At 38.7% G+C, this 71,846-nt stretch overlaps 2 protein-coding genes across 7 annotated transcripts; both read left to right on the forward strand.

Annotated features, from left to right (window-relative positions):
• Nucleotides 1-5,784: 5,784 nt before the first annotated feature.
• Nucleotides 5,785-39,640, forward strand: FMR1 (fragile X messenger ribonucleoprotein 1). 6 transcript variants are annotated; one of them, XM_075107030.1, is made up of 15 exons: nucleotides 5,785-5,920; nucleotides 14,441-14,493; nucleotides 15,536-15,629; nucleotides 16,616-16,687; nucleotides 16,969-17,117; nucleotides 18,150-18,243; nucleotides 18,332-18,448; nucleotides 23,099-23,269; nucleotides 23,385-23,463; nucleotides 26,142-26,251; nucleotides 29,610-29,696; nucleotides 32,749-32,944; nucleotides 34,256-34,435; nucleotides 35,807-35,889; nucleotides 37,681-39,640. In XM_075107030.1, the coding sequence occupies exons 1-15, from the start codon at nucleotides 5,870-5,872 to the stop codon at nucleotides 37,840-37,842; spliced, it is 1,698 nt and encodes a 565-aa protein (XP_074963131.1). In that variant the 5' UTR covers nucleotides 5,785-5,869; the 3' UTR covers nucleotides 37,843-39,640. The 6 variants fall into 6 exon arrangements, with proteins under 6 accessions (XP_074963131.1, XP_074963132.1, XP_074963129.1 ...); XM_075107031.1 differs by having other exon boundaries at nucleotides 37,686-39,640; XM_075107028.1 differs by having other exon boundaries at nucleotides 37,732-39,640.
• A 4,433-nt stretch (nucleotides 39,641-44,073) lies between these two features.
• On the forward strand, nucleotides 44,074-54,298 carry LOC142063219 (fmr1 neighbor protein-like). The gene is made up of 5 exons (XM_075106668.1): nucleotides 44,074-44,143; nucleotides 46,245-46,358; nucleotides 47,866-48,003; nucleotides 50,733-50,829; nucleotides 54,092-54,298. The coding sequence occupies exons 1-5, from the start codon at nucleotides 44,074-44,076 to the stop codon at nucleotides 54,192-54,194; spliced, it is 522 nt and encodes a 173-aa protein (XP_074962769.1). The 3' UTR covers nucleotides 54,195-54,298.
• The last annotated feature ends 17,548 nt before the right edge of the window (nucleotides 54,299-71,846 follow it).

The raw sequence follows: 71,846 nt of genomic DNA on the forward strand, positions 1-71,846 counted from the left end.
GGTGTTTACTTCTTTCACTCTTCTTTGTGAAACTGGGAAGCTTCTGTACTGCAGGTGCAAAGTAGACTTAAACCTCTCAGGCTTCCTTCCATACTCAGGTTAGGAAGATACAGTATACTACAGAAACTGAAAACCACTAGTGGAAACATATTTCTACACTAAAGTAGAATGTGTGACAAAATGAACCTCAGATAGATGCCTGTCTATTATGAAATGTATAGAAAACTATATATTTGGAGGAGGAGAAGGTGGAATAACAACTTATGAAAGAACCAAAGAAACAGTTGAGTTTAATTGAAGGTCAGCTTAACTAATTATGATAGAAAATTCACCAAGATCAGTTGGCTCTTCTCACCAATATATTTTTACAATATCAAAGAAGATTACCCACCAGCCTAATACAAGTAATGAAGGATTTTTCGGTTTAATCTACTTACAATATTAGGTTTTGTTTCTCTGTAATGGTTGTACTTTCATTGTCTCTCCATGTGAACACTACCTTTTAGAGTATTTTGTTGGGACTCCCAGATAAAAGTTCACATTAACTAATCAAAGAACTGAATGAACAGGCATAGCATAATCTGATTTCTTGTACACACAAAGTAACATTTGCAAATATTCCTTGGTTTAGTTCCGCTTCTCTTCACAAGTTCTGGGAATATCTGCCGTTCTACACCCTGATTTGGATATATATCATTTCTGGGTGTCACTTTAATTAAGGACAAGCTAATAAAACTGCAGTACTTTGGTTGTATTTTGGCTTGTGTCAGAAACGGTGTGGCCAGCAGGAGCGGAGCAGGGATGGTGCCCCTGTGCTTGGCACTGGTGAGGCCCCACCTCGAATCCTGCGTTCAGTTTTGGGCCCCTCAGGACAAGAAGGACATTGAGGTGCTGGAGCATGTCCAGAGAAGGGCAATGAAGCTGGTGAAGGGTCTAGAGAACAAGTCTGATGAGGAGCGGCTGAGGGAACTGGGGTTGTTTAGTCTGGAGAAGAGGAGGCTGAGGGGTGACTGTATTGCTCTCTACAACTACATGAAAGGAGGTTGTAGTGAGGTGGGAGTTGATCTCTTCTTCCAAGTAAGGAGTGATAGGATGAGATGAAATGTCCTCAAGTTGTGTCAGGGGAGGTTTAGATTGGATTAGTTATCAAGCACTGGAACAGGCTGCCCAGGGAAGTGGTTGAGTCACCATCCCTGCAGGTATTTAATGGACGTGTAGATGTGGCACTTAGGGACATGGTTTAGTGGTGGACTTGGCAGTGCTAGGTTTATGGCTGGACTCGATGACCTTAAGGGTCTTTTTGCAACCTGAATGATTCTATGATATTCAACCTTCAGCTATTCTTGATTAATCATAAAGCAATCTTGCCTAAGAAGTTTTTCATCTTTATACCTCTATTGATTGTAACTGCTTCTTCCAATTGCTGACCTAGTTATTATAGCATCACCATTTCAGTTAGATTACTGGAAGGCACTTTACTGAGAATACATTGTACGCCAACAAGAAAAAAGCATCTGACCATCTTTAAACTAGTGTGATAGTCTCCTGCTCTCTGAAACTTTTGGCTACAGCTATAAACTGACAAGACAACCGTCTGAACTATTTGGTCTAATTGAAATAACTCAAAATCCTATGTACCTCAGATGAATTCAAAATCTTTTTTTCTCAGTACCAAATACAGTGTCAGAAGTGAGATACATATACTGTGACTACTAGGCTTTGATGAAAACACAGAAGTCGTCTAAGGATCATTTCTATGCCATACTGAAAGCCATAATGTAGGGGAAAAGAAGTCATCCAGCAGAGGCTCCTGTCTGAAGTGATGCACAAGGAAAACCAGCAGATAAAAATTTGAAAGATCAAATTAAGGTCTCCATGAAACTGGGCAAGGCTAAGCTGAACCCAAAATGGGTGTGTAAATCAAGAGAATTTTACAAAATTCCACTAACAGGCTTTGATAGTTAAACAGATTATCATCTTTTTTTAAAAGAATGTTTCCATGAGTAACTCTTACTTGTGGTCCCTGACCAAGCCTTAAGGTAAATAGCACAAGGTGGGGAAAAATACTCAGTTGTTCCTGTCACCCCAGTGTCTATATGAAGGGTCTTTCACAAATCAATTAATGAGTAATTCACAGCACTGGGAAAGGCTCTGATTGTTGGTATTGTTCTGAAAGGCTGGTGTTGATGGCTACATCTTAAATTCTTAATTCCCTCAATGTACTGAATCAAAGGCAGCATTTCCTGGTGAAGACCAATAGACAAAGAACTGGAACACCTAAGATACAAATCCTAGGAAAATAGTATTAGCTAAAGTGGTACCACCCTCAAGGATCCAGGACTCTGATACGCCCTGAGGAGTGCTGTTTACCTTAGCTCCCTGTCCTTCAGCTTTCCTAAGGAGGACAAGATGGGAGGAGGCCTTTTTCTTGTTTTCTCTACAAACATTTTAAAAAAGCATATGAGTATATCCATTAGTGAATAAAAGTCAAAGCTGATGTTTTTTAAATTATTTTGATGATGAAGAGAGGTATTCCAAATGCAGAGTGACTCAAGGACCTTCCAGTTAGCAGATCGGCCTGCAAACACCAAATCGTGTAGACCTGAGTAAGAAATAGATGCACTGAGCATCAGTAGGACCAAACCCAAGACTTGGAACAGGCGAGCTGAGATTGTTGAGGACTAAGAAAGAATTCAAGGGTGTAGAAAGGTGGGGCATATTGATTGAATTATAACCCCATAGCCACTGCATAATGTAACTGAACACTAGGATTATAAATAAGAAGTGAAGTCTAACATTTGAATGAAGTAACATTTTACCTTTAATATTAAAAGACTTTAATGGAATTACTGAAATGTATTTTTATAGTGTCACTGCATTTGAAACACAGATACATTTAAAAGGATCTAGTCTAGGACACTAAGTCTACATAAGAACGAGTTACTTAATTTGTGAACACGTTTCAGAAGGTATGGAAAGTTCAGTCTGAAGATAGAGTAAAACAGCAAAAACAGTAAGTAATTTGGAAAATAAGAAGAAAGGTTAAGAGTCAATCAGCAAAAAACTAGAAAGTGCACTCTGGAAATATGTAAAATATCTCATTAAGTAGACATTCACTAGTCAGGACAAAATAAAAAATGTTGAATTTAAGAAATGGCAAGGAAAATTTAAGTTAAGCATTAGGGAAGGTTATACATTACAGCAGCTTTTAGCTTAGGGAGAGTGGTGAAATCATCACTGGAAGTCAGAGCTAAATTAGACACCTTCATATTCTGTCTGCTCAGAGATAATCTGCCTGCGTGACAGCAACCTCTGTTATTACCAAGGGAATAATTATGACAAATAATGAATGCAAAAAAACCCCTTCAGCTAACTTTGTTTTAAAGCTGGGCATCATTTCTCCCAGCAGATTGTTGAAATTTTGAGTTGAACCATTTGTATGGTTTCTGGTTTCTAAAAAAGTATTTATAACATGAACAAGTCACAAGGGAGGGCTTTTTTACCTTTTTTATGGAGACTCTGTAAGATCTAATCTCTGATATGTTTTTATTCATACACAAATCTTGTGTCATTGCTCTCTATACTTTTCCTCCTTCAGCCCTCTTGAACCCTCTGCCACCCCCAAGCAAGTCAGTCCTGCAATGCCTGTTTGATGACCACAGCAGGCTGTCAAACGGAATCATTAGAGTGAATGGACCCTTCATCATACTCAAGCATTTGCTGAAATGAGTATCCAAATCTGATGAAAAGAGAATCAAACGCCTTCCCTTCAAGGTACATTGCAATCATTCTATTCAGTTTACATCAATACTGTGTATGCGTACAGTAAACACCACAATAAGCAGGCAAACATACATACAGAGATTGCTACAGGCAACTCTCCACCTCTCATACATTAAAAGAATAAACAGAAAGGAAACCTTTTGGTGGTCAATAAATACTGTACACCCTTTCACAGCCTAAATGTAAAATGCAGCATACCAAAAAACACTGATTTGCAAGGTTTGAAACACAATAATGTAAAAAAACAAGAGGAAAGATTAAATCATACTGATTTCAAGAGTTTTGAAAATTCATCAGTAGGTGCAGAATTTCACTGCATGACTTATATAAGGAGAGCATCACACACTTATTCAGAGAAATCACAGCCATGGCAATACATTGTAATTGTGATTTTTGATGGTAACAGTAGAACTTTTTTTTTTTTGTCTTTGTACTTAGTAGGAACAAAACCACATAGGAATATCACCTGTTTGTGCAGGTCTAATGAAAGGCTGAACAAGCAGCTTTTGTGCCAGTATGCTTTCAGTTATAAGTGCTCCATCATGGCTACAGCAGCTCTTTAAAATATTCACCATCAAGTTCTACTGTGGACTGTAGGCACAGTGTTACCGAAGCACAGAACGGCAGGGGCTGGAAGGGACCTCTGGAGATCGCCCCGTCCCACCCCCTGCCTGAGCAGGCACCCCCAGAGCAGGGGCACAGGGCCGCGTCCAGGCGGGGTGTGAATGTCCCCAGGGAAGGGACCCCACAGCCCCCCTGGGCAGCCTGTGCCCCTGCTCTGGCACCCGCACAGGGAAGGGGTTTTTTCTCATGTTCAGGTGGAACTTCCCGTGTTCCAGCTTGTGCCCGTTGACCCTTGGCCTGGCGTTGGGCACCAGGACACTTCGCTGTCAGCAAAGTCTCGGGGTTGAAACGTCCCTGAGTGTTTAAACGTAGCTAAAATATGTGTTACATGGCGAAACTCGTTGGTTTGTTGAACAAAGCTTAACTCTCAGATGGAGATGAAGAGGTAGAGGGACCTGGCAGCACATCACCCTCCCAGACTCACTGGCCTGGCCATCCGGCCTTGCACCCCTTAGGAGGTGTTCAGGTCTCCAGCCTGACAACGGCCAGCCCATTCGTCAGTGCAGAACTCCTTAGGAACCTCCACAACTGGCGTTTTATTCTTCACCCCTGGCTACAACCAGGGAGGCAGAGCCCCCCGCACGGCTGCGCCTACATCCCCCCCAGCAGCCCCCGCTCCCTCGGCGCCCCCACCCCGCCGCCCGTCCCGGGCCCCGCAGTACCGCCGCTCCCAAGGGCCGTTACCCGGCCCCGTTTGTTCCCCGGGGTCCGCCGCGCGGCCCCGCAATGCCGCCCCCAGCACGGCCCCCCGCCCCGGCCGGGCCCGTGCAAAGGCACGGGAGCCCCGGCCCCGCCCCCCACCACAGCGGCCCGGCGGAACAAGCCGCGCGCCCCGACCCGCCCCCCCCCCGTCGGAGCGCACGGGTGCAAGCGCACCATCTGATTGGCCGACGCGGCGGTCACTCGGGCTGCGTGGCAGGAGGGGAGGCGGGACCTCAGTCACAGCTGCCGGCTCCGCTAGCCACTTGCCGCTGCGTCTGCGCGCGCGGCCCGGCCGTTAGGCGGTGGGCGAGCGGCGCGTGCTGGCTGGGGCCCTCTCCCTGCCCCGCCCCCTCCCCCCCCACCGCCGCCGCGGCCCGCGTCACGTGACGCGGATTTAGCGTTTACATTCGAACCGGGCGGCCCCGCGCGCCCCCCCCCGGCCCCCCCCCCCCGCGCGCGCCGCCCGGCGGTGACCGTTTCGCTTTCATTTCCGGGCGGCCGAGGGCGAGGAGCGGCGGCGCGTGAGCCTCCCCGCGGCGCCCTCACCCTCCCCCCCGCGGCCCCGCCCCCTCGAGTCGGAGTGAACCGAGATTCCCCTTCCCCTCCCCCGCCCAGCGCACACACACACACATACACACACACACACACCCCCTCACCCTCCTCCTCCTGCGCCGAGAGGGAGAGAAAGGGAAGGGAAGGGAGGAGGCGCCGCCGCCGCCGCCGGGCCTGGGTCTCCGGCACCGAGCCGCCGCGGCACAACATGGAGGAGCTGGTGGTGGAGGTGCGGGGCTCCAACGGGGCCTTCTACAAGGTACCGGGTGCTCGCGGCTTGGTCGGGCCGGGCCTCAGGGGAGGGAGTGGGGCCTGCGGCGGGAGGAGGAGGAGGCGGCGGCGGCTCCTCCTCCCCGCTCTGAGGGAACGCGGGGGCCGCGGGGCAGGGAGGAGAGGAGGAGGAAGAGTGGGGCAGGGGTGGAGGCCTCGGCGGCTCCCTCGCGGTGTCCGAGGAGGGGGAGCCGGGCCTCCGGGGATAGCGGGGCCGGGGCCGCCGCCGCCCCGGGGTGAGGGAACGCGAGGCCTGGTGGAGAGGGAGGACGAGAGAGGCCCCGGCCTCGGGGAGGCCTCGGGCCTTCCCCCATTGTGGGGAGGGGCGGCCCTGGTGCTGCCGGCGCCCGAGAGGAGGCGAGGGGAGCCCCCTCCTTGGGCCGCCTTCTCCTTGGCGGCGGAGCGAGGGTCAGGGCCGGGGATGGGGCATTAATTGCTAAATCCTCAGCTTGTGTCGCTACTTAAGGAAAGTCCTTCTCGCTCTCCGGGTTTCCAGGAGAGCTGCACTGCTGGTGCACGGCGTTTGAGGCGGGGGGGGGGGGGAGGGGGGGCTTGTTAAATGTACGTTCATGATAAAATGCTGTCGTGGGTTCCTCCTCTTGATGCCATGGCAGGGGACCTTGCCTACTGACGTTAAGGAGAGCGTTCCTTGACCAAATATATGTCCTGAGTTGCTAAATACATGTAATTATCAAATTTATTTCTTACTGAAACTACTTAATGGCATTCCACGTTTGTTTCCAAGCCCTTACGCGGGTGCTGAATAGAGCCATTGCTGAGCCTTGAACGTACATGCACAGTACTTGATATTTTTATTAATACTGTGTAGTATTGCTGTGGCTTTGCATGAGTTGGAGTGTATTAATCAGCATATTAATAAGGTATAATTTGTGGGTTTACCCTGTTCACAGAAAAATAAAATTTGGACACAATGGGGTTTGGGCCTACTATCCTTGACATGTTATCAACATACCAGAAACAGTCATGGATTGGTTTCTGCAAGTTTACCATCATCTAACTGTTCCTAGTACTTTAAAAATTGGGCCTAGTTATTGTGCCACATCCAATATTTATGTTAGCAATGAAGGAACAGGTAGAATTTCACACTCTGATGTGAGTAGGGCAGGTTGGTATCCCAATGATACAGTTCCAACAGCTCTGAGTGGTATGAAACAAGTCTGTAAATATGGTAAATAAGCATCCTGTGCGTTTGCAGTATTGTAGCCAGTCCTAGGTCTCTGTATTGCTTTCTGGAATTAAATTATTTAGCACTTTCAAAAATAAGTTCTGCATTTTTAAAGATACAGTATTTACTCGGAAAGAAACAGAAGACAAATATATTGCATAAGAGAACTTCTAATGAAGATTTGTCAAATTATATGAGGGTATTTACACAATCATGCAAAATAAATTACTTTGTGCATTCTTTACTGACAAATATTGTCAAAGAAACCCGGGAGAATTGAAAGCTTCTGTAACTTTTTTGTTGCATGCAATTTTGACATCATGAGGTCCTGTACCCCTTATGTCCATAACATGCCAACGTTTCTGGTTGTAGTTTAGGTGAAAATTTCATTTGAGCATATGTTCATGGGAGCTTATTCATTAAACATGATTTAGGGTATCTAAGTTATAACACAGGCATTACCTCCAAGTTGCATATTATGTTTGCCTTTTAACTTTTAGAAATTTAAACATAGGAATTTTTTTGTCTCTTTTTAATCTCTAACCAAGAGGACTTGGTTAAATTATCTAAGGAGACAAAAGGGGCACACAGATTTTTTTGGTCTTCGCCTGTATTACCTTGTCTGGATGGAGCGTCACACTGAAGATAAATGCAGCAACTTTATTTTTTAACAAAAAAAGTGTTTGGTGTTTTTTTTGTTTGGGTTTGTGTTTTTTTAAGCCCTTATCCAATAATGTTCAGTGTAACTCAACAATTTTCCTCTAGCTTGAATTACTTGAATTTTAGGTACAATTTTTTCTTTCATCATAATGTCCATGTCACTCTGTTATTAATTTATCTAAATGTTTTCTTGAGAGTTTTGTGCCCATCTGCAAGATGGGCAATTTGATTATCAAGTGAATTGGTTGACCAAGCATAACAAGAAGTGCGTGATGTCAAGTGCAGATTTAATTGCAAGATTATTTTTTTCACTTAAAAAGTTTCTTTAAGCAGCTTCTTGAGAAATGTTTTAGAACAGTAACACTGCAAACAAATCAAAATTAAAATAGTTCTTTTTTTCAGTCTCATGGTTTGCTGATAACTTGTGATAATTTCTTTGGCTTTGAATCATTCTGAAGATTGTCATCAGAATATGTAAATGTTTTGGAAAAATACACCTCTATCTTGATGTTAAGACATGGAAGGGAGGAATATGAGGCTGCTGGAGTCATGAAGGGACAAAGTGGCACAAGTAGGCACCTAATTGCTACTTCATGCTTTCGTATCCTCCTTCGTAGCTGTCTTTGAGGACCTTGTAAATTCAAGTACCTAAGCACTTAGTTTCATTTTTGAGCGTACCCAGCAGCAACTTGATCTCAACGGTACAAAATTGGTTCCTAATTGTTACCTAAGCCCTACTGAGAGTAATAAAACAGTCTTTTCTCTGCTTGTATTACCTGTGGGACTTGGTCCAGGACATGTTCTGAGATACATCTAGCAGGGTTGTGTTCCACACAAACGTAGGAGGTGGTTGGAGGATGCATGCATACTCAACTGGAAGATTTGAATTGAAATTTCATACTGCTCAGGTGCACTACATCTCACAGAGTACTGGGTCGTGTTGGTCTGATAGCTGTAGTGGAGACTAGTTCTTTCTGAATGGAATTAAAATATTACTTGGTGAATGCTTTGTACTTTCATGAATTTTTTCCCCTTGGCTAAGATGAATTATTCCATGGGAAGTGCAGTGCAGTCAATGAGCATGATTCAGGGGTAATTGACAATCTAGTACCTAGAGATGCTTAGTCATGACTTGGTATGTTGCTGGGCCCAGAATCCTTGGAAAGAAAAGATGAGCTTCCCTTACTTATTTCAAGAAGGCTGGTGCAACAAACCACCAGGACTGAATCTGAAGGGGAGAGAACTGCCTTTTTGCAGCTCATACCTAAGTAGCTAAATCTTGAAGATGTATGCTCTTAGAGCATATCTTTTCATGTCTATTCTTGTATACATGTAATAAGTTGGGTTTTGAACTTCTTATCTCGTTCTCAGAGGATTAGTAGAGAGTCCTTTGTCTAATCATTCTGGGAGTAGCTCTAGATACTATTTGCCTCTAAAAGGGGACACACTGAATGCTTTTCCAGCATAGGATTGATTTTTCTTCTCCAGTTTGGGAGTGATTCTCTCTTTGTATCCTCTGCTAAAGATGAAAAGCATCCTGTTTATGAAGCAGATAGTTTTGAAATGATGTTTGCTGTTAACATCTATGTTGTGTGTAATCAGTTCTTGCCACTTCTTGTGCTATAACCTTGGTACATATCTTCCACTTCTTATCCTGATAGTTTTAGCACTTTGCCATTGTTTCCTTGGTTTTATAGTTAGTTCACATTTTTGCATTGAAACTACAATTGACAAAATCATTCATCTTTTGTAGTTCTTGACTACTTCTGGTCTTGCTGTCAACAACTGTTCCCTTGGCCTCCTGTTGCATCATGTATCAATTTTTACTTTTTGTTCATTGTTCCACACAGACATACCTCAGCAAATATCTCCAATCTCTTGGTACATTCACAAGCCTGTCTACTCAGTCCTTCTGAGGATGATAGCCTGTACCCTTTTGCCTCGTTTGGTCGCTGTTTCTGTGACTATTCTTTCCCTGTTCTGTTGCTTTGTATGGCCTGCCTTTCTCAGATTTGGCTAGCCATGTGGTTCCCTTTTGACTTTCTCCTTCCACCAGGTATGAAATGTTACGGAACTGTTACACAAACAGTAGATGCACGTTTGTATCAACATATCATTTTTTATCATAAAAAGCATATTTTCCCTACTTTCACTCCTTACAGTTAATTATTCTTCTCTATTAAAATGGTTGACAATGCTCATATCATCAGATGTGAGCAAACTTTAAAAAAAGCAACAAAACTTCATGGCAGCTGGAGCCTTTATTTGTTCCTTTGAAGTGCCTGTCATTCCATTTAGCATAAAAATAATAAATATATTGGTGTTTCCAGTAATTCTTCTTTTGTATCAAATTTGTAAAATTTAGACCATATCTTCATCATATAACCCTTCTTTGAATGCTCATGTGCTTGTGAAATGCTGTGACATGTCAGTGCTGGGTTGTAAACTTTTTTACTTATTTATGTCTGAAGCATGGAGAGAAACACTGAGGGCTTATGTGACTGAAAGTAAAATTTAGTGTAGAAACTTACCATGTTTGTTTTTTGTTTGGGGTTTTTTTTTTTCCCCACATTAGAGGAGAATCAACCTCAGCCATTGTAAAATGTTGTTCTGGTCACAGAAATAAAAGCAAACCTTTTTCACTGATTCTGGTTTCTTTTTGTGTACTCCTGCTTGGTATCTCTGCTGTTAGTGATGGGGATCTCCCAGCTGCTGTAGCCTTTTGCTGTCCTGTTCTCTCATTTTACTTCCATCCAGTTTCACTGTTTTTAATGCTTTTCATCTATGTGTTGACATTCATCATAGCCAGTATTCTGTCCCTTCTTGGGTGTGCATTTCAAACTCACATATATACACCTTTATGTTTGAATTTCCATGCCTAACTTACACTTTGTATTTAAAATAAAAAAGATTGATGAATGCTTATTGTACTTCTCATAATACTTTGTGTTAAATCAGTACCTCTTCTCTGCCTTTACTGATGTCTGGGGCTGGCTTGTCCTGTGCCTGTGAACTGGGCTTACGGTGTTAAAGGTCTGATTTCTTTTTAAGCATTGTATATAATTTTACACATATTAGAGAATAAAGAAAACCAAACAGTTTGGCAAGCTTTACTTTTGGTTTTCCAAAGTTATTAATGGTTAAGTTTTTTACAAAAACTTTCAAATGTTTCAAAATTCTATTTGTGTTTAGAAGTGTACAAATACGTAGTGCTGTAGGGTCCAAATACATTTTATTTACAACAGATCATAATGCTGTGATAGAGAATATGAAAGACTGACGTGATCGAGTATCTCTAACACCTTTCTGTGTCACAAGAAACTGAAGAAAAAGGAAAACCACCTTTTTATGGGTAGATGGGATTAGACAACCAAATAATTAGGCTATTAATAAATTGTTGAAGTGTTTTAAACATAAATATCATAGCAAGGTAGACAGAAGTGTGGTATATACCGCATATCTGAAATTAGCTATTTGGCAAGGCATAATTCACTTTGTAATTAATTAAAAATTCATTACAATGAATTTTTGTAATTTTATGAGGCTGTAAATTAAAAGGTAAACTACAGTGTTAAGACGTCAATGTTTTGGGGCAGGCTGGAGTGAAAACTAGGTATTCAATCTGTTTCTGTGGTTGAGTCTTCTGAACTTGGTATAAACTAAAGAAATTATGTCCATTTTATAATTTTCACTAGTGATGTCTGTATTGATGCTACCTGTGTATGGTCAACAGTTATCCTTAATGTTCCTGGTTCACATTCCTTCAGGTTTCTTGGGCTGTGACCAAAGCAATATTGAAGACCTGTTTAAGGAGAGCTTTTTGTAGTAGTTGCAAAGCAATAAGACCCTAAAGTAATTGACTTGAAAACCTTTGCACATTGTTGGGATCATCTTCAGGCTAATGAAGTTCATTGCTCTTTCTATGAGGACAGACACAGTGACAATGACAAGAGCACTCCATCCCCTGTACTAGATCTTCAGTCTTCAAATTACAATGTGATGCAGACTGAAGACAAGAATTGCCCGTAGTTCCATACTCTTTCAACTAGCTATATATCCCGAGTTTTACCTTCTCCAAATAACATTAGTAGTAGACTGTTTAAAGGTCTTAGGCCTTTAACTTGATAACTTACATTTGAGTCACCACCTGGTGTACTTATTAATGGTAAGTTTTAGCATTACTGCTGCTAGGTATGTATATTGCTGTAGTCACTAGGATTCTACTCAAGATAACTTAGATGTTATGAGATGTCAGATCTGAACATGAGATGTAGTCTTGCACTTTGCTGTCTCATGTATTTTTCTGTCATTTGTAGTAATTTTTATGGAGTGCTACTTAGAGTGTCTTTCAGTGTTTTTGTCACCATAGAGTGTGTTTGGAGAAATACTCCAAAAGTGTTTTTCGTAGCAGGAAAAGTTATTTTTATTCTATTTTATGAATATGAAAAAATCAAGTATCAACAAATTCTGAGAGCATTGTGTTGTGTTTCTCTTGCCTGTTTTCCTCAAGGCTACTAAGTGTTCTAGGTGCCATTTCTGTTGGATTTGGTTTATAAAATTATCTCTGCTTTTGCATACTCAAGTGTTACTAATAATACCAAGACCTATCCTTTTCCAGTCTGTGGTGTGAAGGGGTCATATCAAACACTTGGTATTAATTACAGTATTTTTCAGGTATTAAAGGCATCTATTTCTGCTACATCTGTAAGAGTAGGTGCCTCAGATCTGCATATGACAAACATTGGAAGAAATGGGGGTGGAGCCTTTGAAAGTGATGTGTGTAATGTCATGAAATGAGTCAGGACTACAATAGTGTTTGTCAAGTCCATACCTGGTTCTGGAATTTTCTTACAGAAGACACAGCAATATGTAACATGAGATAAATGTTCAGTATCTGTAATGATCAACTGGGAGCTTTGATGCTTTTTTATGTAAATAGCATTTCTATAGTACTGTCAATGTGATACTGAGATGTGATCTTAAATCTGTTTTGTATTGTATCGTTAAAAAATATCAGCTATGCTTGTAATCCCCTTAGAAGGAATATCTTGGAATTTTGAAATATGTAATTGTATAAATACTATTAGAGACTGTTTTAAATGTCCTTTGGATGCTCACAATAATAAACGTTCTGGTAACCTTATTCTTACAGTATCGAGAGGTGAGCAAGGTATAAAACCATTTTTTGCTGTTGTCATTACAGCTTTGCTTTGACTTCTATTCAACGTGGCATTAGTTATTTTCAGATTATTAACTAGCATCGCACTTCTTTATTGTACTGAATGTCCCTAAGTAATGATACTTGCATGCAGGTACTGCATAATTTTAATATAACCAGTTCTTGGAGCTCTTTGTCGGTTATCAGGTATTGCTCTTGTGTGATACTGAGATAGTGCTGCAACTCAGGAAATAGTTTGGCATACTTTATAAAGGAAAAATGCCAGAAGAATTTTTTTAAACCATTTAGATTCCATATGAGAAAGAAACTCTTGTCTTCTTTCAAGAGATAAGAGCTGTTGTTGTCTCAGAAGCTTGAAATGCAAGGAGAATAAAATGTTACACAGTTCATTAACTACCTCTTCTTCAGAAGTGGTGGTTACTGCTAAATTATTTTCAACTTACTGAGAATTTTTCAATCTACTAAGGTGGATCTCCATTGGTAGAACAAACTTTTATGCTCAGTCTTGCTCATGGACTTTTATCTACCTACTTTGCGAGGATATATTATATGGATGAATATTAGTAGAATACTCAGCATTTCACCAATGTTCATCTGTTTCAGAAGTTTGTAGAGATATTTTTAAAAAGAAATAAACAAACAAAAAAAACCCCAACCTAATCTTTCAGTCCCTGGTTGCCCTGTGACCTCCATCATCTGAGGCTGTGAAAAATATTTTTGGTGGTAAATCACAAAGTTCTTTGAGTATTGATCTTGTTGTTGTTGTAGGTGGGGGGACATTTGGGCTTAAAGCTGAAAATTGATCAAAGGTCTGTCAATTGAGTAGCATAAGGCAGGGAAAGCCCTCTCGGTGCTGAATCCTAGTTCTGTACACTGCTTTGGGGTTGCATGGGAGACAGCACAACTGCTTTCCAGCCCCCAGAAGAAAACTGAAGGAAGGCTGCAGGGTGTTTATCTTGAGGTTGCACACTACGGAAGTTAAGTCTGATGAAGTAAGTAAGGGGAGAAGTCTGCTGAAATGGTTATAGATTGAATATCGCACTAGCAAAACTCATCTTACCTTGAGGTAAAAGAGAGAAGAGACAGGATTTTTTTTTTAGGAGCACTGACATGGCTTAATTTCTACACTAGTCAAAATACATAAAACGTGGTTATAAAAACAAACATTTTAAACTGTAGTTCTAAAACTATTCAGAATGTTCTTGCCATTAAAGTCTCTCATTACTTATGAAAAATAGGAAGAATGCATGTATAGCTCAGCGTTCTGTGTATCAGGACTCTGGCAATCATGAACCCAAGGAGGTTAGCAGCTTTCAGCGTGTGTTTTGTATAAGTCTATTGCAAAATTGAAAAGGGTGACTTGAAAACATGCTTAAACTTTGAGTTTCATCAATATCTGTGAGAGGAATGTGTTGTATGAGCTTCAAATTATTTTTTCAAATATCCATAAGTAGACCATAATTATACCTATTTTTTCTACACAGGCATTTGTAAAGGATGTGCATGAAGATTCTATAACAGTTGCATTTGAAAACAAGTAAGTGTATTACTGATGTTATACCTATAAATGATAGAGTATCAAACTTGCATTTGATTAACCTAAACATGACTTCATAATGTAGAGTGGCATCTTTTAGATACTCTAAGCTTGCTGCTCGCATGTTTTAGAATTGTTTGATATTTACTATGTTGTGACATTTTCTGTATAAATGTGTTTAATAGTTTAAATATTTTTAAGTACAAAACTATAGTAATGTGGGTTTTGCTGGGAAGATAAACATGTTGTTCTTGAATTTACAGGGTGACAACCCAAGTTTGAGTAAGTCAGCAGTGGTACCATGGCTGCCTCTTTCTCATGTGAATATCTTTGGATGTAGTAGATTACAGTATTACAAAATTTGTTTTATAGTCAAGTCATAAGTACCATTTTTCTAAGCTAGAAATAAAATTATGTTCCTTTCCCATCATTTAAGGGCATAAAAAGTTAACCTTCCATTATACCATTTAGTTCAGGTCTGATTCCCTTCAGAAAGGCAATAACACACCGCTATATACTTTTTTTCTGTGAATCTTTGTCATGGCATCATCTGCTGTATTTTGGAAATTGTTTCCTAGTTTCTTTAAAAATTATCTTTTCTTGCCATGCTTATTTATTCTCTGTTAAAGAAACTGAGGATTAAAACTATTCAGACTGGATCCTGATCAAGTTTTAATAATACATAGTAAAACCAAAGAAAAAGCAGAAACAGGCTTGTTTTGCAGGAAGTGTCCAAGTGTGTTATGTAACATTTTTAAACTTGTGTTTCTAATGTTCAGGTTAAAACCTGTAACTGTAAACAGAGTAAAAGCTGCTGCTGGAAGATTTCAGAACAGTGCAGGTGGCATCAGGGATTTATTTAAGATGCTTAATGGTCACTTAGGTGTGTTTCTTCTTGTAATGTGATCCAATGTATATATAACCTTTAATACATATATGCACAAAAGCTCCACAAAATTTAAAAATTTAATTGATTAAAAATGATTTCTATTTACAAAGAAGGTAAAAATGTTTAGGCTGTTCACTGTATTTTTATTTCTAGCTGGCAACCAGAGAGACAAATACCATTCCATGATGTGAGGTTTCCACCACCTGCAGGCTATAATAAAGATATAAATGAAAGTGATGAAGTAGAGGTACGTATGCTCCATTAATAACATTTGTTCTGAGAAGAGAGAGAACTCAGGGTGAAAAATGTCAGCCAAGCCAGTGGAAGGCTTGCTTCCATGTTAGACGCTGTCACCTTTTTTGATTTCAAGTACTACATAAAATGCAATGTTAAGCATGTCATCGGAAAGAGATTTTGACAGTTGTAAACCATTCTGGAATGCCATGTACCATGACCTCCATGCTGATTTACAAACATGATCACTGTTTCTTTGGTTACAGAACAGTTCTTTATCAGAACTGAATTAATGTAGAAATAGATGTTGGTCTGTAGTTCTTCAGCTCTAAGCTAATCATATCTCTATTATTAAAACTCTAGGCTGAATGAGATAATTTGCATTATGTGTGTGTGTGTACCGTAAAATATATGTGTATATGTAAATACTTATAAAAACTTCCATATTTAATAAAATGCATTTTTATAATTACTTCAAAAAAAAGAACACTTTCAAGATTTAGATTTTGCTTGTATGCTGTTTATTTTGATTTGAAAGCTAAGAAAATGTCAAAACTTCCTTGGTGTGGGTGTGACCAGTATCATATATATGCTAAAAAAGTGTAGATAGGTGTCCTCTTCCTTCTACCCACTGGTAGGACCTCATCAGACCTACGCACAATTAGAAATATTGTTGATTAAATATTAACAGATGTAAAAGGCTGAATTATCTCTCTTCTGACTGTATGCAAGACTGAAGCCATTAATGCCAGTAGATGGGTACAATATTATTTATCTCTACAATCTTATATACATAATTTTATATCCTACCTGTATTTGCAATACGCATTTCAGCTGTCACATGCTTGCTATGTAGTGCTTAGATTAGAGACTTTATGTCCCAATATATTTTGCTGGATTTCGCTCCTATAGCAGAGTTCCTGATCGTATGAGTCAGTGTCAGCTTCTGTGATGCCTTTTAAGAATGCTACAGATACATAATGTGTGTATTTTGTTTAGGTTTATTCCAGGGCAAATGAAAAAGAACCCTGCTGTTGGTGGTTGGCTAAAGTGAGAATGATAAAGGGTGAGGTAGGAATATGCATATATACATATATATATATATTTTATATATTTATTTATACTTTTTTCTTATGCTCTTTTTTATATTGATGTGCACGGTGTATTTAACTTGCCCTTCTTCATTTTCAAAGGGTTTCTTGATTAGGACTGTTACAACTACCATTAACCTCAACCTTAAAAGTTCAAATTTGATTTGTACGGTTAACAAAAAGTGCCATTTACTTAATAGTGTAATGCTCACTCTTGTCATAAAATGTGTGGCTTGGATGATTTTATTATTTTTATATCAGTTCTACGTAATAGAATATGCAGCCTGTGATGCTACATACAACGAAATTGTCACAATTGAGCGTTTGAGATCTGTGAACCCCAATAAACCCGCAACAAAAGATACTTTTCATAAAATCAAACTGGCAGTTCCAGAAGATTTAAGGCAAATGTAAGTACAAGTGTTTCTTTATAACTTCTTTCAAAATGTGAGTAACTTCTTAAGCCTGAGGCAAGAAGGAGTAAGAGTGCTTTTTAATGTTCCTAATGAAATTTTAAAATTTTCCTGTAAGAATTTAGAAAATACAAATGTGGACATGCTTATACTTTGAAAGAGAGTAGATGATTTTTGAAATGCATTTTAGTCCTGGAGGAGGAAATACTTTCTTCCAGGTTTTAAGGTTTGTGTGCGGTATAGATTAAGGCGCTTATTCTTACATCTGTTCAGCGATGTACACAGATTAATCTGAATCCATTCTTTGTCAACTTTATTGATCATTTTCAAGTGGGCACTCTTTCATTGACAGAGTGTCAGACAATCTATGCAAGTTGATACTTAATGACAAAAGAAAACACTGCTTTATATTGCTGTTAGTTTTCTCCTAGAACACGGACGTGTCGTTCTCATGTAAATACAGCTCTAAAACTCAGATTAATACTGACTCTCGTTTTTATAGCTTCAGATCACTTTCTGCTTTTTTGAGATACATGTTATTGCCTCAGTGTGGAACAAGCTGTAGATACAGGTTAAACTAACAATTTGTGAGGTTATTGTTACAATACACAAGTTAACTAAGTAGCGAGTGGACAGAAGCCTGGAGAGGTAAAATCCAGCATGAGATAAGCATAAAGTCATTAGAATGCTGCAGTGATTACAGTGAAGTTATAAATCCTACTGGTTCATGGTGTGTTTGAAATTTTGGACTTGCCATTTGTAATGATTAGAGCTTTTTAATATAGTTTTACTTAACTGGTTTGTCATTTTGTAGATGTACCTACAGAAAATTTCTGAAATATTTCTAATCCTGCTTATGTGAAAATGAAAGAAAAATGAGTAAAATAAATGTTAACAGAATAAAATAACACCTGCCTTAACAGGGAGAACTTGGATATATTTATTTAGATTCTTTGTATTAAGAAATTAATCTTTTTGGCTGTGAACCATAAACGCAGTAGTTTAACTTTGTAGCATTTTTATTCCTAGGTGTGCCAAAGAATCTGCACATAAGGACTTCAAAAAGGCAGTTGGAGCTTTTTCTGTAACATATGATTCTGAAAACCACCAGCTTATTATTTTGGTAAGTACAAATGTCTAACCGTATCATTGGCAGTGGTTTGTTTCAAAAGTTCATGTGTAAACCCGTGTTTTCTCTATTAATAATTTAGTCAATCAATGATGTAACAACAAAGCGGGCAAATATGCTGATTGATATGCACTTTCGAAGTCTTCGTACCAAGTTATCCCTGATACTGAGAAATGAAGAAGCTAGCAAACAGCTGGAGGTATGTTGTTTTTCCCTGAAATAATTTGAGTTTAAAAAAAATAATACTCGCACATTTGTTAGCTGATGGGACTTGAAAGTAACTATTATGTAATGGTACTGTTCTTGGTGTTAAAAAGACAGGTGTAACCCAACAAAGAAGTTTATGGTTCTTGTGAAGGCTCATCTTTATTCCAGCTCATTTTATTCAGCAGGATTTTGTGTAGGATTAAATAAAAGTATATATTAAATTTTTTTCCATAGTTTGAAGGATAAAATAGTTAGCCGTTGTTGTTATTATCATCATTACTATTAGCACAAATAGCGCCACATATTCGATAGCTTTGAATTACTGTTGGGTAAAAATAGATGGGAGCGAATATAGTGTGATACTGAGATGGACTAGAACTGGATCTTGCAAAACACCACAGAGAAAACGAGAGAGGGAAGGGGTGAGACTGATGTTGGTAGGATGTATGAAGGAATGGGTTTGTCTACAGATAAAACGTTAGGAAGTCATCTTATCAGCAGATACAGCTTCTGATATTCCTGTGACTGGAGAGTGGGTGTTGACTGGCAAGAAACTTGACTCATACTTGTCCATGGGAGGAAAAGAAAGAGTAGGCTAGGAAATAAGGGGATCTTTATACAGTAGAATTAACACTTCTTCATGACTTTTCTCCTATCTACAAATCAAAAAAAAGCAACATTTCTGAAAACGTCTTTTTAGCTTCACTGTTAAGAACTAGAAAGTACCACTTGAACTATTGTAATTCAGTTTTACATGGGTGTATACCAGCTCTGTTACTTTAGAGCCAGGTTTCATTCCTCCACACTCCAAGGTTTGCATCTATTTCGTTTTAGTGTGAAGTGAGATGTAGTGTAGCAGTTCAGGCCTCTTGTAACACTGAGTAGCCTACCAGATACAAGAAGTTCTCTCCTGTTGTTCTCTTTTTAGTCTCTTGATTTCTGTATTTCAGGGCTGTAATCCAAGTTTGTTTGGGGTCTTGATTTTTCTCAAGACCAAGAAAGAACCAGTTTCTTCTCACTGGTATTCCTTCTTGAGCACCCCACTGTAGCTCTTCAGTAATCCATTATTCTCTGTCTTCCTTCAGAACTGACAATTGTGTGGGCAGTTTACCTCCTGAAGTGCAAAGTATTATTTTGGAGGTGGGAAGAACAACAGCCTCTTTAGAGCTAATTCTCTTTACATGCCCCCACAAATGCATGCACCAACAGCTGTTGTCATTGATTCCTTTCCCAAACGAACATTGGATCATTGCTGTTGTTGTGAGGCTGAACCTTTTGGCTGCTGTAAATGACTTGAGAACTTGGATTTGCTTCTCACTAGAAAACCATTATTGGGCTTTACTTTCGTGAGCAGTACTTAAGTGAAGATTGTTGTGAGACAAATATATACGGTTATAATTTGCATGACAACAGTTGTTTGGTATTTTTCATGTTGGCATCTGTGTCAACTGTACTTACAATAAATATAAAATCAAATTTAACCAAACCTGAGAAGAAAAGCTTCAGACAGTAATAATCATACTCATGATTTCTGAGACACTGGCATACAAACAGACTGCACATGTCCATCTGCAGAAGAAATATTTAGTGAACACTGTGGGCTTTACTGCGTTATTAATAGTTCATTGTTTCCATCAAATAAACTTTTCAGTGTCTTATACTCTGAACTTTAAATGTCTGCAACTTTTTTCTTCTAGCAATTTTACCTTTCTTGATTTCAGAGCTATAATCACTAGACCAGCTTCTTTTCTTTGTTTCTTTGTATCTTGTACCTTCTTTCTTTTCTGTATATTAGCTTCTTGACTTGCAGGGCTCTACTTCTCAAGCATGGCTTTTAGAGCATCAAGTAAAATAACCAATTATTTGTTTGCGTTCTTTCCCTGTAGGTGTAGCTTAGTCGTTATTTTGAAATACTAAAAAGCCTGAATTTACAAGTGTACTTCTGCATTCCGGTTTGTTGTTTTATTCTATCTAAATGCAATTCAGTCATGGCCTCTAAGTAGGTATTAATACATTATTTGCATAGCTGTTTCTTACTAATTTATTGGAGAGAAGTAGAATACAGGATTATGTTTAAAATAATCTTGTAATAATTTACAGAAAAACGAATGATATTGTAGTACAAGCAATATATCTACAGTGTGACTGTCATAGCCAAGGTTCCCAGTGGTGATGTAGCTTCATCTTTTTCGTATTGTAGATAGTTGTGTTAACAACTGATCGTTAATTTGATCATTCTGTTCTCTACTCTTATGTGGTGGTCTATTAGTAAATCAGCATTTGGATTATCTGTTGCACTGTAGATCTGTGGGCATTTAAAATAATGTCTGCTTTCTGAGTTGTCTATAAACTAGTTAATAAAATGCTTGATAAAGCTCCCTGAGTATCTGAAGTATTTCATGGCACTTTCATGATGCGTTGATACTTATACCACTATCTACTGTAGCCCATTCTCTGTGACAGGGATTTAGCACAGGATATTTAACATCTTTAAGCAGGAGCAGGTCAGATGAGAGCAGTTTAGCTGGGACAGAGTAGGGCTTCCTGTGGGTGCTTTCTTGACATTTTCTTGACCTCTCTAGGGTCTCATGTTGCTGTGGTTAAACTAATTTAACATAGGCTAGTATATGTCTTCACAGTAGTTACAGCTTTGATTGTGATACAGAAACATGTATAGAATTATGTATCTTGGCTCTGGAAATATAATATTTTAGCTTTATCTTTTTTTCCTTGCAAAACAGACTTTCAACTTTACTTAACAGATTATCACAGCTGTAAACTCTCCATATTCCCTTGATGCATTAAACTATTGTTACTTTCCTGTGTTCTGTTATGCTCAGATGCTGGTAGATAGTGTCCACATTTTTATGTAGGAATTTTACTCGCTATGGTAAATAATTACTTTTTAATGCTTTTTATATTTGCTCTTCTCTGTAGATTGAAGTACTATGACTTCCTTAAAATATCCGACAACTTTATCATAAACAATATATATTTTGTTCCGTTTGTTTATCTTACTGATTTCATTCCATTGTGTTTCTTCTAGTCCTCATGGTGACCAAAATTAGCAATCTTCCTGCTTCATATAGCACAAGCATCCTATAAGAAAACTGTTTTTTGAAAGTATGAAGAGGCTGTGTAGGAGAAATTTACCTGTCATTGTTCTAGTCTTTTTAAACATGTTGTTCTGTTATTGAAAAAAATGCCTCCACTTATCTTTTTCCCCCCACTTGCTTGACAGGTTCTGAACTGCATGCAATTCAGCATTTCCCAGGTGTCTTTCCTTGCACTCCTGAGGTCTGTTTGTGCTAATAATCTAAGACACCTGGGATTAACAGACTGTTCATACCGAAGTACGATTTTATGGGTGTTGACAAAATCTAGGTTTCCTGCATGTTTGAGTATTTTCAGCACTGTCCAACTCCAGCGTGCTATGAGATATTTCTCAAAAGCTTCCCTCTTCCCAGCTCTCTTCCACATGCTTGCTGTGTGGTGGAAGCTTTATACAATTAAGGAGATATTGAAACTGTTTTACATATGGACATGTATATGCATTCCTGTGCATCAAATCAGAGCTTGCGAGCATGATTCTCTTGGAAGCTCAGGGCTGCTTTAGGAAATTGTTTACTATGGTCATTGGAACTATCTATTAGTTTGGTTTTTTTCCCCTTTTGTATATTTTTTGCAAGTTTTATCCGGGTTTCTAGTGATACTTTTTCAGTTATGTTGAATCCTCTTGTACATTCAAAAGTTCGTTAGTTTTATCCAGTTTTTTCTTTTTCTTTCTTGGTTTCTTACATCGTACAGGAAATCCTCGTTAAGAATCTGTAAGCCACTTTGTATTGTTTTGCTGCACCATAGCAGTTGTGTGCAAAGGTGATGAGAGTTGCAAAAGAGTAACCAGGTGTTGAATTAAAGAGTTACTGAGCCTCAAACGTGATCAAAAGTTGTTTTAGTAGTATGGTCTTTAGTCATTGTTACTGCCCTGCTGAAGCAATGAATTTTGTCTTGACAGCATGTGACAATCTCAAGTTCTCAGGCTGACCCTTCTGTCTTTGTAGAAATGTGATTCCTGGATGAAATTCGTAACATACTTGTTTTCTGAATTAAAGCAATATATTGCAGTTACACCTTAATTTTGTGTTGTCTTGCATAGGCACGGATTCTTCATTTTATTTTTTAAATGCAGTAGATACCCATAGTTACTGTTCTCTATATCATTTTTGTGTCCAGTGATTGAGTTATGGCTGTTGCCCCTACCTGTTGAGATGGGTGTAGGTTTTTCCTCAGAGATCATCAGGTTTGGTTTAATAATCAACAGAACTCCTACTTTACCATCATACTAACATGCTGTCTTAACCTTGTGGTAACACTTGAAAGCTGTAGATATTCTTGGTAATTAAAAATACAGAGGTATCAACAGAACTAGGGGCTAGCCTTCACATTAATACTTAAAAGGCAAATTAGGTCTTCTGAAGAAGACACTTCAGTGTTTTTGAAGTGAATGTAAGTGAATTAAAAGGATTGATTAAAATAAAAAGTAGGCTAAGTACCCAATTAAAGAATCAGGTCTAAATTTCTGTTGATTTCTCTCTCTGGTGTACTAAAAATCAAAGTAAGCTAGCATATTTTTTGTCTTCAGAGTTCTAGACAACTTGCATCACGATTTCATGAACAGTTTGTTGTACGTGAAGACCTAATGGGTTTGGCCATTGGCACTCACGGTGCTAATATTCAGCAAGCCAGAAAAGTCCCTGGAGTGACTGCTATTGACCTTGATGAAGATACTTGCACATTCCATATTTATGGAGAGGTAAGTTCCCTTCTCTAGCCTTTCAAAAAAAAAAAACCAAAACAACCACAACCAACAAACCAAAACTCCATTGGGAAGATGGATCTCGTTTCTCTCATACATCTATCTATTTTAGGATCAAGATGCAGTGAAAAAGGCAAGAAGTTACCTTGAATTTGCTGAAGATGTCATACAAGTCCCAAGAAATTTAGTAGGTATGTCAATTCTGGAGGCTAACTGTGAAGATAGTACAGAAAAATGCCTTCTGAGAACTTTTTACTTTTAGAAGGGCAGCAGGGTAAAAGCTTGAAGAAATTCTCTTTGTGAAAGGGTTCTAGATGGTACAAACTTTGGGGGTTTGGGGCTTCTTTTTGTTTTGTTTTTCCAGCTCTATGCAGAATTTTTAGACGTGTTTACCTTAATAACGTGATTACATCCTGGTTTGCAGTTCAGGGATATCTTAAACTAGAAGCAGTGTGCTGATGTACAAAGTAAAATAGCTTCTGTCCTTTCACATCTGAAATACAGTTTGTTTAGAAGCAGCACTGTGGGATGAACTGAAGGCCTAGTTAAGGTACCTAATGGTCAAGAAAGTACCCCAAAGACAATCTAATAGATTTCCCTCATTGAACACCCTGAAGAAAGTCCTCTAGAAGGCATGCAGCCCGTGTGTGAATCTCTCAGTGAGCTTTTGATGCTGCAAAGCAACACAAAAATACATGGCTAAATTCAGTAGATAAGAAATGAACAGGGAAAATACTGTACGGTATAAGATACCTCTAAAAGCAAATACTTTCATAGGTTGTCAAGTAATATATGAAAGCTGGTGTAGAAGCAGCGAAAAATTCTGTATTGGACAAGTACTTACAAATGTGGCACCTCAGCTCCAGAACTGATGTAAAAACAGTAGTTTTCCCTTACCACTCCCTCCTGATTCTACTGCTGATAAGTGAAAATGATAAGCTGTCATTATTTGAACTTGAGGTTTTAATTTCTTTGTTTCTATTTTCTGTTTAGAACTGTGCAATTATTTCTGTTTTGGCATTTTTAAATTTCTACTCTGTTTCTTGGCCTGAATCCTTTATAATATAAAATTGGTGAACCTTATGTTATATCCAAAATAAGCGATGTTCGATAACTTCTTAAAATTTCTAATAATTTGCCAGAAAACTAAATAATTTGCTTTAAAAAGGCACAAGGCTTTTCTCGTTTTACTACGTTATTGATATGCTGAAGGGTTTTATCTAAAGAAAATGCAAATATCTAGATTTTTCTACTTAATTATTCCTCAAAAAATTTCAAACCAAAGAAAACCAAAACAACAACAAAACAAACACTCAAGATGATGCTTTTTTTTAAAGGGTGAATGGAAATTTGTAACTTGAAACATAATTTAAAAATACATGCATATAGTCCTTAATTATTTTTAAAGATTAAGTATTTTGCTGAATTCTAACTAAAAGCAAATATTTAAAATGGCGTATTTCTTTCACTGGGACAACCAGGGTAGTTTGCTTTTTTTCTTTTTGGTTTACTTCTTTAAATCACTACCAAGGCTTTTTTTACTTTTATTAGTAAGCTGCTGTTACATTTGCCAGTGATGTGTAATGGAATAAAGTACTCGGAAGAAGGTTTTGACTCTCAGAGTAGCCTTTGTCATCCAGGAAGAACTTAATGGCCATCTTTTGTCAAGTTTTCTACAAATATGTAGGATTTAAAATTTAATGGTAGAAAAACTGAAACACAAAAATGAAAATTTATTTAGCTTTGAACAATAGGAACAATGTCCCATGTGATTAAAGGTGGGTTTTAATTTGTTCTTCGTGGATTAATTGTATCAGCAAAACAATAGCTGCACGCACTTGGTATTTTTTGCCTTTATTTCAGTGATGTGCCTGTGAAAAATGTTATGTTGCAAGTTTTCCAGCAGTTCAAAAAAAAAAATTGTTACATGCAAAAAACATCTCTTACATCACTCTTTTAAGTTTTTTTTAATGCTATGATTGGAGGATAATGGCCTTTCCTTATTACCTCCCAAGCAGCTTAGTTTTCCTATCAGTTTTCAGACAAGTTATTTTGCTTATGTTGGAGAGAGCTAAAGTTTGTTTTCATTGTCTCAAATTAGAATGTCTGGTTCCTAAGATAAATGTATGCATTACTGGCATTAGAGTATCATTTATTTCCATTTTTATCTTTGACTTTTTAGTGAATTAAACTGTTTTCAAGTATCTCTTGAAAAGCTCAGTTTCAGAGAAGAGAATCTTACATCTGGCTCAAACAGTACCTTCAGTAGTATCAGAAAAGTTTATCAACTAAAATTTTTTTGTGAATGAACTGAGAGTTTTGCTTTGTTCTCTACCTAAAAGGTAGTTACAGCAAATGTTAGGGCATTATAAAAGGGGGTTTTGGTTTTGTTTTGGTTTTTTTTAATGTAACCAGCCATCTTTATTTGTAAATCACAAATGTAGGTTATTTTAAACCTACCAAAGCAAAGCCAAATAAGCATGCAAGGTACTGAATATTTCTGTAATTGAAATGTGTAATTTCAAATAATTTCATACAAAGGTAAGGCATTTGTGATGGAATTTCCTCTGTTCTCTTACAGGAGCTTTAAAAAAGAAAGAAAGTGTACCCAGTAACAACCTTTCATAATAAAGTATCTTCCTATATGCTGCAGTGTTTGCTTTGGAACATTACCAAAGTTAACGCCCCAAGCTTGCTTAGACATTCTAATTCACGGCTCATTAACTCAATCTTTGTTGTGGGGTATTTAGTAATTTTTGACAAGTTCTTGCGCTGGTACTAAATAGTCTTGTTTAATTAGAGTGTAGTAATATTATTAGGTTCGGAGAAAAACCCTAAAGGTGGAATGTTCTGTATGTTCTTTCTGTAGGAAAAGTAATAGGAAAAAATGGAAAACTGATTCAGGAGATAGTGGACAAATCTGGTGTTGTAAGAGTCAGAATTGAGGCTGAAAATGATAAAAATATTCCACAAGAAGAGGTATGTTTTCAGTTAATGTGATTTTCTCTGTGTGTTAATTGGTGGTTATGTTCTACATGGTACTAAAATGAATTCTTCCTTTGTATCTTCATAGGGGTGAGATAAAATTTTGATTGTGTGTTTTTCTGATGGGATCTATTTCGCTATTAATGCTGAGGGGCATCTTTATGCAAATTTGGCTTATCTGTGTTTGAAAAATGGTCTGTGAAATTTTTTGGTGATGCACCTTCTTAGAGATTTAACTTCATTCCTGTTAGAAGCAGTGACACTGTTTCCCAGCACTTGCTAACCAGTATATGTGAAACTTACTGATTTCATTCATTAATTTACTTTGAGTTTGATCTCTTAGGGTTTTACCTGATTTAAATTTTTATTAGTAGTTTCTGATATTGTAATGAAAAGCCTGTGCTTTATGTATAAACCTCTCCTCCTTTTTTTTCTTAATATTACCTATATTCACAATAGCCTGTAATTTGTAACCTAAAGAAAAAACAAGCATGAACAGTGTGATGCTCCACCTTTGCACAGTAAGGCTATCAGCCTTGTAAAGAGCCTTAATGAATACTTGAACTTGGTAATTTGAGGAGCTTTTATGTGAGGCTGTGATGGGAAAGGTTGCAGGTTTGCAAGGAAAGCTTCAGATATGAAGCTTTTACCATCTCCATGCTAAAAGAGTCACTGCAATTTCAAATGTGAAATGTGCTTAAAGAAAACTGAACTGTCTTTAGTTTACCTGGAAATCTAAGTAAGTACCAGGTAAGGAACCTTTGCTGCTTTAAGATATGAAATACATTTCTGGAACCCTTACATTCTTGCTTGAGTAGTAACTAATCTTCTCTATTATCACTGTAAAACTATTACTGAAGACCCACAATCCAGTTTCCATCTTTCTGTAAATGGTGGCTAAACAAATAAGTTTTTTACTAGTTTTACGTGTACCTGAAAAGGTAAAATAGTCAATGTTTAGCTTTAAAGGATTCACTGCTCTGTCATATTTCTAGAGATAAATTCTTGCAGCATAAAATCCTTGAACTACCTTAATAAGCAAGAGGGTGCTATTATTGCTGCAGGCTAAAACTTTCAGCGTGTTTAATGTGTCAGCCTAGAGAATAATAAAAGGGTAAAAGAGCAAGTAGTCATTGCAGCAATTAGTATGTCAGGTTTTCTTTTTTTCTTCTGGCTTGAAAAAGCCTATTTGTTGATGTTCTTCAATCCAGGATACAGCTTTTAAAGGTTAACTCAAGGTTTTTTTACCTGCCAAGCTCTGTATTCATACTTCTCTGTTTTACCTGTTAATGACATTGCTAACACTGGCATTGCTTACACTGCTTCATGTGTTAGTTGTGTCATACCAGGAGCAACACAGAAACCTGAGATCAAATCTTGGCAGGTAAGAGTTAGTTCCTGTAAGTTTATATTTCATATCTGAAATAAATGTGCATTAACCTCTTCCCGTGTGTAAACCTGGATATTACAGCCCTTCTTTTTGTAAAGAACAACAGTTGAGGTTTAAATTTTAATACAACATTGAGTTCTTTTTCTAATGACTAAGATGGTAGAATACTGCCCATGAATTTCAGGTGTAATTTCATAACTCCCATTTTTTATAATAGGACCTTAAGGCTTTTCATCTTCTTAAATGAGATAGGTACTTTTTGTTATAATGGTATATATTATTTTTATCTCTGTATTTCTTATGCACATAAGGTCTGTTCAGTATTCACCACTGAAACTAAGTTGAAGATTGGTACTTTTGCTTTGAAGACAGAAATAACGTTCAATAAATAAGCACTTGGATGCTTTTGTATGGCTAAAATTGCTTGACATTTTACCAGCTCATATTCTTGGTAGTTGGCATTGCTGTATCTAGAATCCTCTCCTAAAAGCAACAACAAGCTGTTTCCTTAAATGCCTTTTTAAGTCGGTTGTTTTATGGTCTTTTAATAATCGATACTACTGCTAACTAATGGCAGTTTAGCAGAAATGTTGTGCTTCTCTATCAGGTTATTTATGAAACCAGATAATAAAACATGTCAGTCAACAATGCCTGTGGCTGAAGGATTGCTAATGCTTATGAAAGTTAGTGTTAGTGTTTAGGTTTGTTAGGATTAGAGGATTGTGTAATTTTTTTCCTTATTATTTAATGCAAATGTGTACAAGCTAACAAAAGTTTTTTGTATGTAAAAGAAAAAAACAAACAAAACTGCACAAAACCAAAAAGCAGAGACAAATTATAGGCTTGCCACTGTTGGGGTACCTCAGCATGCTGTGTGCATATAGGTTTTTAAGACATCTGTGTCTCAAATCACTTCACTTATGGAAGAAAAATCCTCCTTCGGTATGCAGCCCTGTAAAGGGTATGTGTACAGTGAAAATTAAAGGTGTCTTTAGATGTCATGATGAGATAGCAAAACAAAATTTAAATTAATTCATTAGGTGTAGCCAAGCTCTTTGTCTGCAGCTCAAACTCTTAGGTTTCAGCAGCTGAGTGTTCACAAGACTTTGAGGTTGACTTCTGCAGTCCATGGTGAAGCTTATACTGCCATGGTGAGGCTGCAGCTGCTACACGAGTCCAGTAGTTTAAAGCTAGCTCATTGGGTCTGTGTGGGCTGCCATCACGCCTCTGAAATGCTGCATAGGCCTATTTTAGTGCCAGGAGTTGTGGTGTGGAAATTATCCTTGTATCTGCTAAAGTTTACATGATTCCAGTGCTCAGGAGGCCTCTTTTAGGTAAATTTCTTAGCCTGCTTTTGCTGCCTAAGTTAGTCTTCAGATATTTTATCTCCAAGTGTCATAATTTCAGGCATTAGAATTTCTAGCTTTTTACATTTTTCAGGTATTTGTTGAATCACTTAAACAAAATGCTTGAAAGGTAAAAGAAATTAAAGTTAGCAATTGTTACCTGAAGAACTAACTATATTTCTTGAATTTTTTTGTTTGCCTTTTACAAATTGAAAGATCGTCAAGAAGCAAAAGTTTTGTTTTATGACATGGTGTTGATTTGATTTACTTTTTTAAAAGATGAAAGGTTTCTTTTCTGACATGTAGTCTAAAAGAACCTTGTAGGAGAGAGTAGATGTAATCAGCAAAGGTGGTATTAATTTTGAAGGGAGGAAACCTTAAGTGTTTTGAGTTGACTGTTACTTTCCTGAACAAGTAAAAAAAGCTCTTTGCGTAAAGGGAATTAGTCTACGTTATCTAGTCAACATAAAAATTTAAACACACTATTGTCTCAATTTTTTTAACTTATGCTTATCCCCATTGTAAAAATTGTTTTCAAGTGTTGCAGTAATGTTTGGTTATCTTCAGTGTTTGATGCCTAATCAATAACCATAGGACTACTGTTATTGTGTTTTAGGGAATGGTACCATTTGTGTTTGTGGGAACCAAGGATAGCATCACCAATGCAACTGTTCTTCTGGACTATCATCTTAATTATTTAAAGGTGAGGAAAATGATGCTGCTTTACCACTGAAATTTTTCTATCAATACCTAAGCTGGTAACAATAAGTTGATGAACAAAATATGTTTGGGCCCCAAAGGCTGCTGAAAAATTGTTGTTATAACAGGTTTTCAGTCTAAAAAGGCTTCTTATAAAAGCAATGTTTTATTAAAAGAATCGTTTATCTGAAGGATGGGGTGAAAACAGATTTTTTTAGAATACAAAGGAAAAAAAAATCTATCTCAAAAAATGCTGCCAACTCTTTATATATAAAAAATAGTTCCTCATGCAACTGCAAAGCAAGCAGCGTTCTATGCAGAGATCTCGTATACAGTGGCATTTAATTCTAAAACCCTAAACTTCTTTTTCTGTAGTTAATTGACATTTCATACTTGTAGGCAGTTCAGCTTTATATGCTGTGTTTTCCTCTTGGCTCTGTAACTTCTCCAGTAGCCTGCAGTGCTTGTTGTCTTTTGTATAGGAAACAAAAAATATCCCATGTTATTGCTTACAGTTGTTATGGCCAGATGCTCAATCTTTGGGAGGGCCAGATGCTTACGGTAGGGACTGCTCTGAGTTCATTTAATTTAAATATACTCTTGCATCTATTTTGAAACCTCCAGACCATTCATATTTTGATACAGTCCAGTCTGTGCAGGAGCTATCATTGAATCTTCTAGAGTGCTAAAGTTTCTAATGCTGAAAGAAACTTCTCAGTACAGGTACCAGAGGCATTAGAAGAAATGTCTTTTGTTCCCTTACTTGCCTACTCAATAACTACCTTTTAATCCTGCTTGTGGAGCACTTGGATTTTTCAGTGTTTTGGAGCAGAGATACAGCAGCTCTGCAGCTTATCTCAGGTAGTGGAGGCAGAGAAGGACCGCATGAAAACTAGTACTAAAAATCAAGCTCCTTTCATGCATGCTCACTATTTCAGAACATATTTCTAGTTATACTTATCTGGCTGCCTTAAATGGGTACTTGCATGTGAGTCAGTACTTAAATGGGTATGGACATGTAAGTGAGAAGTGCTTAATAGCCCAGCTTTTTTTTTTAAGATTCTTCAGTTCATTGTCAATTAGTCACTTTCTCTTGGTACTGTCGTTCTAGCCTTTCTGAACAGAAGGGCACATGAATGTTCATCAGTCTGTATAACAGAGGATAGATTCTTATCTTGGAGGTTTTGATGTTGGCCTTCTCATCCTATTTAACATACACATGCAAAATGTTATCATCTTAGTGGCCTCTTGCCTTATGGTTCAGTTTCAGAATAATGTCCTCCTGTTCACTAACAAGCACTGGAACTGACTCCTTCCTTCAAGATTTTTCTGTGTTTCTGTGCCTCCAGGCAAAGTTTAGTAAGGAAACTTTTTGCGAAAGATACACAATAGGGCATCAATGTCAATTCAAAGTACTGAATTTGTCTATAAAAGAAGAAAGCAGACTTGGCTGGAGTGACTGTTACATAGTCAACTTTCACGTTCCTGAGAGGGAGGAGAAAGACTAATACCAGAATCACCTCCAGACTTGAGGGTGGACTTTGGCTTGTTCAGGGATCTGAGTGGAAGAACCCCACGGGGTGCATTCCTGGAAAGAAAACGGGTCCAGGGGAGCTGGCTGATATTTAAAGAATCACCTCCAAGCTCAAGAATAGTCTGCCTTGATATGCAGGCAGTCACATGAAAGTGACAGGAGGCCAGCATGGATGAACAAAGAACTTGTGGCAAAATCAAAATCTAAAAAGGAAGCACACAAGGGGTGGAAGTAAAGACAGGTGACCCAGGAGGAATATAAAGAGACAATCTGAGTGTGCAGGGATGAGTTTGGGAAAGCCAAAGTCTATCTAGAGTTGGATATGGCAAGGGGTGTGAAGGGCTTCTATAGGTGTATTGGCAGCAAAAGGAGTACTACAGAAAATGCAGGCCTGCTGCTGAATGGAGTAGGAAACTCGGTAACAAAGGAAAAGGGTCAGGTACTGAATGTCATCTTTATTTTGGCTTTTTATTGATAAGATTTGTCCTAAGGAATATCAGGACCCTGAAACAAATGGGAGAGTCTGGTGCAATGAAAACTTACCCTTCCTAAAGGAAGATTGAGTATGGGAACATCATGGGGTGGGGGTGGGGGGAAGGGATATACACAAGTCAGCGGGACCTGATGGGATGCATCCCTGAGTGCTGAGGGATCTTGACAGAGTCCAGAGGTCCCTTCCAACGTCATGCTGAAAATTTCATAAATAGCTTTCTCCCTGACTTAAGGAGAAAATAAAAATAAAGTGACTGCCAGTTTATGTTAGCTAGACAACATCTCAAACTGACAAAAGTACTCTCTGAATACGTGTCAGCGTAAATAATTATTGATTGTGTTTCTCTCTTAGCAGTTACGTGTGGAAAGTATTCTGTGTGCTGGCTGCCTTTCTATGCCTGAGTTACAGCACTTTGCTCTCTATGCTTTTATGCTTCCTCACTTCCCTGGTATTATTAATGGTAATTAAGTAGAATTTAACAGCCGTGTAACCTCTAGCCCTTTTTATGAAACAATACTATTACATCATAATTGTTTAATAACTTTATTTGTTACATGCAACAGTGTAAGAAGCTTGTGTTGGAATATGAAAAGTTAAAATGGTGCCATTGTTGGAATGCTATAAATGGATGATATTACTGTGTTCAAAAATAAAGGAATGTTAATTTGTTAAAGAAGGTTTAACTTTCTTAAGGGTAAAGATCTCATAAATTTAATGCTGAAGTAGAATTAATTATAACTCCTGGAAACAGTTGATCTGAGTGCTTTTTTTTCTTTGATATATCTATTTTAAACAATCCTAAACTTGCCAACTGTGACACAGGGAGAGTTGTATTGGTAACATAAAGATTTGAATATCTGAAAGGTTTTTTCAGTAAAAAAATTATTCTCAAAGCAGAGTTACTATTTAAGTATTAAATATATTATTAGTTGCAATACTTAAGTGCTCTTCCTTTGAGAACTGCATGTCTGTACATTCAGATGATTAAATAGTGGTTACATATGACTTGCTATGCTTGTGTTTGTGTAGGAAGTGGACCAGCTGCGTTTGGAAAGACTGCAAATTGATGAGCAGCTTCGACAGATTGGAGCTACTTCTAGGCCACCTCCAAATCGTACAGATAAGGAAAAAGGGTACATGACTGATGATGGCCCAGGACTTGGACGCGGTAGTCGACCTTACAGAAACAGAGGGCATAGCAGGCGTGGTCCAGGCTATGCTTCAGGTAGGTAACTAGAAGTACACTTACAGTTTTAAGAGTGGCTTATTGGTCTTCTGATTTCTTGAAAAAAACTGGACTTGGAAAGAGCTGTTACAACAGAAATTCAGTTAATATTGAGTATTAATATTTGAAGATTATCTAGAGCGTTAAGCTTTATAAAGTATTCTGGAGTAAAATCTAGTGCTTATGTAATCTAAACTTATTTCCATGCAGTTCCTGTCTCTTAGAGGATGCTTACATCTTCTACATTATGAACTCTTTAGGGCAAGGATTGTTGTTTTATCTGTATTTTGAACAATTCCTAAAAGTAAAGCCTCAGTTTTCATTTTAGCCTGTAAGATGCTATCTTAGTATAAATATTTGTAAGTGAAAATACTGTGTAGCTCAATTAGCAGAAAAGCTATTTTCCTCATATTAAGTTGAACTTTGTTTTTACTAGAATAGCATAGTCGCCAGAATATAGTATTCCTCTTTAAAACCTTGTATAATTCATTAACTAATAGTTTTCAGGATTGTGCTTCTTCAAGCAATCTATTACTTCACTGTACACAACGTAGGACAGCTGGTGTTTGTCCTGACTGAAAGGCCTGTAGTATGAGCTTGATAAGACAGTCTTAGCTTACATTCTATGTAATACAAAATTAATGCTGTTGTGCTGAACCTTTTTTAGTATTTTTAGACGATGTGAGGTCATCTGGCTAATAACAGGGTCATAGCAGGGAAAAAAGGTGGAGAAAAGAATGAGCTTTTATCAGTGAAGGTGATCTGTTAACTGGAAAAATCGTAACAGCCAGTTATTTTGGATTTGCTACCTTTCTGGCATTCTGACCTTGTTCTCTGCTTTTGTAGTGTGTGTTACAGGCTGGTTTATGATGGAATATTTTTTTCTTAGAGGAGAGTTGCAGTGGTGAGGGGAGACAGGACAGGTTATATTCAGAACTTTCAGTTTTAGAAATATGAAAGAAAGCCTAATCTATTGGACTTCTTACATTTTATTAGACTTACATATTTGCATAATAGATTCAATATATTGATAGGCTGGTAACACCCAAGTAACTATAAACATGTGGCACATTTAATTATTTAACCTTAAACACACTTCTAATTTTTTTTATGTCTGTCTTGACTTTTTGAAGAAGTAATGTGTATTCTACATATTTCTGACTTATGTATGTTGTAGAGGTTGGGAGGCAAAAAAAAATCCCAGAACTGTTTATTAAAAAAAAAAATAAAATAGATACTTTTTTCATTCTACTATAGTATTTTCATGCTAAGCTACACTGGCATGTTTGGATTTTTTTATCCTCTTGATAGGAACTAATTCTGAAGCATCAAATGCTTCTGAAACAGAATCTGATCACAGAGATGAACTTAGCGATTGGTCAGCAGCCCCAGCAGAAGAGGAGCGAGACAACTACCTTCGCAGGGGTGACGGGCGAAGACGTGGAGGTGGTGCAAGAGGGCAAGGAGGGAGGGGTCGCGGAGGATTCAAAGGTAAATGTAGACTTAATTTTGAAAAAGAGGTCAGTGTCAGAATCCTTAAGCAAACTCACTTCTGTCAGTGTCTTGTTTTGTCATCTGCTCCAGCCTCCTAGCCATCCTGGTGGCCCTCTTCTGAATTCTTTCCACTTTGTCAGTTTCTTAAATTGAATATTTTATTTCAGATGTGTTGAATGTTGAGCAGAGTGGAATAATCCTTCTTTTGACTTGCTGGCGATACTCCTACTAACACAACCCATTAGTCAGTCAGCTGTCATTTTTGCAAGAGCACACTCATGTCTTACTCAAGCTGTCCACCTGGACAACTCCTTTTGCGTGGAGCTGCTGCGTATGCAGTCAGTCCACAGCCTGTGCTATTGCATGGTGTTATCCTGTTGAAGCTGTGCGGCTTGGGATTCATCTTTAAAGCTGATGAGCTTTCTGTCAGCCCATTCCTTCAGCTTGTTGAGGTCCTTGTGATTAGCAACCCTGACCTCCAGTGTATCAGACCACTTGTGTCTTCTGTAGAATTGCTGAGGAGGCACTCCATCCCAGTGTCTCTTCATACATTATATAAAGCCCTTCCTTATATAAATAAATTGGGGTGGCATTCTAAATTATTTGCTTTCCTAATATGCAGCTTGACTTAAGTTTGTGGGCTGTGCTATCACATATGGAGGTCAAGGAATCAAGTTCTAGTTTGTCAATAGAGGAAAATCTTCTATAATCTTACTCATTCAACTATCCATATTCCCATCATCTTGTGTTTGATTTTCATGCAACAGGATTATATAAGGCTGTAATTTATGTGTTCAGTGGAAAGGACCAGGCAAAAGTGAGATGGGAGAACTTATATCAGTTAAATACATATATTTTATAATATATTACATTATCTTTCTTTGTTTCAATATTTCTTGTCTACAACTCTACTTATTTCTTGAAATGTTGGTTTGGTTTTTTTATCAAAGTATGGGTATTGCTTAATTTAATAGGATTTGTTTGAAAAAGGTAATGTGGAATTTTGAAAGCTCATAAACCATTAGAAAAAATGTGAACGTGTTAAACCTAAAGTTGACTCTGTGCTTCTCTCCTATGATTAATCATTTTGAGAGGTGTGTTTTCTTCAGTCTGTAGACAGTCTTGTAAAAAACTGTGGTGGCTTTAAACACTGGTTTTGTCTACTTCAGTTAACACTTGAGAACATTTTCTTTAGTGATCCTTGGCCCATATTTTGAGAACTGTTTTTATATGTCATTAAGAATATTTGTTTTAATGTTCCATTAGAATGAAAATTTTGAAGTAATACCCCATTATGCTTACACAAATTTTAAGTAAAAGGATCTTATGTCCTTGTTGAACAACTTAGTTGATCAATTCTTCTTACAGGAAATGATGAACAGTCACGAACAGATAACCGTCAGCGTAACTCAAGAGATGCAAAAGGGAGAACAGCAGATGGATCTCTTGAGGTAACTTTTCTTTTATTGGAACTCTGCGCTGTTTAAAATTGCATAAGTGTCATATACTGACATTAGAGTCTTCAAAGCTGCAAGTGACACAGTAGCCCTGTGGTTCCTTATTCCCTAATCAGATCTACAAGAGGTCTGTGTCATTGTGTAATATATATGCAGGAATCTCAATACATCAAGTTGTGTGAAGATGCAACTTCAGAATGTGAGCTTAGCTCTCCCTTTGGTTAGAACTCTCATCATGAGTCCCAAGGATTTACTAACCAGCTTGGTTTCAGTCTTTGTTCTTACTAGCTTTTTGGTTTTAGCTTTTCTTTCTTGCTGCGTTGTGTATTGTTGTCTGTCACCTATATACCTGAGCGAGGAGAATCTTAATGCGTGTTATAAATAGTGTGTTTGTAGCCAGAATCTTCAGAGTAAGAAAGATTAAACTTCAGAAACTACCTTCACTACTAAATTAAACATTTGCGATTGAAGGCTATGCAATCTAGAAAGTAAGTTAAAAATTCACATTAAGAAACTGCTCAAAACTTAAATTAAAATATTCTATAACATTAAATATTTTATAGGATTTTATAAAGGTATTTCTACAATTTTTTCAAATACGTTCTGTTGTGTAAAGTTATTCAAGCTGATAATTTATGTTTATATGTCAAGTTTCCCCACATAGAAACTGTTCTTGCTTCAAGGGATAACATGCAAACCTTCTACCATCTCTTACTGCATAGACTGAGTTATGCTGGGAGAAAGAAGTAATGAGCAGCTGCAAGCTGCGGCCTTCTGTGTGGTGTTACCAGGAGTCATGGTTCTGATGGGGACTGAGAATACTCTTGGTTTGGCTTTAGAAAGTCTGTTTAAGAAAGGGGGGAGGGTGTGTGGAAATGGAACAGGTGACCAAGTGCGTAGTTTTCCAAGTGGGAGTGCTGAACTTGAAGGTGTAGTACCTGAAAACGCATCCGAAATGCAAACAGGTAACATGAAAAAAAAAAAATGGCTACACTACTTCTGTAGTTAATCAGCAATTAACTTATAGGTTGAAGTAGACAGTGGAGAATTGTGGTGCTGAAAAAGAAATTAAGGCGATTATCAACAAGTCATGATTTTTTTCCACTGCTCTGAGATTTGGATGAGATTATATTCTATATGAAAATAAGTATTTGCATATCTTTGAAACCTGACTGATCAATTTGTAAAAGTATTTTGTAATATTTCAGGGAATAAGGGCTTACCCCCTTTACAAGCATAAAAGTTTTGCTTTCAAAATGCTTTTTTTGAAATCTTTTATGACCACTTTAAAAGGCCACCGAAGTCTTTTTGGTGGATTGAATGAAACTTTTTTCAGATTCAAAAGGTGGCTGAGTAGATTTTTTTTTTTGAGTGTTAGTATAATTTCATGGCAGCTTTTATGTGTTAATTGTTTTCAATAACGTTTGTACGTAACAAGCAGAGAGTTGAATTACTGAAAGCGAAATGATGTTTCAAAGTTCCATCTGCTATTAGTTCTTCAACTTTCTCTTGCACAGACTGGAACAAAATTTTTTTAGCTTCCAAGGCTAGGTAGACAGGTGGTGTGTTTTGGTCTTTTTTGCAAAGTCACAAATATGTGGCGATTTTAAACAGAAAAGAATTCGCATGCTCTCCGTTTCATTTAACAAAGCCATATGGGTGTGGTACTATTTGTGTCTTCTGACTATTTAATAAATAGTGCTCCTCCCAGGCTGCTTAAGGTATCGAAGCATAAGGGGTGGAGGAAAGGAAGAGAATGCTTTATATAACTCTGACTTGTTCCAGATCAGAATTGACTGCAATAATGAAAGGAGTGTCCACACTAAAACATTACAGAATACCTCCAATGAAGGTAGTCGGCTGCGCACGGGTAAAGAACGTAACCAGAAGAAAGAGAAAACGGACAGCGCAGATGGTCAACAGCCGCTGGTGAATGGAGTACCCTAAACTGCATAATTCTAAAGTCATATTTCCTATACTGTTTCAGTAATTCCTATTCCATGTTAGAGAAACTTGTTAGGCCAAAGACAAATAGTAGGCAAGATGGCGCAGGGCATGAAATGAACATATGTTCTCTGTTAGCCTTTTTTAACATCAACAGTATGCAGTTGTTTTCAGAATAAGAAGTTATTCAAATATTTGCATAAAAATATCAGAGTTTCCGAAAATCGCTTTCAAGTACATATTGCAGTTCAAACAATGAAAGATTCTTTTTTTGTTTGTTTTAAAAATACTGAGCTGTGCATTGGTAAACTTTCTGTTCAGTTGTACCATTTTAACACATCGGGTCAAATTCACTGCTCAATTTCAATTTTCAGAATAAATAGTGTTTGCAGTAATCAAATTGGCTTCTGTTTTCAATCTAACTTACAAGTTCCTCATGAAATGCTATGTCGTTTTATGTCCTGTGTCAGTTCACATTCGGGTCCACCTTTTTCAATATTTTAGTGGACCTTGAAATATGTGTGATGTAACAATTGTCATTTTCATTAGCAAAAAAGTTGTATGATCTGTGCCTTTTTTATATCTTGGCAGGTAGGAATATTATATTTGGATGCAGAAATCAGGGAAGATGAGTTGGTAACACTAAATGTAAAATATATGTAGCAATCCTTGTCAGACGTTAGTACTTTATAGACAAGTGCATGCTTTCCATAATTTTTTCCTTACATAAACATTGAGTTAGGCAGTTATAAGAATAGGAAATTTATTTTGCACTGAAAATTTGGCAAATAGTGTTATTGAAAAAGGGGTGTAATTTTTTTCTTTGTAGGCAGTACAGAAGCTTTTTTTTAAAAAAAAAAATAATTAAAAAAAACCTTTCCATTGTGGAAGACTAAAAAAACTCATTGTAACTGAGGGAACAAGTGTAACGTGTTCACAAGCTAGTAATGTGTGCCTGCTGTTTGGCCAGATGACCAGTTTAAAGTGTTTTTCATCCTCCCAAAATTTTTTGAATTGCTTATTTTAATTTGGGGATTGTCTCAGGAGAGGTAGGAAGAAAATCACCACGTGTAATGCCCTGGAAAGTACAGATACAGTAGTCAGAGAGATTGGAGGTAGAACAAAAATTCATCATACTTTGAGGTACAAAGTCTCAATTACCAGCCAATTTGAAGGTGTCACAGAATTTGATCCAAAGTACAGTCATACACCAGGGAAGGGTGGGAAGTGGTGGGAGGAGCTGTGCTTTCCTTTATTTCTGATCACACAAAACTTACTGGGCAAAACTGTATAAGGAGCTTCATTTTAATCCATTTTTATTCAGATTACTCCAGAAGGAGAGCCACTGTTTATGTACAGAATTGTACAAACTTGACCTTGCCTCTGATGTATTTTTGTGAGTTTTGTTTCTTTGCTTTTTCATTCTTTTTTTTTTTTTTCCTTGCATACAGGTGAGCATACTAAAAATGGCAACGAACTGCACATGATTTAACAAATATAAAAATGTCTTAAAAAGTATTGCCAAACATTAATGTTGATTTCTAGTTATTTATTTTGGGAATGTATAGTATTTGAAAACAGAAATTGGTACCTTGCACACATCATCTGTAAGCTGTTTGGTTTAAAATACTGTAGATAATTAACCAAGGTAGACTGACCTTGTAATGTAACTGCTCTTGGGCAATATTCTCTGTACATATTAGCTACAACAGATTGGATTTTATGTTGACATTTGTTTGGTTATAGTGCAATATATTTTGTATGCAAGCAGTTTCAATAAAGTTTGATCTTCCTCTGCTAACCGACGTTGATGCAATCCTTATAAATGATTGCTTTTAAAAATCCCAACTTAAAAAAGTAGAGAAAGTATTTGTTTATACTTTAACTGTAGCCATTGTTTATTTACATGTTTTAGAAGTCTTCATAAATATTACCCGTTTTCAAAAATATGGCGCACAAGGCTCAAGAAGACACAATCTAATTATGAAATGGTACAGTACCTGTTGAGCTGTGGCACTACATGCGCTATATTTCTCACGTTCAGTGGTTGAGTTCACTACGGTGCTAACTAGGTTAAATGTGAAGTTACTGAACTAGTCTGACTAATTAGCCGCGTTCCATTTTCACGTGCGTTTTGGGGTTATGACCTTTTTCAGTATTTGTGTGCTTAACATGTATCCCTTTCAATTCAAATACCAGTGGTTTTAGATGTTATTCAATTTCAACAAATTAAACTGTGAATCTAAATGTACAATTTTATTTTGAAAAGTCATGTTGTTACGAAACTTAAAAGTGCAACAAATGTCTGATGCTTGAGTTCAGGTCCGTCCTATTGGTAACTTATAAAGTATGGTCTAATGAATTAAAGTTATTTTTAAAATAAAGTTCTTTAAAAAGAGTGAGAGGTATTTGTGAATGATGGCAAAATCTAAATCCAATAGGGCTAAGCTGAAATCCTATGAATTAACAAATGCTTATGAAAATAGAAAGTTTGTTTCCTTTATTAAATGCATTTTTTAAATGATGGTGGGAAGTTAAGATTTTTCAGAGTTGGTATAAACCTTACCAAGGAAAAAAAAATTTTATACAGCTTTTTTAAAAAATAAAAATCTCTCTGAGCATTCATGAGTTCAAGAAGCAAATAGGTCTAGTTTCTTCAATACAGAAATTATTTAAATTACTTAGTTATAGGTGAGTTTTTCAGCCCTTTGTGTCTCTAATATCAAATATTGTGTACCATGCTTGCTTTCAACAGTCCAGAAATGCAATTAAGTACCGCAAGCATTGATACTGAGTGTAGACTCTGCATTCTTTGTAGGGGCACTTATTGTGAAAGATAACGTATTTTCTTGAGCTGCAGTAAGTTTCTCTGCAAAACCCTTCAGTATTGAATATTGAAAGGGAATAGACTGATTAGCTTCCAGTATCCCTCAGTCACTCCAGGAACCCTGCTGTCTGGTTCTGGTGAGTGGCGTTCGGTATTAATCTGCAAGAGGAAAGGTGGGTCTCGAATTTTTTTCTTGTGTATTGTTGAAGATTTTGACTATTTCCAGAAACAGTAAGACTTGTAGCCGAATGCCTGCACTGAGGGGTGGGGGAGATGTTGATGGTGGTTCTGGTGGCTAAAAAGTTTTTTTAAAAGTGACAAGGCTTAGCTTGATGTTGTTTCTGCAGGAGTGTGTAATAAGCTTGTTTGTTGTCCGTTTGAAATCAACAGTACTCATGTTTTCATCCTGAAAGGTGCTAGTCTCAGTCTTTTTCCAGCTGTATTCACATCTGTGAAACCAGGGTGACCAGAAGAACTTTTAATACCTTGATGGTGTCAGACAGCTTTATGTGTTATGACAAGCGATGCTAGTTCTGGAGTTAAGCGTTCTGAATAGGCTCCAGGTTGATCTGCAGGGTTCTCCTTACCAGAGTTTCACTAGGCTGAAGTGCAGTGTAGCTGTCACATCACGTTTTTATGCTGTTTTCACCATTGAAAGGGTTAAATTTACTACAGCAGCTCTTTACTGCTCAGCAATGTGAGTCTCTCACAGTGGCCTGTGGATTTTTTGCCTGCATCAGGGAATGAATCTTTTTCTACTAACAGTTTTTTCAGATGTGTCCCACATCTGTCACTCCTGCTTTCATGGTTATGAAGATCATCCATCTTCAGCAATTTGTGATGGAGATAAATAATTGCTACTAAACCATGAATATGAATTAGTTGTCACTATTATTTTTCATGCTGTTTAAAAGCTTCTTTATAATAGGCTTAAAAGTAGTAATTTTTGTGTGCTTTGAGTGCTGTGTGGAAGTGGATAATAAAATGGCCAACAATCACAGATTATTGTTTAGCATTTCTCTGAGGGTTCATTAGGGCAAGACAATAAATTGTATGATTTACAATAAAAATGGTTAATTTAAAGAAAAAAAGTGTCCCGTGGATGTAGACTATAAATGACTAGGAACTCGGCCATTGCAGAAATGGTATAACAGAATTGTTTGGTGTGGTTTGGGGTATTGGGTGTGCTTTTTTGGCTAGTGGACTCAGGCTGAGCCTTAGGCATAGGTTACAGTTACAGCAAGCAGAGTCAACAGTCTTAAATTTATTAAAAAGAAAATTGAGTGATCACCATAAACTGTGGGCGCAGTTTCCTCAAGTTCTTAGCAGTCTGAAAAGTACCGTATTTGTGCATCAGAAATGCATTGCACTATATGCAGTGTTCCCTGAGAGAAATCAACATGGGAAATCTTAATTGCGTGTGAAAGCATGCTTCAGAAAGTGTTTGTTCTGTATTAGACACTTCTCAGTACCTCCTCATTGGTGCTACTGAGAGTGGCTGTGACTGGTCTGTGTATAGAATAAAACAGTGAAATCAAAGATACTGTATTTTGTTGCTTATATTAGCAAGCTAATGCTGCATCCAGATTAGTTTAAAAAGAGTCACCCTTTAAACTCATTCAATTAACTGAAATAAAAAAAATCCACAGCATTTGCATGTGAATATATAACTTTTGTCAAGATCATGTATCTGTTCACATGGCTGTTGTAGCACACTCTTTTCTAAAACAAACTGCTCTAGGCAGCTCAGCTGTTTGGAGAACTGCTGTGTTTACTTAGGTTTCTGTATTTTTTAAAAAAAACTGTTCCTAGTCTATTCAAAGAGCTTTTCCTTAATAAAAGGAATGGTAATGTCTAAGAAAGGTCTGTGTCAGACTGAGCTTTTGCTTCAAGTGTGCAGATACTTTGGTGAAACTACGGGATGATCCTGTTACCCAATTAATTCACGTTTACTGAATTGCTGGGAAGCTCTAACCTAAGCACTCTGACCAGACTTTGTCTGTTCTGAGAGGAGTGTATTTTGATGTCCTATTAGCTGGTCTGTTTCTGTGGTGCACACTGAAGTGGGACCGGTAAGAGCATAAACTTGGTTCTAACTTGGTGAATTAGAAGACTAAGAGGATCTGTAACAGTCTCTGGGCAGGCTGATTTTTCTTCAGACTGTGGGTGCAGCTTTTTTCTGGGCCCCCTGTTGATGCATTTGTCACATCTGTGCTGTTCATTCTGAGCTGCTCCGTAGTAACAGGGAGCCCATTGTGATGAGCTTTGATTCCACATCATCGTGTGTAACAAGTCTGTAGTTGCTGTACTCTGGATAGCTGTAGTCTTCCTGTTCCAACAGTAGCAGAGAAGAGAGCAAAAGTATGTAATGGGGAAAACTGGAATTGTCTCTCCATCTCCTTTGTTTTCCTTCTCCCAGGAAGTGTCTTCCTCTTCCCAATTTTAATAGGTATATTGGAAAACATGATTCCTGTCCTCTTAAGAAATAATTTCACATTTAAGTACCAAAGCAAAGTTTCTCTGTGGGACAGAAAGTGTTTGTTACGCTACAGAACAGGTATGTTCTGATGCAGGAAAGCTTCCCTCCTTTAGCAGCAGGAGTGCAGAGAGAGCAGACCCTTCAAAGGCCAATACCTGTGTAAAATGCACTCTTTTCTTTTCCCTGTATGGCACTTCAGAAAATGGGGGTCTCCTCCCTCACAAATACTAACAAAATGATCGCCAGGTTTAAGCTGTCTTAACAACTAAATATATGTGATGATAATTGAAAAAGACCTTTATAGGGTAACAACAGGAGCAGCAGGCAAAGGGAAATACAGCATGTGGCAAAGCAATCTTCAGGGGTTGGTTGGAGGTAAAAAACCCAGCTTAAACGGGCTGTTAAATTACTATGAATGACTTCAGAAATCCCAAAGTGCTTTTATCCATAATACCATTTTGAACCACCTCTTTAAAAATGTTTTATCCAAAGCATCTTGACTTTGAAAAGACTGAAGGATTCAGTGAGCTATACTAGAATTCAATTGTAAGCTTCCAACAATTTTTAGTTCTTCAGTCCTGATACTGTTCATTAAACCCAGATTAAAATTTTTAGCTAAAAGTGATCTTTTTAAGGTGTCGGGTGTCCAGCTCTGGGGCACTTCAGAGAGATCATTTTTTTGCTAGTATCTGTTAGCAAGATGCCTCCCTTTAAGCTCTCTTTACATGAGTAATTTCTTCAAAATTACTTACTGAAAAGAAATAATAATTTGCTGGGTTTGGCGTCCTCCTTACTGCAAAAAAAGGCAGTCCTGCTTTGTGCAGCAGTCAGCTGCCATGTTTGTTCTAATCCATAAATATCAAGTTAAATCAATACATTTTTAATGCATAACCACCTACCTGTTACTACTGTTGGTTTTATTGTAGTAATGCTGCTAATTGGCACCCATCTAGCGTGGAGCTGTGTGGTACTGGTACTGCTTTGTAGCTTCAATTCCAGTGAGTATTGCAAGGGGAAAAGCACTTTCATAGAAGCAGCAAGTATTGTTACTAGCAGGAGGTTAAGTTTACAATTTTGTTGTCTTGTAATAGTGGAAGAATACTGAAAAAAATTCTAAACATATTCTGGATGGGGTTGATCAGCGTTGACACTTAAATACAGCAAAACATGGTTTGGTTTGGTTTGTTGGGGGTTGCTTTTCTTCTGGTTTTGGTTTTTTTTTGCCTGAACTACCATTCCCATTTCCCTCTTTGAGCATCTGTATGAGAAGCACACGCTGCTTGTTTCATCCCTGGTAGCGTATCTTGCTTTCATTTTACCTTTGGTTAGATTCTTCTAATTTTTCCCCACTTTGACTTTTTTCCCCCAGTGTACAGTTAAAGGTGTTCTCACAGTCTGTTGATGTGATGTATTTGCTTACTACGGCAGGTGGCTCAGAATAGTTAGCAAAGATTTTTTGGCGGATAACTTGCACTTACACCAGAAGTCGCATTTGGTCACCTGACATGTCAAGGATCAGCCCGCATGTTGAGCTTCATTTGATCCTGTATGCATTGAGAAAGCAGACTGCAGAGACTGTCCCTGCAGACCCTGGTGAAAAGGTGTCAGTGGCTGCAAGTGTCCCTGTAAAATGCTTCTGCGATACCTAGATGAGGACGGCATCTAGGTGGTCTGAAAAAAAAAAAAAAAAAAAAAAAAACAAAAACCAAAAACGAACAGAAACACTTTGCCAGGGGATGTGTGAACTTTAATGTAGGTAGAAACGTGATTCGTAAGTATGTGATGCAGCTTGTATTGGCAGTGCCCGTTACACCAATGTATGGCTTCTCTCTCTTTACTCTCATATGAGAGTAAGGCATAGAAAAACCATGGTCATATTTTAAGATAATTCTTAACAAACTGATTGTTGGATACCTTGTCTCATGAACTTCCTGTGAAATCATTATAAAATCTTTCAAATTTTCTGTTCTTCTGTCTTGATTACTGGTGGGCAGCAGGACTATGACATACCTGTTAGTGAGAACTTTGTTGGTCACGTTTCTGTTATGCATTAGTTTCAGAGTCTCTATTTTGACACATGTTCAATTCTCCCTGCTCTGCTTCTTTTCCCCAAGGGGGTTTTGTATGGCACAGAAGAGGCAGGTTGTGCACCCAGACAAATAGAGAATTTATGGTCCCGACACAGAAGAATCATCCAGAATACTGAAGTTGTTCAATACCTTAGTTTTTGGTTAGGCTGGGATCTCACTTCTGACACAAGGAACCATAAAACCGTGAAATGGTTTTCGGTAAACTCCATCACTGAAAGCTATTAAAGTTGTGATGGTGTAAGTTTCTCATACGGAGAGAAAAAAGGCAAGCTAATAGGTATACTGGGGTTTTTTTGGTTTTCCTCATTGTGCAGTGGTTGATTGGTTGATTGCCACTGGAGTCCCACTGTGGTTTGCACTTTTGGTTTAATGAAAGAAGAGATGTAGCAAGGCAGCAAGGTTTACTGATGCCATGTTTTTCAGAGCAGTGTAAATAAAAGGTGATCAAGAAGTCCCAGAGCCAAAAATCAGTAGGGTTTGGGAAAATACTCCAGTACCTCTATATTCAGGGATGTTTTTCTACACAACTGCTGTAGGTCACTGTCTGAAACAAGATGTTGGGATAGATGTGGGTTTGGTTGTATCCGATACAGCTGCCTTTCACCACGTTTAGGTGTTTCAGTTGGCATCTGAACTTTAGCTAAAACAAAGGCTGAAAGTTCTGCTTGCATACATAAGAGAAAAATACATCTATAGATACAACACAGAGTTTTCATGTAGCCCTAACAGTGGGGCTTTTTATCTTGACAATTTACACTTGAATGGATTCTTTAATTCAAATTTCACAGCTTTAGTTCTTTACTCATTGTGGTTCATGAAGCAATTTGAAGTAATATAAGTGAATACAAGAGAAATACATCTAAGCTTAACCTTGCTAGCCAACAGTAGTCACAATTCATAATGACTATAAATGCGTTCATAATGCAAGATAATCAGTATGAAAATGTCATTGCATTTAATTAATTATGGATATTTTGGTGGTAATGAGCTGATCACTATGAGCTTTCAGGTTCTGCACCACCACCTTGGCATATTTTACAAAAAAGGGAAGTGGCACCCAGGAAACTTAACACGAAACTGAAAGATGCATATGACCATGTCTTGGGCTTCTTCAAGCCAGTGAGTAAGTGTCCCTTTGTCACTGCAGCAGTGTTTTCCCTTTCCCTTTCTTCTGCCTCACTTCCAGCCCACCCTCCCACCCCTACCTGTCAGGTTTTAGTGTATGCAAAACCCTCTGTCTGATACTTTAAAACTCACTAGGTCTCTTCAAAATGGTGTGGTTAAATGCCCCTTTGGAACAATGATAAATGTGCTTCCACCATGTTGCTGCCCTCCTACGCAGCCCTTCATCGCTGGTGATTGTGCTGGAAATGCGGGACAGCTGGGCGTAGGACCCACCTTCCCTAGTTCCGTTGCACCTGATCCGCACTAGTTTTCTAGTCTTCCCATGTATGTGTAAAAAGAAAAAATGCAATGTGGCGCATCCTAAGTGAGAGAAGGATTTTGCGCCACAGTAGCGTTTCCTACTTCTACTGGCGAGGGAAGCTCCAGGGCCGTTAGCTTAGGCTGTACCTCTCACCTCTTGGACTGCTGAAGTTAACTGAAAAAACTACATTATTTCAAAAAATTATTGGGAAGGAAATTGCAATGCTAATTTGCTAGTAAGATAATCTCTATGAATACGGAAGGGGCTTGGCAAGTACAAAAGCGGCAAGCCTGTTTCCATAATTGGATCCCAGACAAAGAGAAAGGAGAAGCAGAAATACCACTTTTTCCCTCAGTGTATTTCTGCAGTACCTTACTCTCAGTGTACCTCGGCTGCTATTACTGCCACCTAGCCCTGAGTAAACACAGTGGTCTCACGAAGGGCCTGATCCCCCATTTAAGAAACTGAATTTGGCTACCACTAATGTCTCTGTTAAACATGAGGCTGACAGTGCAGCCAGTCTTGGGAGTGTTACTGGAACCAGACAATGCCTTGTAGCTGCTGTGAAAGTGTCACGTAAGGGATGCGATACCAAGTTTTACAGAAATTAAATAGATAGAGACATACTATTTAACTACCTTATACATTTAAGTCCGTCCCACAGAGGATGTCATGATTATCAATGAATCTGTTATTAAATAGCAAATTTTTTAAATTGCTTTAATATTTTGTTCAATAACTGGATTGGATTTTTTGGGGGTTTGCTCCTGTCAGCTTGTAAAAACATGCAATTAGTGCCAAACAGAGATGGTTAGTTGCCGTATATTCTATGCTGGGCCCCTTAAAAAAAAAAAAAGTGTTAGATTTCTGGTTTTTTTAATTAGAAAGGGTCCAGTCAGAAAATTTAGTCCATCTTCGCAATTTACAAACCTTAGTACAAAAAAGTGGAACAATGGTGTTCAGATTCACTTTTGTACAACTTTCTGAAACAAAGCAAATTACTTAAAATTCTCTGTTCATTTTAGTAAAAAAGATTGATTAGTTTCTGAGAAAGAACATACGTCAAAGTCAATGATACTGTTTTCTGGCAGACTTACCCTATCAAAACATACTTGGGACATGAAGATGATAACTTACCCCAAGTTGAGCATTGTTCCTAGAATAGAGATCTTATTTAATTTCTTTTTTTTGTTGTTTTTTAAAGCATGTCTTCACAAAGACGAACAAACCTTAATTCCTTGTCATGTAGGAGAGGGCCTTAACACAAGTGAATGCTTGGAAAATAAATGTTGCCCTTCTGAATCCAGCCATGAACTGAAATGTTACATGCCATTTAAAGACAGTAAGTATATTTCTGTAGATTACTGCCTCAGAGCCAAATGCTGCTCCTGGTCAGGCAACACGATTTTCGTTTCTGTTTCTTCCTCTAGTTTTTCAGGTCACCACGCTCTTCAAAGTAAGTGTAAACTTGCATTTATTTCTGCATATATATTAATACAGGAAACAATTCCTTGACAAAGAATTGGCTGGATATCTCGCCAACCCCAGGAACAAGCAAAGAACAAGTGATACAATACAAATAAACATAGTCACATATGTTAGTACAAAAAATGGAGTAAAGGCTTTATTTGTGGAAAGGGAGGTTTAATACTCTGTGAAAGTGCTATGAAGAAAAGGTGAAGGGACTGGATGTATTTCATCTGGTGAAGAGGGGGATGATTGGTTCTTTAATAGCTACTGAAGCCTATTTAGAAGGGCAATTACTAAGATGAGGGACCCACAAATTCTTCTTGGTAGAACCAGATGGTATAAGAAGTGGGAATTACCACTAACGGATGCTTGGGAAATTTAGCTCTGACATTATGGGAAAAATTCATGAGGAAAGTAGCGCAACTCAAGTCATCAGAAAGGTGGTGGAATCACCATCCCTGGAGGTTTTCAAGACTTGGCTAGACAAAGACAACTTACTTGACCTCATGTTGTGGTAGCTTTGCTTCAGGAAGAAGCTTGGCCTACCTGATGTGCAGAAGTCTCTTAGAACCAACATTTCTGTGGTTCTAGCTTTAACATAATATTTTATCTTCCTTTTCTTCTTTGAGCATGGACTTTGTGTGCATGGGTTTTTTTCTCTCTCATATGAAAGAACGCAGCAAACTATTTTTGTACATCCTACCTTTGCACATAACTCTGGTAATCTCTGCTTTACTGAAAGGGTTGAATCAAATCCTGACTTTAGTCATAACTTTTTTCCTGTTTGTACAGCTTTGTAGAACAGTTGTTGCTTTTCACGGTGAAGTTGCTTCAACAAACTGAAAAATGCAAAAATAGTTAGAGGTTCTTTATTAGACACAGAATTATGTGGTTTGGAAGGGACTTCTCAAGAACATACAGTCCAATCCTCCCTGCTCCAGCAGGGTCAGCTACAACAGGTTGGCCAGGCCTGGGTCCGGTCAAGTTTTGAGTACGTCCAAGCACAAAGACTCTGCAGCCTCTCTGGGCAACCTGTTCCTGTGTTCACTGTTCAAACCCTCACAGAGAGAGAGGGGGAAAAAAAAGCAAAACAAAAAAACACCCCACCAACCACAAATTATTATGTTCACGTGGAATTTTTCATCTTAAAATGCATCAAATGTAGTTCCTTTGCCGCATGCCCTTGACACTAGATACATATCTCATGGTTTTCTGTCAAGACAATGTCAAGATATTAGGGTGATGTTTGGAGATTCATCATAGACTTAAACAGGAATAGAGCCAAATATTACCATGGTTTTTTTCTAACACAACATTTTTTTGTTATATTGTATACCTTTTTTCACCAACAGTTAAGCAGGAAGGGTTCTCAGACACAGGCAATCTTGCTGAACGTGGCAAGTTGGTAAAAAGGAGGCATAGTCTAGAACTTAATGGTTTAGGTCTTCCTGAAAAAATTCAGCATACCTCCATTGATTTCAGAGATACTATCCAATTTTCAGGAAGAGCTGAGTTAATACAGACATGAAACCCCAAGGGAATACTTGTTAGCTAACATGAATTTACTTTCTGCTTGTTTGTGCTTGCTCAGAAGCAAGCAAAGTCAGGATCAAAACTTGAAATTTTTCTTGTAGTTGAGCAGACCCACATTCCAGTGCTAGAGCAGCTGTAATTCCTACCAGCTAGAGAAGTTTTGAGAGAAGAAAGTACCGTTCAGTGTGAGGCCATCAGAACCTGCTTGTTAATTAGGGCTGTACTGCAGAAAATAAAATGTTTTAATAATATTCATTCCCTACTTGGGCCTATATATTATGTATAAAAGACGCTTCACTATAGTGAGAAGAAAAGCTGTACAGTGAAAATTATAGCTCTTCTACTCATTTTTAGGACACAGACTCAAGCAAATGTTAAAATTAAATATGCTTATTCAGCTGTGACTGCTTGATTCCTCATCCCAGTTAAGCTTTTATTGTTTGGACATAAATATCAAGGGCTGACTATTTTACAGAATTATTTGTTCATAGATTAATTAGCTACTTGAATGCTCCTGGATGTACAACGTATGTCCAAAGAAAATACAAACACTTACTGCCCTGGGAGCACATGCTGTTTGCCTTGTAGCAATCTGTTGACAAAATAGAAGCACTCAGCAGATACTAGACTCAAGGCACTTTTGTTTCAGTAAGATGGTCACAGGCTGCGTACTTGAATGGTCCTTATCTGGGACTTCTGTCTTGAAATTCACTAGGAATAAAATGAAGCTTTAAGAAAACGATGCAAAAGTTATAAACAGAATTAGGTAATTAGGATTTATTTGCATGATTTTGTCTCCATTCTTAAAGCTTCTAAAGGATCTTATTTATTTATTTTCCATTCCCTGGGCTCACTCAAACTGCAGTTGTTACTAAAACTAACTAAACAGTTGGGCTATTCAAACTCAGGTCAAAATTGAGACTTCGCCTTTCTCATCTGAGCTCATTTCTAACACCTGTTTTCCATTATGTTGCTGGCTGGGATACATACATGTCTGTCTTGGAGGCTGATTTCTGTATATATCTCAGAATAATTCATAACTAATGCAAACTTCTGCTGACTCTACAGATATACAACTGACATTTCGACTGCTTGTGCTTGTGGCAGGAGGATTTTTGATTTTGGGGTGTCTGCCGTTCTGTTGCTCTGCCTGTTTGCAGAGAAGGTAAGCATTAGAGCATGACCAGACAAAATCTATGATGTCCTGTTTCTAAACTTAGAATATATGGACAACTGACATCTTTGAAGTCAGTGAGGGGAAAACAGACTGGAAAAAAGGCAGGAAACTAATGTGAAAACATAAAAAAAAAAAGAGTCGTCCTATTTTGAAGCTACAGGAAACACAGTCAACTTGGCTTAAGGAAAAAAGTTTGTTAATTCCCCAGTATTCATTCTAAAGACCCAGTTATAAAGGACTTGCACTTAATCTTACTTCCCTTGCTTAGGAAGGTGCATGTAAGACATGAAGGCATGCTGCCTGCAGGTTAGACAAGAAGCCTATGTGTAAAGCCCTGAATGGAGCTTGAGCAGCGGTGCCTGAACTTGACTTCAGCTCTGCAGGAAGCAGTTCCTCTCCTGGGCCGATGTGCTGAGGTGTGGAAGACCAGGCTTTTGCTCCCTTGCCTCTCCAGTTATGTCCCCCCACTTTCTGCCCCTGCTCCCTGCCAAAGGCTAGTGTGTGTGTGTATTTATATATATATATATATATGTATGTATGTATGTTAAAGGAGCTTGGTTTCTGTCGTTCTCTTTGGCAGGAAGGCAACACCAATAAACTGCCAGTTGTGAGCAAAAAGGGTGGCAAGTTTGACTTACAAGCAGATCAAATGAGCAGGCAGCCGGCGACGCTGCATACGACCCATCCTGTCCCCCCAGAATAGGTTTTTAGGACACTATCCTGAATGCAAAGAAAACCCAGAACAGCAGAAAAAAGAAAAGGAAAGTTTTGAGGAAAAGTTAATTTCACTTTGTAGCATAAGTTTAAACTGAAATAAGTTGAGAAAGTTTCCTGCCGCTTGCCCTAGCTCCCAAAAAGCATGGGATGAAGGGAGACAAAAAGGGTACTTTTACTACTGCCTTCAAAGATACTTCTACAGCAGAGTAACGTTGGCTGCTGCACAGGAAATGACACGTGCAAGCAGGAATGAATTAACTGAAAAAAATAAGGAAAAAAAATGAATGAGAGAAAGCAGTTTGTAAAGAAGAACAAGCAGAAATGTGTCTGTGTGGGACAGACCAAGAGTTATGCAGTAAGACCCAGAAGGAAAGAACACAGTAGTAGCCCTGAATGGAGGAAGAGAGATGGGCTGGAACTGTGCTTGGGAGAAAAGCAAATTAATGATCTCTAATTATCTCTAATGCTTCTAATGTGCAGTGCTTTTTTTTTTTTTTGTTTAATATATAGGGCACATTACAGCCTGTGAGTGTGTGAGTGCTATGCAAGCAGTTTAGTGTTTGATATTGTGAAGAGTTTTGGCACGTGTCTATGTTCTTATGATAATAGGAAAATCTAAGCTCCACAAGATCAAAATCATTAAGATGGAATGTGTTGACATAACTGTGTGTTATTTTTCTGAGGTGGTAGTTCATACTGAATGGCTAATGCTTGGTTAATATGACAAAATTGTCTTTTTTGTGAAGATATTCTTTTTTCCCTTAGTGTTAAACTTTTGCTTTACTAAGATTAGTAGTCTGTGTGGGATCATATACATGCACATACACATGCACGCGGAGACTTGACTAACGTGGCTGCTTAGCAGATGGCTATTTGCTGTGGAGTTCCACATTTAGACAAAACCTGCTGTGCAAATCTTCACGTTACCTCTTACGCTGTGCTCAGCAGCTGATGTTCAGCATACAGATAGCTGCACTGTCATCAGTGACTCTGAAAACAGGAGGCAAAGAATTAACATTAAATTATCATAAATTTTCTGGAAAACGAACTAATATGTGTTCATTTTGAGAGAATTCACATTAATGTTTCAATTATAATTTCTGTGTTTTTTCATAGCCAGTGAAACTAGGAATACTGCTGTTCTGCTCTGACTTGTTTCTTGCTTTGTTTTTTAATGCTGTGATTAACCAGATGCTAAATGGCTTTAATTTCCAACATCATATATTTGAGTTCTAGGAAAGGAGCAAACCTGTAACACTGTAACTTTGAGTTTTACCAGTTTTAGAGACATGGCTTTGAAAAGCATTCCTTTAATGAGCCTAAAACCTTCAAACCTTCTCTCTTTTCTTTTGAACGTTGTATGGTCATTGTTGAGAGGGCTCTACATACAATGCCAGAACTACAGAAATGGATGTGCACAAAAGTAAAAATTGTTCTCTAGAGTTATCAAAAAGTAAGAGGGCTTCTGCTGATGAAACCTGTGGTAATTGATTAGTTCCACTGTGGCTCTTCTAGAGCAAATTCCAAGGTTTCCCATAGGAGTCTGTATTTATATTTAAAAAAAAAAAAAAAGAAAAAAAAAAAGGGGGGAGACTAAACCTGGGCAACTATCCCTGAAAAGCTTTTGCAGGCACTTGTGCTGTGTAGCTGGGGGTGGCTGTTTGTCAAGAGACGCCCAGGACTAGGACAGCAGAGGTAATTCTGTAACGTGGCCAGGCTAAGAACGCGTAGAGCATGGAATTCCTGTAAAACTGATCGAGGGAGCTGAGTACTGCTCCCCTTGCCACACTTGATCAGCGGACGTCCTGAGTCAGTGAGGCTCTGTTACTTCCACATCCCCACTGGAGAACTGTGCATTTGCCTCCTCCTAATGGTGTTTGTCATGCAGGAAGCAGAAGCGACATCCGCCCGTCCCCTGGTAATGGACAGTTTCTCTTGTGTGCTTTCAACATAATATCTCTTTTCTTGAGCTGTGTTCTCTGACGTTTTTGCAATGTCCGTAATTGTGCTATCCTATCTTATTTCAGTTTTGTTAGCCTTCATTAACAACGATGTGCAATGATGGGTAGGTTAAGATGCTGAAGGGTAGGAAAATGCAGGTGCACTTGACTAGTGCTATATATGAATAATACTGTGTAGATTTTTAAAATAGAGTAAGAATTAGAAAAGTCCTTATTTCCTTCTGCTGAATTCCTAGTACAGCTGTGGGAATCAGGCCATAGAATTTGTTGACTAGTTACTGGGAAAATTTCTGGTCATGGTTGCATTATATGAATCAGAAGGTGAGTTGAAATTCATGAAGAAAATATAAAGAGATAGGAAAAGCATTTCAGTAAGCTTTTCCCAGCCTTAATCTGTCTGTGTTCTACTGATGAAATCTTGTGATGGCCCCTGAAATCAGCTATAGCTCTGTGTTTGTTAGGAGATTTTTTTTCATTGGAGCTAGGATTTAATGGCTAAAGTCTTGGTGATCTTCTCTAAATTCCTTCTTTAGAAGTCAACCAATTTCAGCTGTTGTTTTAATATGTTGCAGTGACTGTGTCAATCCTTTACGAAGGGCAAACAAAGAAGTAGAGCAAATTGTGCGGAACAAAAGAGCACATAGTGACGACGTTTATGGCCGTTTACTGGATTGACTTAAAGACTCTAAGGACCATAAGAACAAAAATAAAGGTAAACTAACCTTGGAGTATTCTTTTGTTCTTTCAGTTTAGGATTGTTATATTAATTCTGTAAAGAATACTAAACAAATGCAGGACTGTTGCTTCCCAGTCCAGTAGACTTTGTCAAAAGGGACTGTTTATCAGGGATGACCTCCAATTTCTGTTGTGGGAGAAGAAATGAGTCTGCAAGAACTTGATTAATGCTAAATGACAGCAGAGCAAGCCATGGACAATATTACAGTCCTAGGTTTAAGTCATCTGCTATTTCAGTGTTCCTTATCCCATGCACAAACTGTGTTGTCTGGGAAAGTGGAAAAGCAAAGTAAGGTTTTGCCACTTTCAGATGTGGATCCATTTACAGGCACTGACAAATCTGTCCTGCTGTCCGGATAGGGGTGTTTTACACCTGACATGCTCCATGTCTTGGCATTCCTCCTCAATGCTGAAGAGCAGTTAACTACTGAAATGTAATCTGAGAGTGAAATGCTATTTACTCCACATAAGCATGCCAAACGATAGCTTACTAAAGGTGCAATGAAATAAAAAAAGTGTAAGTGAGGTCATTAGACAATAAGAAAATATTTCAGGGAGAGTATTGATTTGGCAAAAATGTAAAGATGTCCCTAAATCTGGTTATACTGATGTTTAGTAATTTTTTCCCTTTGGTGTAGAAAAACATCCACCTTATCTTGAAGTCCTCACGCAGAAGGACAGCAGGATTTCTTGAGTATGCCCTAGAAAATGAGATGTTTTGTTTTTCTATCAAAGTAATACAATGTTGTCAGCCCTTGATAATGCTGTTGATTTTGCAATAGAAGGTCGTCTAGTTCTGCATGCTCATTCCATATCTCCTGTACAAAAAAAGCTAGTAACACTGAAAGGCAAAACTGCTCGTGGCAACTCCTGAATAATAAAGCCAGTCTTCTCTTATTAATATAGCATCCATGCAGAGGGATAGAACGATACCAGTTAAGTGCCTGTCTCAGTTTAGAGGTCAGCCGTAGAATATTATCTGGATTAAGAAGAGAGTGTTGTCATTCATTAAATTGGCAGCGAGTGGCAAGCTTACTCTGTTTCAGTATTGGATGGCACCATAGCACAGTAGTGCTTCTCTTACTGAGGAGAACAGCTCATTTCTTGCTAGGCTGCAGAGGATTTGGGAAATCTGTTGGTGGGCAGTTGCTTTAAAGATATGCTTGGCAAAAACACAAAGTACTTGAGGAAACTGTGGTAGGGTTTTCTCTGGCATTATTTCTCTCTGCGGTGTATCACTGCACCACTGAATTTTCTTTAATCTTTGGATGACCTGTCTCCCAAGGTAGGTGATTTCAAAATGCAATTTCTTTCCGTTTCCCTGTAGTGTAACAAAAATAAAAGAAACAAACATGTTACAGTTTTCAACAGCTGAGTGCAAAGTAAGAGTGAGCACCTAAAAGAACGTCAGTAGAAATCAGGGTCACGCATGCTAATCCAATCACTGGTCATATTTCTTTGGGTCTCTGAAGTCTGCATAGCAGAATTTCCAAGAGCTGCAACTGGGAGGAATGGAGCTTTGCTCCTAAGCTGGAGAGGGAGCAAATATTATAAGTGATTTTTAGAAACTCTGTGTACTTTCAGGATTCCCCATTTAATAACTTCTTCTGAGTTTCATCAGTCCTAAAAAAGGCATGGCTTAAAGTCCAAGTGTAATACGGGTGCAATATGCATATGGGCAATCTCCTGAAATTGTCAGAGCGTTTACCCATAGTCAGACATAACTATATGCAGGAACTTTAAAGCCTGATATTGCAGCCATTGCCAGTAGCATTATATTATGGATGATTTGGTCCTAATTTTGTAAGTGAACGTATTATGATGATTTTGACGTGGAGCAGCAGAATGATGGAGTCTGAACAGGGCTCTGTTTGCTTCCCAGGGCTGATGTGTGTTTGCTGTTTCTTGACATTATTTCTATGAATGGTGAAGTATGTGTATAGACATTTTGACAAAGACAAAAACAGTTTCCTGCTATGTGAATTTAGGGGCACTGTCACAGCTGAGATGTGCATGTGACAAACCACATAGATCCTCACAACTGATGGTGATTGTGGAGAGAGAGCTGTGCTCTGGAGAAAGTTAGGCTTTCATACGGTGCTTCATGATTTTGGTTTGAAGGGTAATAAATTCCTTCTGTTTCCATGTCATTGACAGCACAACTGCTTTCAACGTCACATAACATTCTGACAAAGGGACACATACTGATAAAACAACTGTATTTAACAGTAAGCAATCAATGCATCTGCAGTAACTGTATCTGGCAGCACCAGAACAAGATGAGCATGAGCAAAATATATGCACTGTAAGAGGAGGAGGTGAGATGAAAAAGACCCAACAATGGTTATTTTCCCGCCTAGTGGGATAGTAGTCAAAACTGCATGGATTTGCGCCCAGTCCCTTTTCCTTGTAGCAGCTTCATTGTAAAGATGTTCTAAGAAGCTGGAGGTTTTGCTTTTCAGTTGTAGAAAACAAAAGCGCTGATGTTAAATTTTAAATTCTACAGTAACTTGACAGTTCATTGAACCAATAGTCCTCAAGCATGGATATTGATAACAAGTAGCTGCTATCTGTGCCTAAAATATCATAATAGCTATTTCATTTTTACTGAAGGTCAAGTTTATCACCTTAGGGTCAAATCACAGATATTCATTCACAGGCCTGTGTGTGATGCTAACTGTACTGACATTGTCACATAAACGTGGATGCTTTGATCAGCTGATCGGCTGCTTGCTTCACTAGTAAATATTCAGATCCCTTTGGTAATAATTGTTTGGTTTTGTACTCCTGGACCTTAGCATACCAGAGAACAATCTCAACATGAGGTTACCCCAGATCTACCTGGAACATGTCCTTTCCCCAGTGCCTAAACTGCCGGTGTGTATCTTGTATACCAAGCTGCACGTTGTTAAGCCAAACTCAATTTTCCTCTGTCCTTTCTGTCCCTTCGGAGCTCTCGATTAGGGCCCGAGTCAGCTAGAAGGCACAAGCTGGTCAGGGCTGGGTACGGTTCCCACGTCTGCAGAGCAGACCTTCCACCTTCCAGGCCGAGGGAGAGGGAGAGACATGTTCGGTACTAAAATCGGGGACCACAAGATGGTGCTGCAGGAAAACATTTTTCCCTCAGTGGTTTTGGTTTCTGGAGAACTTTATTGATTTCTGCCTTTTACAATGTGGTTCATCAAGTCACAAAAAGGCAGATAGTGTACAATAGAGCATGGTCACTCAGTAAAAAAGACAACATAATACAGCATATGATGACAAGGCTTTAGAAGACTTACAAGATACACAAACCATTGCTTGTGGCTTTAGATCTGCTTTCCCTCCTATTGAACTGGTACAGAATGAAACAAAAGAGCTCTCCGTGGAACATCCCTCCTTATCTTCACAAAGATTAAATAAATACAAGGCTAAGCAACCGCCCCAATGCACAATAGCTGTGTCCAAGAGTGGATGCCGCTGCCCTAGCGACAGGAGCTGTGATAGGGCTTCAACAGTAGTACAGCTCTTTCATCACATCGCCCAGAGCCTGCACCATGTCTAACGGCAGAGGGTTTGTCTCACTTTCTGTTCCCTCTGAAACCTAACCTGCACCTTTAACCACATGGTGTAAAATGAAGAGAAAGGGTTGAGATGATTTTTGAGAAGCTGTAAAGCAATATGAGATGACTGCGTTACACTGCAGGCAATTGTGGCAATATCTGGTATTTCTCTCCATCTGACCTTTAGAAAGCTTTCAAAATCATGAGAATTAAACTTAAAAAATAAACACAATGGAATGAAACCCAAGCTTCTCGGAGTTATAGTGAGAGAATAGATTTGAACAGTAAAGCTCAAAAATCCAAAGCCAAATACAAATTTGTGTTTAAGCAAAATCCCTGTGATTGGGGAACTGGTCTCATATTTTTGAAGGCTTGATGTTCAGTTCTGGGCCCTGTTTTACCCAGCTGAGATTCATCCAATTCCAGGTAGTGCGGATATAGCAGAAGAATGTACCTCATTGCTCAAGAAATATTTTCCCAGCTTGTCTCCATGTAAGGGGTGAAATTTTGAAATGTTATGGTGGTTCTGATCATTTTACCTGTGTATCCAAGTGCAGGTTGGCAGAGGAAGTGCAAAGGTCTCCCTGGAAAAACTGTTCCGTGTTCTCCTGCAAGGTCCCAGTGGAGTGACTGGCTCTGTCCACTCAGTTTTGCTTCCGATCTTTCTGCTCCAAAACTTTTTTGTTCTCACAAAACACTGGAAAAAATAAAAAATGGTTTCTACCCGATGAAAGTGAAAAACTGTCCACAGCTATACTATTTTAGCCTTCTGCGTTTCATTGTACTGCTTCCAAGTCCCTTCACAAAAGGTGTGTTTCTTACTGCACTGCTTCCTTGCAGAATCCACTATCCTACATCTATCTCCCATCCAAGCGGATAAATCTCTGAGCGTGTGTGCATCCTGCTCTGTGCACAGGTAAGTGGAACAGAGCTTCATTCTGCGACAGCTGTTTCTCTGTAGTATCAACCACCGCTGCTATCCTGGTAGCTTTGTGGGTTTGGCAGTGTCAGCTGACGTTCAGGCGATGTGGGAAAGGTGATGGCAATTCTACAAAGAGCTGCCCTCTAACAGGGAGCACGACTCGGATGTTACTGCATCCTAGCTCCCCGATTTTCAAGTATGTGATTTTTCAGTCCGCAAGGCTAGAGCTGTTCAATATTCCAGCTAGTGTAGATCATTGGCTGAGTTGAAGTGAAATGATTAAAACAACTTTCCTTTAGAAAAGGAATTTTCTGATGCATCTGCTTGGCCTGCCATTTAGCACTGCACTCTTACCCAGGCTCCTGTTAAAGTTTTTACTGACTTTCCAAGCTTTTAACATTTTCTTATTCGAGACACTTGATCTAGCACTAACATGCGTGACCTAAATGTGGGATGGAGGAACTAAGCCAACTAAAAGGACAGATAACATCCTGTGCTTAGGACGTACTGCACAGCTAGGAGATCTGGGGAAATAGTACACAGATAAAAAAATGTGCTTGCATACATTTCCTAATGGGAAAGCCCTGCTTCAGTTAAATGCACCAGGTAGGTAGCAGCATTACTGAAAAGCAATTTCTTCAATTAAACATGGCCTTATGAATTGCAGTAGCTAAGCATATAAGAACTGCGGTTGGCTATGTGAAGTATCTTTTCCCATCATCTTCAAGGCAGTTCATTCCCATTCCTAACACTGGGTGCATTGTTAGCTGATATTTCAAGTTATATTTCTCAGATACCAAACTGATGGCTTTAAAGAATGACAGCGCCTCGTTTGAAGGAGAGGGAGCTCTTATGGTCTGTATGAACAACTATCAGAAGCAAGGAAACCTGAGAGCCTGGGGAAAACAGCCACTGGGATGGTGTTGACCGGTTATTTTGATGGCACAGTAGGTGATCAAGATCCAGCTTTTGAATAGTAGATAAGCATGGCAAATTACTGTTATGGTCCTCCTCATTCATAACAGTCCTAGAATGCTGTAAAATGACTATTGTTAAACCGTGAAACATCTGGGGCTGGGGCATGTCAACCAAAGACCAGGCTGTGCAAGTTGGAAAGGAAGAGAAGGAAGATATGGGAAAAATGACCTTGTGAAAAATGACACGGAACACTTTACCAGAATGCAACAGAATCTTATTCCCATTTGGCTTTTGCAATTTATTTTTATTACTGTGGTTACATATAAAAGTCTGTCACAGCAACTGCTATGAGCATTCATCTTATTTTTTAACAATAAGCTGCTTTTTTTTAAAATAAAAGGATAACTCTAATTATAACTCATCAGTGCTGCTAGCTAGGAAGCAAAAGGTTAAAAGCAAATTCTGTTTTACTGGTTAAAGATGCTACTATAGCAGCATTTGCTCAAATGGTTGTTTTACACATGCAGTGGCGTCATCCAGTTTAAATCCTGCTGTGTTTCTTTGCCAACAACTGCTAGTGAACATTTGCCCACCTTCCCTGCTGCTGAGTAGTATCAGGATTAGATGCAGGGAGGCAAGCAGGCTTACAACTTCATCTGTTGGCACCGCAGGAATGCAGGAGCAGAACAGCATGGCAATAGGAAAAACTTTCAAAATCATCAATTTTAAGGTCTTACCTCAAAATGGCTATTTTCTGGCTGGGGGGAAGGGTATCTTTCCCCAAATGTGCAAGAAAAAAGAAAAAAAGCAGCAAGAAGAAAATCTTCCTCAAATAAAGACATGATTGGCATTTATTTATTATCCAACCTAGCAGGCAGGTTGATGTCTGCAAAACTGTACTGGGAAGTAGATTTTGACATAGTAGGAGTGCGTGTCAAGAAAGCACTGGTCTTAGCTGGCTCTGTTGGGAATAAAAATTTAGGGAGCTTTAGTAGATCTTGGACTCCCTCAAGATGACTGACGGGTAGCTTGCAGCAACGGGCATTTCCCCCACCCCCCCACCCCCACAGGAAGCCGCTCTTCCCTCCGTACTTGGCAAAAGTCCCTTTGAATGACTTGATTATAGAGAATCACGTTTTGAGCAAAGAGGTGGGTAGAGATAGACAGCTGGGTTTTCTGAGTGTTTATATTAGCTTTTGCCTGCACTTAAGAACAGCTGAAATCTACTCCCTGAACTCCATACTTTCCTTACCTGCAAAACGGTGTGCCTATATCCGACCTTCTCCACCACTTCTCTGTACTTATGGGGCAGAGGAGAGGGAAGGTAATGTGTCAAAGGGCCACAAGACAGGAAAAGGAAAAGGTGGCATCAGTCTTTCCAGTGAGTTCCTGGCCTGGAAGCTCTCAATATGCGGGGTAGATCCAAACTTGTTGCTACAATGGATGAGCTGAGCTGCACCCCCTTTCCCAGCAGAGCTTTCTCAGCTGGCTGGCAGCAGTCGAGCTGGGCAGTGGGGGTAGCAAGCAGATATTGCTTTTTAACTAAAAATGTAGCATTAATGGCTCTTCATAGGTTTTTAAAGTAGCTGAGAACAGAGTTAAACAGAGAAATAATCTGTCTCACATCCTATCTTTTCTCTTTGTCCTCTGTAAACACATGGCAGGCACTCCATTATTAACTTTGAATTTGAGTCCCCTGTGACTTGTCTGATGATAGTGATGCCTGTTCTTCATAGTTGCTTTAGTATTTCACCTCCCATGTTCAAACAATGCTCAGCTACAGCACCAAACAATCAGCTTAAATTGTGCATTGGCATCTACAAAGTAACGGAGATTTTTTTCAGATTAAAATAGATTGTGGCAAACTAGGCTGACAGCTCCGAAGCAGCTGTTATGGTCCACAGTAACAGTGATGTGTATTAAAGAGCTCTTGACCACATATTTATGCGATAGACCTAACAGCTCTATGGGCTATCAATTAAGTAATATATACTGTTAAGAACGCAAGGACAAACCCAAAGGAATTATTATCCACTGCAGCAATTTTCATATTCTTATACTTCAACAAACTTCTTTTCTTAGAACAATTGCTTTTCTTTTTGCTTAATGCCGTTAGGAAGCAGCATACAGCAAATGCTGAATGACACGCTTACAATTTGCAAAGTCTGCACAAAATACTATGGTAAGTTTAAAACATCATCTGCAGCTCATCTTGACAGGTTAGAGTTGTAACAACATGAATCTCACATTTATGGAGTTATTTGGAACAGCAGAAAGAGGCATAATGAGTAACTGAATTTTCTTTATTTTGTGGGTGTATCCTCACCAGCCAGAGGATTGTTCACTTTATTGTGGTCTCCACACGTCTGATGTTCAAGGCAGGATGTTCAGGTCCTAGCACTAGTTTTGTGGGTGGAATAGCTACACTAACACTTACCTGCTCCAGCTGTTTTGCTGTTTCAGCACTACTTCTACCTTTAGAGCTGATCTGGTGCTGCCTGGAAGACCAGTCCTTTGGGTTTCCAAACTTTCATATCACGTGCCCCTATCAGTAAAATATTTTTGAGTATGTACCCCCACTACTGTACCAATATATTACGTACTTTATAAAACATAAAGAATAATAAAATTTTTTAAACGATGAGATAAAGATGGAATAAACACTGTTCTTAATTATTTTTCATTTTATTAATAGTATGAAAAATATTTTCTTCCTTCTAATGGATTTTTTTTTTTGTGTGTGTGTGTGTACCCCCTTGAGTGCACGTGCCCCACTTAGGAGGCTACTGCTTTAGTGTGGTGCTAAGGCAGCCCTCACTCCCCCCTTCTTTAAATATAGTCTCCTGTGCTTTAGTTCTCTCTCCATTACTTGGTTCTCCCCACACAGACATCCTAGTCATGTAGGAAACAATGACCAATGAGGCAGGTATATGACTTTTTTTTTCCCATTCACTCTTCACCTTGTTATTAAGCCTGTTACAGATATAGCAACTTAATGACTACTATGAATAAGATGAGTAGATCATAATTATTCTTAGTACATCATGTCGTCAGTCTGCTTTAGTAAGCTCCTATAATCTGTGACAAAATTTAGTTTTACTCATTGTTACAGGGTAGGGAAGGTATTCTCTAGTCATGGCCTGAAGTTACATATGCTGTCAGCTGCTGAGTCTCATCGTTTGCTCCTCCGCTTCTTTATTTTAAGGAGAATTTGCTCATGCTTCCCAGTGAGTGGGAACAGCCTGAACCAGGTAGCATGCTGGCAGGCATCATAGATCCTTCCAACCTGCCTTTCACACCTGCTCCTGGTTGTTAATTATCTTCTAGTGGGCAAGCTAGATCGTCTACATAGATGATCACCAAACCCTAGCCTCCTCTGAGCTGTTGCCTTCCTGAGCTCAAAGACTCCAGTTAATGGAAAGTACTCAGGTGCTTAAGAGACCAGTGGTTTATGTCACAGGCCAAAGTGAAGAGAGGTAGAACTTCCTCTACAGGCAAGGCTGCTAAAATGGCAAAGCTGCTCAGACCTGTTTTGATCATGTTTACTTCTGCTGAGCAAAGGGAAAATTCTGCTAATCTGTCTGAGTTTAGCCTCAGAAGAAAGAATAATTATTTCTTGATTCATTCAGACAACCAGCTGAAAAGGGTTTTGTCTCCTTTCAGATTTTATTGTCTCCTTACAAATGCTGTGGATCTGTTGACAGTCATGTAGGCAAACCTATTATCAATACATTTCTCTGGGTTTGTGATAGCCTTCTCCTTCTATCCCAGTCATGGGTAGATTGTAAGAGTACAATTTGAAACTGAGTGATGTTTTGGAGGAAAAGAAACCACATGCCAGCTCCAGAAAAGGCCAGTATTGAATTAAGGCTTTATGGAATTTTGTGGAATTTCTGGCTACTATGTATAGTCTTAGGTTACTCAATATAGTTTTTCTTTTTGCATTCTGTTTGAATATAACAGGCTTCAGGTTTACTGAATCCTTGATACCTTGTCTTTGAAGGTATGTAGATTATGTGAAAGTATTCTTGAAAGAGGAGGTTTTAAGAAATAGCTTGAAGGAAGAGATTGAGATTGCTGGATGGAAAACATTTGCCAGCAGCCGTTTGCCACTTAGTGGCTGATCCAGGTGAAGATGATGAACCTGATGATTAGGGCACTGCACCTGAGTGAGAAGAAGGTAAAGAACAAGATAGGAGAGCGGAAACAAGATGGATCCTGTAGAGCTGGTAAGGAAGACAAGTAATATAAAGTGGTGGTCAATGTAAGGGGAACCAAAGAAATTGATCTAGGGAGGTGGTAGCAATATGTTCTTCTGTATCTCCTAAAGTTTGAAGCCTATATTTAGGATCTATAGGAGTGGATATAGCATAGTTGACGAAGAGGGGAGAGAACAGGGCTCTTTCTTTTGCTTGGTGACTAGACTGTGAAAAGGAGAGTAAACTGAACGAGCTTGTATTGCCTAGTTTAGCCAAGTGCTTTACTTACATGTCTCTTTGCTTTTTCATTGTGGTGTAGCTTGTTACTTGCTTTATTCCCTTCACTGATTCACAAAGAGGAAAAAGGGCAGCTTGGTTAGTATTAGCTAGTTTGTGTGGCTGGCCTTGTTGGCAGAGCAAGTAACAGTGGGAAGAAGAGTTAGAGAACCCGCCTTGCTAGAGGTTGTCGTCAGGGAAGAGGTGTACCAGGGAATGCAGTGGATCAGACTGTTGTGGTGTTGGTTCCTGTAAGGGGTAGATCTCTGGGAGAAGAGATCTCTTGGATCACTTGTGTGGGAAGGTGGAGTGTTAGGTCTGTGTTATAGAGAGCTCTCTTTCTCGTGAGTAAAAGGGGAATGTTTGTTGTGTATCTAGAGAACAATGAGTGGATTTGAGGGTGCTTGGAGTCCTGCTCTTGGTTTCCTTGTGCCAGGTAGTTACCATTATGGTGTAACACTAACCAGTTTGTGACTACAGCGAACAAGGATTGGGAAAGTCAGACGTTCTCATCTGTGACTTGGGATTTCTTACAATTTCCATAAGTGGCCTTCCAAGATACCTGATACTTTCTGGGTTGTGACATGTAACTCTGAGACTAAAATTAATTAAGGGGAAATCTGAGAATGTATGATATGAGGAAGGAAAGGAGTATTTGCATTTCTGCCATAATCCAAGCAAAAATAGTAGACTGTTTGTGAATGTGTATTTCTGCTGTAAGTCATTACCATTAGTCCCTTTGTTTAAAAAAAATGGGGCCTGGGCTCTGAGACTGCCAGGGTCTGTGTTCAAACCATGCAAATGACTTGACCGGTATCATCCTGAAGTATTACTTTCTGCAACAACATGTCATTCATCTAACTGGGAGAGGATTTTGTAAAGACTATTTTTATATATGATTCTACAGAAGAAAAAAAAAAAAAACATGTAGACCATCAAAGCTGTTGCAATTAGGGTTTGGCTCTAGATCCAAAATATTTATGAATTGACACTGATGTTGTGAGTCTCTTATGAAACATTCATTCACAAGTTTGATTACTAAAAAAATGTCATTTACAGAAGAAATAAGTTATGAAGGAATCAAATTTCATACAAGAAACCCTGGCAAACAAGACCACAAATGACAAAACATACTATTTAGAGACCAGATGGCTGCATAAAATAAATAGCCATTTCCTCAGTGGAAGCATAGGCAATTTGGCTGTGTGAAGCTACAATTCCAGCAGAGATCCTTGAAACAGATGTTAATATTGCTTGTGCATGGAAACTTTAGTAAAAAGCAAGATGTTCAGGTAACATGAATGTAATGACTGACAACCTCACATTTCTTTGTCTGTAGGAGATGTGCACTTAAAACCATAATGTGACTGTTGTAGAGCCTGGAACATAAATATCTATATGCATGTTATGATGAGGTAACGCGTGGCTGCCTAGGATGTTTGAGACATTTCGGTGATTTTCATTTTGCTGTAACTGGTAGCCCAGTGAAAGATTTTTAAAGCAAGATGAAAAAATCAAGCTGATCCTAAATATAGATAGACAAGGATACGTAGCTATAGGCATAGATAGTATAATGTCTTTACCTGTATAGAGCAGAAACAAGAAATTAATTGCTTACCTTCTTCATGTCAGATTAACTTAAAATTCGTTCTGTGTTAATGTGTCCGTCTTTTACAAGTCTGTGTTATCATTTCTAACGTACCTGGTCAGGCTAAGTAACCTCCCTAATTTTAATAGGAGTAAGCCCTACTCGTCTCTTCTTTAGGTGGTTACATTCTTGACTCAAGCGTATCCTAAGAAATGTGAATGACGGAAGTACATTTTCTCGAGGCAATTCTAAGAGTTTCTCAGTGGAATGTGTTTTCTCCATATAGTAAGAAAGAAGAGTGGCAAATTTGCAAAAACTGTGCTTCCAGTTCTTCTTCAAAAGTCCTTATGATTTCTGTCTAGTAAGTGTGGTGTGACAGTCTCCTGACAGTAGCAAGGCACACCTCTTATGGCTTGCACCTGTGTAATGTTTTGTTGGTTGTTCCAGTTGAATCCTATTCCATGGAGACCCTAAATACAGAACTTGCATAATGACTTTGTGTGTCCTTGAGTGGCTAAAGGGAGTGCTGTCATTAGGTCCAGTGCATACAAGACCAGGTGGCAAGGTCCCTGTTTTGAAGCGGTAATGAGCTGCAGAGCTTACAACACCCAAACAAACAAAAACTTAGCATGGCTACCTTAATACTGCTGGGACTAAGGAAGAGACTGCTGCTTAGTCCATAAATTTTGGGTGAGCTGTTTGGAGATCGGTGGGTAGTGGTGAAGCCTGACAACAGGTCATTTTTCCCCTTCCCCTGTTTGAAAATGCATCTAGGAGAGATTCTGAGGAGAGGGCTTTACACAAAAGTCAGTGGTCGGAGCACATACCTAGACTATGAGAGATTTGTGTTCTGTTTCTTGCTCAGCCTGAGGTGATTCAGCCCCCAGCAGGCTATTCTGAAGCATGGGTGTTCTGGGGAAATCCATCACCTGCACAGCTGTGCTCACAGTTTGATGAGGAAACACTGGAATTCATTGCAGTAGGGTCAGCATTCTTGCTAGCCTTGTTAAACTGTAGCCTACTCCAAGGTTTAGTGGGTAAGAATTTCGTGTTCTTGGATGTGAAGGAAACAGTGTTTATGCAGGAAGCCAAGGTATCTTTGTCAGTAGCTCAGTATTCTCATTGTCATGGATATCTGAGGCTTTCTGTTAACCTCCCAAGATTTGGGCTGATCTTAAGGGAACCCTGAGGCAAAGCAAATGCAAAGCATTTAGCAGTTCTCTGGGTAAGACTGGAGAGTCCGCTCTTCCTCTCCCCTCAAAAATAAGAATATGAAATTCTAGAACCAAATTTTGATTTGTCTATACTGGAACAATTTCAGTAGAAGACAATTTTGTCTCTACTACATGGTTAAGAGCAGCAGATTTGTTACTCAAGTGTGTTTACTCACTTCAAGATACCCTAGCAATCTCCCACATCAGACTAAGTTAACTTATAAAAAGGAAAAAGAGAAAATATTCTGTTAATCTCTCTTCAAGTATCAAGGTCTTTTCACCCTTACTCTTTAGAAAGTATGTAAGCCGTTGCAAGGGATTTGATAACATGTATGGCAGAGAGCTAGTTACCTCTGCTGGATGGTGTTGGAATGGCTCAACTTGAAACCATACCCTCGATTGTTTGTGCTGAGCAGCCTCTCCCCTGAACAGCAGTATTCATATGCTCTCCTGATAAAGGAGGTTCTGGAACCTCTCCCCAGCCTTACAGCCTGGTTCTGAGTCATCTTGTTGTACAGCTCAGTGGCACCGACTGAGCTCTGAAAGGATACCTCTTATTGCAACAGTAAGAAGCCTTTGTCTTCCAAGGCTTACTGTCCCTTGGTTAGAGCCGGGGAACGGGAGTAGAGTATCATAATTCAGAATCCTAAATCATTCACTTGGCCGCTCTCCTTCCGAGTAGTTCCATCTCTGCTACATTTTCACCATCTGTAATAACAGACATATGCCTGTGCAGGAAACTGATATCTTCAGCTAAATGTCTAGTATAAAATATACATTTTCTAACAAAGCATCAGAAATCCTTCCAAAAAGAAATAGCTTTACTTTATGCTAAATTGCAATGCCTCTACTCTCCTATGATACTGCTTCTCTAACATGCCGAAGTCAGCTGAGTCAACAAGCTAAACACCACACATCCCAGTATTAATTTCAGCAATCTTGACACCTCTGTATCATAGTGTTACATTTCTTAACTCAGCTGTCAGCATGCAGTAAATGTGATGGTACTGTCAGCCCACACAGACTAGGGCTTAGTATCACAAGGAGCGCGTTTTGTACGCTCGCCCTTGAGAAATTCCATTTATATACTCTTTCTGCATTTACAATCACAATGGGCTGGGTTTGCCACTCTTATCAATTAACCTCTAGTGCTAATACTGTAATAGACAAACATTTGTTGTCTGATTTTTTCCTCTCTATAGAATCCCTTTGATATAGAACCAAAAAGATCTGAAGTCATTCCTTCAGTTTCAGAGGAAATGCACATCTACTAGTAACTCTTGCAACTGGGACACCTGCTAGTCTGACCAATGAGACAATAAAATCAGACTCAAATTGCTTTATTCAGTAAAGATAAGTAGATAAAATCACAGAAAATAAAGTCACAGTAAAGTAAATTCTTGCTCCATTCACAGCTGTTAGTTTAATGGAATTGCCTTTCTCATGAAAAGCACAGCTGCTCCAGCCCTGCCTGCAGCCTGCGCGTCTGCATGGGCCGGGAGGGGGCTCTGGAGCGGCAGCAGGACTTGTCCTAAGCAGCCAGGGCTGCCTTCAAAAAATGACCTTCATTAGAATGTGCATCTAGAACTAGAGCAAGCTACTCAGCTTTTTGACCAAACCACACTGGTGCCCATTTGGTTGGAAGATCAGCCGGGGGCTCGGTTTGTAAATCGCTGAGCCCATGTTTGCTGGCAGACCACTGTCCGTCAGGCTGTAGTAAATCTTGTGCAACTTTCTGTATTCTGCCGCCCAGTAACATCAATACATTTCCTTGCTACAAGTGAGCATGTGACCTCCCAAGCTGGTAGAGTTTTGCAAACCAGACTGTTAGCCATGGTGCACAAGCATTATGGGCATCTTGCGTTTGGCAGATAGTGAGGCCTGCATCTTTGCAGGTTCCATTAGTTCTGTGTAGCCGTGCAGCGTTAGACATGGATCCAGTTCTCCAACGTGTGAGTGTGGTCAGTAGTTAAACATATAGGGCTTTTTTCTGCCCTGTGCTCACTTGGCTTTTACTTTAGAACTCTTCCTTCAGCTTATGCCACACACGCAGTAGGACTCCATGCCTTAGTTTGCCATTTCTGAATTAAAATAATAAACCCCCTTTATCTCGCAGAGAAATTGTGAAAATAAGTCAATTATTGTATTGGAAATGGTCTGATACTGCACTGGCAAACACAGAAACAATGCTGGGTTTAGAACTTGGTCTCAATGGTATGCAAAAAGTAAGGCTCTAGACCAATAATGAACAGTGACAGAAGGAGAAATTATTGAATCGTTGCTCATTTAGTGAACATGATTCCTGCTGTGTGCTGGGTGAAATCAGCCCTTTGGGGAAAATAGAAAGACTAGGATAATTCTTACAAAAACAGGAATGACTTATGGTTGCAGAGACAAGCTTAAATTTAGCATTTCCTCACTTTTGAGTGATAAGTGTGGCCATCCAAAGACATTTCAGAAAATAACGTGTGAGTATTTGATTTGGGTGGTTTTCTAGCTTTTGCAAAGAGAACTGAATCTTTCTCACTGAAGTTCTTTCTCACTTTTAGCTTGGTGCAATCAAGGAATGAAGCTGAAAGACTTAGTTCACCTTTGATGAATAAATTGGTTTGTAAAAAACAGATTGGTTTATAACTTCCTAAACGCCCATGGATTTTCACAGGGACAGCATGAAGCAGCCTTCTCTTAGATTTCAAACCTTTTCCAAAACGTATTTTCTGAAATGGGTTAATTTGGGTTTTTTTAATGTTTGAGAAGCATTTACTAGAATCTCTTGACACAGATAAAATACTTTATTTCCCTTATCTCATTCTTGGAAAAGGTAGAAATACTTTGGCTGAAATTCTCTAAAATGCCCACTGTGAAAACTTTAGTCCAAATAGTTGTAATTGAGATAAACTGTAAAAAATTGAACGCAGGATCTTCTAATGAGAGGTGTCAAGGAATATTAATAATAGATGTTATTTCCAGTCATGCCTGTAATAATACATGATAGGTTATTTAAGGTAAAGAGATTCAAGAGCAAAGTGAGGCAAATGTATGTACTCATCTTTTACATTTTAATGGAACTAATTAATGAGGCTGGCGTGCCTTCGAAAATGCTTTAATTTCTTCTTTGATTAAAAAGTAGAAGTCTCTCATTAGTACAAAAATATCTTTTCTGATTGTACTTCTGGAGTGTATAAAACAGATCAGTGCTGAAATAAACTGGGAATTTCAAAATTATTGTTTACATTGAATCCTATTTCTGCGTCATTCATTGTGGATTTACATCATAATTAGTTTGCTCTGTTTTCCCTGCAGTGAGCCTGACTTGAAACGGGAAATGCCTCTGGATTTAACTGTTGCACCTGATTGCTTTTTTACTTTCAGACATTGGCATTTAGTTTAATTTTATTTTATTTCTATGAGAAGGAAAAAAATCTGCTTCTGTATTTGATTTATCAGATGGCTTCTTTTCAGTTTTGCTCAGTTTTATGTTAGGTGACCTTTGCATTTGTGGAATGGTATTTTGATTATAAAACACTGCTTTGGCTAGCTCAGAATTTTGTGCATATACCTTAATTTACATTATTCCCCTGCAGACCTCATTTGGGGAAAAAGGATCCAGTGTATCAGTTCCTCTTTAATGACAGGTTCTGTAATTAGTGTTCTCCTTCTACTTACAATTTTGATAAAATATTAATTGATATTAAATAGCGCGTGTGTGTGTGTAGGTGTGGGGGTGTTCCCTAGCTGAAGCTGCATTCATGGAAATAATGGGATGGCTCCAGAGGGAGAAGGTAGTTGCACCTTGGGTAAGTGCATGATTCTGATACTTCTCTGCCTCACTTTGATGGCTGAAATTCTCCCCAGGCCAGAGAGTTTATGAGGTCTTTACATTACTAAAACATTGTTGAGCTAAAGCTAAAATCCTGCCAGCTTTCAAGAATTTCATCTAGATAGTAAAGAATTTGAATGTGTGACATGGGCATGGAGCAGTCCTGTAGCTCCTATGTCAGCTCCCTGCCCTTCTGCAGGTTGTCTTTCTCCCACAGCCGGAGCAGGGCTGTCCTTGGTCATGGCTTGCTGCTCTACCTCTTCTACTCACCAGCCCTCACCTTTCCTCAATGCCTGACATTTGCAAAGCAATGGGGAAGGGAAATTGGGGTGTAGACAGAAGGGTTGCTGCTTTCTGCAGACCTGCTCAGGTTGTGTGCTTTGTCTTTTCTTGCATCCCTTGAATCTGGCAGAGAGGTGAGGAGGACAGTGGCGTGGTTACCTGCTTTAGAGCACTGACCTCAACCTCAAAGCAGCCCCAACTGCTGCAAACTGAGCAGTGGCTTATTGCCTTTAAGCAGTCCATTTTCAGCTTTCTGCTACAAAAGGTTCAGGCTCTGAAAAAGTTGCAGCCTTCCCCGCCCTTGCTTACCCCTGTTGTGTGGCTGGGAGGATGGTTGTGACAAGGGAGGAAGATTTTCCTTCTAGAAAGGCAGGATAGGATCGAGCATCTTGTTAGCTATGTAGAACAGATGGGTAGCATACAGCTTTGCCCTCCTCAGCAGGTTAGAATCTGGCGGTTTGTGTATGAGATTTAATGTGGATATGAATAAATAATAGAGAGAAGGGAAAGAAATATTTGCTCAAAACAGAGTTAACAGAATGATATGCTCTACCGATAAATCAGTCCAAAAATACTTCCATGTCGAGACTCATTTTTCAGCTCCTTTGACAGCAGCTAGTGTCCCAGTTTGAAGGGCTCTCTGTGGATTTCACTCCCGCTATTCCCCCCGTTCCCAGCAATGTTACATCTCCCAGTTTTAGTATTGCAGAGCTCTTCCTCGTGTAAGGAAAATAAATTAGCCATTTAGAAAGGTTGACCAGAGACAACTCATCAAAAAGAGTCCAGAGCTGTGTGAGTGGCAGCACTATCTTACAAGTTCTATAAATACTT

The sequence above is a fragment of the Phalacrocorax aristotelis genome, chromosome 11 (assembly GCF_949628215.1).
Source record: "Phalacrocorax aristotelis chromosome 11, bGulAri2.1, whole genome shotgun sequence".
NCBI classification, from domain to species: Eukaryota; Metazoa; Chordata; class Aves; order Suliformes; family Phalacrocoracidae; genus Phalacrocorax; species Phalacrocorax aristotelis.

Bases quoted from the DNA above. Each gene is read 5' to 3' on its own strand.
- LOC142063219 (XM_075106668.1), top strand. From the start codon at position 44,074: ATGCTGCTAATTGGCACCCATCTAGCGTGGAGCTGTGTGGTACTGGTA. The intron at 44,144-46,244 runs GTGAGTATTGCA...ATGAGCTTTCAG, and splicing joins GCTTTGTAGCTTCAATTCCA to GTTCTGCACCACCACCTTGG. The intron at 46,359-47,865 runs GTAAGTGTCCCT...TGTTTTTTAAAG, and splicing joins GGGCTTCTTCAAGCCAGTGA to CATGTCTTCACAAAGACGAA.
- FMR1 (XM_075107030.1), top strand. From the start codon at position 5,870: ATGGAGGAGCTGGTGGTGGAGGTGCGGGGCTCCAACGGGGCCTTCTAC. The intron at 26,252-29,609 runs GTATGTTTTCAG...ATTGTGTTTTAG, and splicing joins AAAATATTCCACAAGAAGAG to GGAATGGTACCATTTGTGTT. The intron at 34,436-35,806 runs GTAAATGTAGAC...TTCTTCTTACAG, and splicing joins GGGTCGCGGAGGATTCAAAG to GAAATGATGAACAGTCACGA.